This window comes from Ailuropoda melanoleuca, chromosome 10 (genome assembly GCF_002007445.2).
Source record: "Ailuropoda melanoleuca isolate Jingjing chromosome 10, ASM200744v2, whole genome shotgun sequence".
Classification (NCBI taxonomy): Eukaryota; Metazoa; Chordata; class Mammalia; order Carnivora; family Ursidae; genus Ailuropoda; species Ailuropoda melanoleuca.
The window spans coordinates 80,356,133-80,417,080 of NC_048227.1; the positions used below are offsets into that span (position 1 = coordinate 80,356,133).

At 39.5% G+C, this 60,948-nt stretch overlaps 1 protein-coding gene and 1 long non-coding RNA gene across 6 annotated transcripts; one reads left to right on the forward strand and one right to left on the reverse strand.

Moving 5' to 3' along the window:
* Positions 1–4,714: 4,714 nt before the first annotated feature.
* Positions 4,715–28,533, reverse strand: LOC117803994. Of its 2 annotated transcripts, none has more exons than XR_004628139.1 (4): positions 28,401–28,533; positions 21,236–21,340; positions 19,978–20,088; positions 4,715–4,983 (listed from the first exon to the last, which is right to left on the reverse strand). It is a non-coding gene; the product is annotated as an uncharacterized LOC117803994 (long non-coding RNA). The 2 variants fall into 2 exon arrangements; XR_004628138.1 differs by lacking the exon at positions 4,715–4,983 and adding an exon at positions 15,522–15,688.
* On the forward strand, positions 25,879–60,410 carry TCF21 (transcription factor 21). 4 transcript variants are annotated; one of them, XR_004628136.1, is made up of 8 exons: positions 25,879–26,608; positions 28,427–28,524; positions 34,160–34,304; positions 45,380–45,480; positions 45,757–45,915; positions 55,642–57,486; positions 57,795–57,972; positions 60,354–60,410. XR_004628136.1 is itself a non-coding variant. In XM_034669171.1 (3 exons), the coding sequence occupies exons 1-2, from the start codon at positions 26,159–26,161 to the stop codon at positions 28,514–28,516; spliced, it is 540 nt and encodes a 179-aa protein (XP_034525062.1). In that variant the 5' UTR covers positions 25,879–26,158; the 3' UTR covers positions 28,517–28,524; positions 29,384–34,130. The 4 variants fall into 4 exon arrangements, 2 of the variants coding, with proteins under 2 accessions (XP_034525062.1, XP_002922333.1); XR_004628137.1 differs by lacking the exon at positions 60,354–60,410 and adding an exon at positions 59,328–60,153; XM_034669171.1 differs by lacking the exons at positions 34,160–34,304; positions 45,380–45,480; positions 45,757–45,915; ... (1 more) ...; positions 57,795–57,972; positions 60,354–60,410 and adding an exon at positions 29,384–34,130.
* Positions 60,411–60,948: the final 538 nt, after the last annotated feature.

Below are 60,948 nucleotides of genomic sequence, written 5' to 3' on the forward strand. Positions count from 1 at the left end.
ATTGATCTGAAATATCACTCTTTTCAGAAACTAAATTTTCATTTATATTTGGATTTCTGGGCACTTTATACCATTCCAATAATGGATGTGTTTACTTAAGGGTCAATGCACAATTATTTAAATTAATATATTTATAACATATTTTTATATAAAGCATCGTTCCTCCTTTTTTACTTTATTACTAATCTTTTTTGGCAAGAGAAGATCTACCTTATGTAGTTTCAAAAAATCTTCAGTGTATTTGTGTTGATGTTACAATAAATTTATTTTTATAGGGAAAATTTATAACTTCAAAGTATTGAGTCCTCATACCAAGAATAATGTACATTTTCATAGTGGATTTTTTTCTAATTTATTAAAATGTTTTTCAGAGAGTTTATACTGCCCAGGAGGAATTATATTCTACTGATTAGGAGTGTAGGCTCTGAGGGTATAAGATCTTAACTAAGTAACATAAACACTCCATGCCCCCATTTTCTCACAAGTAAAACAGAAATAGTAATAGCACTTGCCTCAGAGAGTTGAAATAAGAATTAAATGAGATTCAGAGCACTTAAAACAGCATCTGGCAATAATAAGTGCTCAATAAATAATACCTATTACTAGGTAATTCACATAGCTTTTTAAATTTTTCCCTAAGTATTTAATCCTTTGTTGTTGTTGTTGTTGTTGTAAATGAAATCTTTCCTTCTTTTTTATTTTCTAGCAGGCTGTTAACTTCTATTAAGCAAATTGCTGGGGTGCCTGGGGGGCTCGGACCCTTGAGCCTGTGACTCTTGGTTTTGGCTCATGTCATGATCTCATGGGTCCTGGGATAGAGCCCTCATCCAGATGCATCTGGGCTCCCTGCTTCGCAGGGAGTCTGCTTGGTGATTCTCTCCCTCTGTCCCTCCCCCACACCCTGGGCTCAAGCTCACTCTCTCTCAAATAAATTCATAAATCTTTATAAAAAAAAAAGAAAACTTAATTTTTTACATAAATTTACAGACTACCATCTTTATTAGTTCTTTTATTTTTTCTACAGTTTTTCGATTTGTTCCCTTCAATTACCCAGGTATATAATTTTATCATCTGAAAACAATTATAAATGGTCCTTCTCCTATGCAGTTTTACTAATTCATTTCTTCCTGTTGTTTAACAGGAAGATCGTCTTACCTAAGACTTCTAGGACCATAATAATTAATAATGGAAATAATATAAACATCTTTACCCTTGACTTCAATGAGACTATGTCTACTGCTTCATCACATGTTTTTGTCACATTATAGAGGTTTCTACTGAACTATGTCCTAATCAGATTTCTCTTTTTTAGAGAGACAGAGAGCATGAGCAGGGGAGGGGGTGAGGGAGTGGCAGAGGGAGAGGGAGAGAGAGAATCTCAAGCAGGGTCCACATCCTGTGCAAAGCCTGACCCGGGGCTTGATACCAGGACCCTGAGATCATGACCTGAGCTGAAATCAAAAGTCAGACACTCAATCCATCTGAGCCATCCAGGCACCTCATATTAAGATTCTTTAAATGAGTGGATGTAAAATTTTTTCAAATGCCTTTATCACATATAGATATGCCTATGTGTTTCTTTCCTGTAATCTATTAACAAAATGAATATATTAATGGATTTTCTAATATTAAACATCATTGTATTCATACATATAAAAGTGCATAAGTATACTTACATGTATCATACTTATCTGTTCATATCCTACTTAGTTCTTTTTACTCATACTTTGGTTAGGATTTTTGCAAAGATTTGCATAAAAATGGACTTATGTTCTTGGATATGGTTAATGGCTATTACAAGTTCAAGTACACTATCATTTTTAAAGTTTGGTGTCAGTATTATACTTGCTTCACAAAAGTAATTTTGAAACTTTCTTTTCATTCAATCCTCTGAAACTATTCAAGTAGTAATGAAGTTATGTGTTCCTTAGAGACTATAGAATTCCATGATAAAACCATCTAGTCCTGTTGCATTTGTGATGGGGAGTGTGGTGGAAAGTCTTATAATTTTTTATTTCTTTTAGGAACCATTAGATTTTTGTCTCTTCTGGTTTGAGTTTTACTGTGTCATATTTTCTACAAAGTCATCAATGTTTTTTCTATTGCTGAACAAAGTAATATCTTTAAATTATTTTGATTCTCTAGTTGTCTATGGTCATTATCCCTTTCTCATCCCTAATTGAAAACTTATTTTAACATGTAAGAAAAATACCTACACTTACATTGCTTAGCTCTCATTTATTGATCTAATGGCAGTTCAGGAAAAAAAAAATTGTCCAGTTCTTCTCGATTTCATGTTGCTTATCTGCCAAAGACAGATAATGAAAACAGCTTTGAGTTGCTGGATTCTTTTTATGTGCCATGCTCTCCTAAGAAGACTTTGCATGTATTACCCCTTTTTAATCCTCACAACAGAAACTGTTTCCCCTACTTTCCAGATGGAGAAATTGAAGCCCAGAGGGATCAAGTAAGTCTTCCAGTGACAAGGAGCAGAGGAGCATGTTTCAAATGTTGGCAGTCTGACTCCCAAACACATACTCGTAAGCCTTCTACTATACCACCTTCTTATCTACCACATTCGCTGTGCGAGTGAACTTAAAACACACCAGTACTAATATCATGGTTCAGAAAATTCTCTAGAGAAACAATTTTTGTCTCCATAGCAGGTCACAGTAAATTTTCATTATATCAAGTCACGAGGAACGGCATGAAAGACACTACTGTTTTGTACATATTTGAAACACCGCATCGATATATGTGCCACGCTCAAATCTACCTCCCACCAAAAACTAGTATTTATCTCTATTTTAAAGACAATGAAAAGCCAAGGGTTTGAAACAAGAACTGAATTGATTAGATTTTTGTTTCCAAAGATCATTCTGGCTGTATCATGAAAATAGGTACAAATGGGCAAGAAAGGGCATGAGGAGACCACTTGGAACAAATCCATTTATGGTTATCAAGGTGAGCGAGTGGTGATGGTAACTTGAATACTGATGTCAACTGGGAAGATGGAAGAAATGGATAGATGCCATCAATTTTTAGAAGGTAGAATCAACAGAACTTGATGATGGATTATCCTATATGGAAGGTGAGAGAGAAAAAGGTGTCGGGAACCAGTCCTGTGTTTCTGTGCGCAGTTGATGCTGACCCAGAGGAATGAGGTTTGCTTGCTCTGAGTCCATGGCTTGGAAACAAAGCCACCCCAGGAACAAAAGTATCTCACTTTTGAGATTCATGAAAGTATGAACAAAATAAGTTAATATACATATCTCATGCAATTAATATAGGTATCTCACATATTGCTAAGACAGCAAACTATGTCCCTAAAATACTTTGAGCAATTATAAAAAGATGAGTCCCCAAGAATCCATCTCAGAGAAAACACCATTTCATCTAACAAAGAAAGGCATTCAGAAGTTTCTGTACGAAGTAATATTATCAGAAATGGGTCATTAAGGGGGCATTTGGGTGGCTCAGTTGGTTAAGCATCCAGCTCTTGGTTTTGGCTCAGGTCATGATTGCAGGGTTGTGAGATCAAGCCCCCCATCAGGCTCTGTGCTGAGTGTGAAGTCTGCTTAAGATTCTCTCTCTCCCTCTCCCTCTGTCCCTCCTCTGCGCATTCTCTCTCTCTCTCTCTCTCTCTCTCTCAAAAAAAGAAAAAAGAAAACAGAAGAAAAGAAGAGAAAAGAGAAAAGGAAAGAAAAGAAAAGAAAAGAAAAGAGAAAAAAAGGAAAGAAAAGGAAAAAAAGGGTCATTAGGAAGAGGCCATGGAGAAATATAGATCAAAAAAAAGTGGGTTCCATCAACTTCTCACTGCTTCTTGAATGAGTGAACTTAGCCAGAAAATCACTGTATTAGTCTTATGTCTGTAAACAGCAACAATAATAACCACCTAGAAACAATATTGGAAGATTAATAGTCATGACATATATCAAGCACTCAACCCACATGGTATAAATATTTCCCTGGGAATCAGAGATTTTCCAAATTACCACATTTGCTCTTAATAAACAAGTAACTCCTGAGAACAAACCAGCCAGTCCACACCTTGATGCAAATTATTTACTGCCTTTTAAATAAAAAGAATCTTTTTGGAGGCTAATATTGATGAGATGCATTTGTAATCTTGTAATTTCTTAATATCTAATATAGAAAAGTTATTAAAAGGAGTATATAAACCTGTATTTCTATGAAATTACCAAATGCATTGAAGAAATGTAAAATATAATTTTGTCACAGTGAAATTTGGTCATTTGAAAGGCATAGGACACAGATTTTTTCAACTATATTCCTTTACTTTTAACTTCTTTAAAGGTTATATGGCAGAAAGGTGGTCTTATGTTTGTATAACAAAGCTTAGTAGTCGCCTCAAAATTATAACAATGATACAGATGTAATTCTGTCATAATAAAAATCTTAAGAACAGCTGAAATATTTTAGTTGTCTTGAAGTTAGTGTTTTAGTCACTGTTTATTAAAAATACATCAATTAATACCATGAGCTTTATTTTATTATATAGAGACCTTCATAGTGAGTGGGTTTGCTCAAGCATGCAGGATTGGAACTGATAGCTTACAATTCACTAGAAGTTCATATTTCACACGCTACAATGATTAATTTCTCTAGAAACTTTAGGTTAAGGTATATATCTAAATGATCAGAGAAATAATATGTTTTATCTAGAGAAAATGGAAGAGAAAGGAACTTTCACCTGGAGCATTCAAGAAACACACTATAGAGTATGTCAAGTAAGAGTTAATAAGTACTGAGCACTTAGGATGCGTTAGTGGGTGTGGGTGTGGGTGTGGGTGTGTGATAGCACTTCATCTTTGTAACATCTTCGTAGAGCTAGAAGAGGTTGATCATGCCCAAGTTCTCCTACAACAGCAAGAAGCAGAGGTGGGATAACCCATCTGGCTCCAAACTGGACTGTGCTCTTCTGCTCTCACAGGTACCCATTTCCTTCCAGCAGTGAGTTCACTGAAAGAAAATAAGGGACACAGGAAATTAAAGACCCTTTTTGCATAAGAACTATTTTGTAGTCAAACTAACTCATCCTTTTATTTGAAGCACAAATTTAATTTGAATTCAAAACATGGGGCAAATGAGAAAAAGAAGCCCATCCATCATTGGCATCTGCTGATGTGCAGTTTACAGGGACAGCCCATTGCTTCAAACCGTGTGCTGTGCCTAACCAAGCATCTTGAATTGCAACCTCATGAGTCAGATGGGGAGGAAGATGCTCAAGAGACAGGTGAGTGATAAAGTCAACAGGGCCTTGTTTGTTACTTGACATATGGAAAGTTCTAGTAAACATTTGCCAAATGGTGAAAGGAGCCTGAGAGATGGCATGGATGGTTAGGCATATTTATAGCATTAGTTGATATAGTTAAGGAGAATCCTGCTTGGACAGGAATAATCCCTATTGCTTGTACTTTGATATTGTCAGTTTATTAAGTTTATTGATTTTATAGTAATTAAAGCAAACATGATTATACAACTAATAAATTTTTAAAAACCCTATATTTTAACAAAAAATTTTCANTTTCTTACTATACATAAATGGATTAAAGTGTATTCATACCTTGAACTAAAATTTGCTTCTTCATTTTCCCTATATTTACTCTCATTTTCAAAATTATTTTCCACATTCTAGACAGATGATATTCAAAATATCTAACAACTAGTATCATTGACCGATCAAAACTGGATGCCTGTAATACTGAAGCAAGCTCCCAAGCTCCCCCTCCTTCCTCCCTCTCCCCTTGCCCCAGGCATAAACCCTTCAGTACCTAAATCAGGGGAGATCTGCAGAAGTGCAAAGGATCCAGGAGGTACATGGTAAAGTTGGAATATTTACCAACCTGAATGGAAGTATTTCAATTTTAACCATTTGCATAGTCATCACTGTTCTTAACAGCTAAATATCCCTTCTTACATTATTACAAAACTCAGAGAAGAAGGACTATGTTTTTACACAAACTAAAGTTAATCTGGATTATTGACCAGCTAACCAATTATATGGAGCACAGTGCCTGTTCATACCACCTAAGATGATTTGAACCCTAACCAATGATGATCTAATTGGGCACCTTTTGATGGTTGGATTTTGATCACCATAATTTTTTAAATATGTCTCTGACAGATAATTTTTGATACCTCACAACCTTAGCTATTTTCTCTGTTTGATGCTTATTTTTTAGAGTTATTTTTACAGTTTTGCTTTATCATCATTCTAAAACCTTATTTTTATTCTCTTGCATAATTTAGTCCTGGGATGGTTTGATCTGGCTGGAAGCCTCTGAAAATTCTGGTTCATTGTAATCCCAATTCTTCCTTCTTATCAATAACCAAGGCTTCCTTCCCATCAATGTTGACATAAAGAAGTTAGTTTATGGGGCACCTGGGTGGCACAGTCCTTAAGCGTCTGCCTTCAGCTCAGGGCGTGATCCCAGCGTTCTGTGATCAAGCCCCGCATCAGGCTTCTCCACTGGGAGCCTGCTTCTTCCTCTCCCACTCGCCCTGCTTGTGTTCCCTCTCTCACTGTCTGTGTCTCTCTCTGTCAAATAAATAAATAAAATCTTAAAAAAAAATAATAGTAAGTTTAAAAAAGAAAGTAAAGATCTTAGTTTTGGACATCCTACCTATGAGACATATTTATATAGAAATGACCAGGGGGCATAGGAAAATTCATACTTAGTCCTTTAGGAATCAAATCCAGCATAAAGACCTAATTAGAGAACTATATGTATAGAAATGCTAATTAAAGACTTGAAAATGGATATGATCATTAAATGTAAAGGGAGGAAATGAGAAGAGCAGCAACAGAACCTTAGGGAGAACTCACATTTAGGTGATGTGTGTAAGAAGACACAGTGAAAATAAAACAGGTGATCAAAGATAATGTGAAGACAGCATAATGTATGTAGTAGATACAAGCAAAGAGAAAATTTTAAATCAGAAGAATCTCCATCTAAGGCAGCTATCGCCTTACAAAATGCATTTCTTATATAGTAAGACTTGAAAGTCAAAGTGATTCCTTGATCCACAGGCTACAGAAAAGATGCTGTGTTAGCAGGCATGAAAACATTAATCTCATTGTACATCTCCATCAGAGCTCTTGGATGACCAAGGGCACTGTTAATGAGCAGTAATATTGTGAAAGGAATCTTTTTTGTGAGCGATAGGTCTCAACAGTGGGCTTAAAATATTCAGTAAACTATATTGCAAACAGATATGCTATCCTACAGTCTTTATTGTTCCATGTAGTAGATTTAGATTATAGTAGATTTAGCATAATTATTAAGGGCCCTAGAATATTTTGGAATGAAAAACAAACATTGGCTTCAACTGAAAGTCATTAACTGCTTTAGCCTCTAACAAGAGAGTCAGCTTGTCCTTTCAGGCTTTGAAACCAGGCTAAGCTGTTGACTTCTCCTCTCTAGCTATGGAAGTCTTAGATGGCATCTTCTTCCAATAGAAGGCTGTTTTGCCTGTATGAAAAATCTTTTTAGTGTAGCCACCCTTATTAATGATCTTAGCAGGAACTTCTAAATAGTTTGCTGCAGCTCCTACATCACCAGGTGCTGCTTCACCTCACAATGTTCTTGAGATGGTTTCTTTCCTTAAATCTCATGAACCAACCTGTATGAGCTTCAAACTTTTCTTCTGCAGCTTCCTTACCCCTCTCAGCCTTCACAGAATTGGAGAGAGTTAAGGGCCTTGCTCTGGATTAGCCTTTGGCTGAAGGGAATGTTGTGGTTGGTTTGATCTTCTATCCAAACCACTCAAACTTTCTCTATCAGCAATAAGCTATTTCACTTTCTTATCATTAGTGTGTTCACCAGAGTAGCACTTTTAATTTCTTTCAAGAACTTTCCCTTTGCAGTCACAACTCGACTGTTTAGTGCAAGAGGCCTAGCTTTTGGCTTATCCCAGCTTTCAATGTGCCTTCTTCACTGAGTGTGATCATTTCTAGCTTTTGATTTAAAGTGAGAGTCGTCTGACTCTTCCTTTCACTTGAACACTTAGAGACCATTGTAGGGTTATTAATTGGCCTAATTTCCATATTGTTGCATCTCAGGGAATAGGGAAACCCAACAGGGAGCCTGCTTCTTCCTCTCCCGCTCCCCCTGCTTGTGTTCCCTCTCTCGCTGGCTGTCTCTCTGTCACATAAATAAATAAAATCTTAAAAAAAATAAAATAAAAAGAACAAAAAACAAAAACCAGTATCTGCAAAGTGCAGTAAAGCAAGGTATGCCTATATTTAGATAGATGATAGATAGACATAGAACACAGTAGTTGGTGAACTTTCAGTACTTGGCAACGCCCACATTAGAAAAGAGGGCATTGGAAAAAGTATGATATGTGACTTTCATTTTTTGATTGAGATATTTCTGCTTTGTTTGAACCACACTTATGCATAACTTGGATACAATGGTAATAAAACATATGTGATTTTTATAATAAATCAATGATGTATGAAGAAACCAAAGAAGATGAAAAACAGGAAAAGACCATTGTTTTTATCATCAGAAATTGATGATGGCCTTAAAAAAGCAAGTTCAAAATACTGGTAAGAAAAGAACCCTGATTACAAGGACTAGAGGAAGTGGAAGTGAAGATCACAGATATGACATGCTCGAGGTGTGTTTTGCTTGTTTGTTTGTGCGTTTTAAAGGTTTTATTTATTTATTTGAGAGAGAGATAGCAAGAGAGAGCACGAGCGGGAGGAGAGGGAGAAGCAGGCTCCCCACTGAACAGGAAGTCAGACATGGGGTTCGAGCTCATGACCTGAGTTCAAAGCAGACACTTAACTGCTTGAGCCACCCAGGTGCCCCAACATGCTCAAGGTTTTTACCTTTACCTGGGGGAAGACTAGATAAAGCAGGTAATCACAGACTTTTTCAAGGTGAAGTCTCTGTGGTGTTCAGTGAGCCTGTCAGAGTCACTGAGTCTCCATGAGGTCTTTTGCTGGAGTTGTGGGAAAAGAGTATTTCTCCCTTTTCCACTGAGGTACTACCTGGGAGTAAGTGTCTTCAAACTTTCAGGCAGTGATTCTGATTCCATTTGGAGCCTGATACAGAAGTCAACTCCTGAGGAGGCAGAGGATAAATGTGGGCTGAGTTCTAATGATGAATTTTAGAGGTAAACCTGGAGGTACTGACCCAACTATATCCTTGGACTTTTCACCTGTAAGAGCCAATAAATTTCCCTTTGCTTATACCACAATGGGTTTTCTGTCACTTGAGGCAGAACCCATCCCAAAGGCCCATTTTTATTTGGAACTCTGTCTAAAAAATGTAAGAAAAAACATCTTAAAGTGAATTTCCCAGATAACCAAAAATATTTAGCATGGCCATTAATTTCAGCGCCTGTCCTATAGCTCTTACCAGCCCAGCTTGCTAACCAACACTGAAATAACATTGGGCGTTTTGAATTTCACCTCCTCTCCTTTCCTTTCCCTCCTCTCTAATGGAAGTGCTTAATGAGTAGTGAAAAGTCCCAAAAGGTGAATGAGGAAGAGAACTGGATAATCGATCCCAAAGGCAGTGAACCCCAAAGATACTCAGTCTGTAAAAAATTGTTTGGCCTCACTAAAGTTACCAATTTCAACAGGTAGTCCTTCCTGGCATACTGTTGGAGATGAGATTGCAGATTTTCTTTTGAAGGTTAACATTGAAATATTTAATACTATCAAAGAATGGCTTTATTAGAAATAAGAATCTAGGGGCGCCTGGGTAGCGCAGTCATTAAGCGTCTGCCTTCGGCTCAGGGCGTGATCCCAGCGTTCTGGAATCAAGTCCCACATCAGGCTCCTCCACTGGGAGCCTGCTTCTTCCTCTCCCACTCCCCCTGCTTGTGTTCCCTCTCTCGCTGGCTGTCTCTCTGTCAAATAAATAAATAAAATCTTTGAAAAAAAAAAGAAAGAAAGAAAGAAGAATCTATTTCCACATCATTTTGAGAAGACAGGATTAGTTAATGACTTCATAAAATATGTGGGTTGTATCAGGCTTGTTTCATGGTTTATATCACACAAGGATATAATTATACAATATTTAATCCACACAAAAGAAATTTATACAATACATATGTAAGTTATGAACATGCTAATAAAAACCACTCTTATGAATGCTTGTTTTCCCCCCAGATTCATATGTTGAAAGCTAATCCCCAATGTCATGGTATTTGGAGGTGAGGTGTTTGAGTGATGACCAGGTCATAAGAGCAGAATCCTCATGAATGGGATTAGTGGTCTGAGAGTAAAGACCCTACAGAACTCCTTAGCCCCTCTTACCAGGTGAGGACGCAGGGAAAAGACAGAACCAGGAAACGGACCCTCACCAGACACACGAAGGCAAATACCTAGAATCTACTTAATATACCAGTGAATCTATTTTTGTGCTCCCTCAGAAACATCCTTCTACTACCCTTAGATAAAATCGCTATACTGACTTTACATATATATATATATACATATATATATATGTGTGTATATATATATATATATGCATGTGTGTGTGTGTGTGTGTGTATATTTATATATACCTTAACACGGTGAGTCTTCTGTGGCTTGATTTCTCATTCAACGTTTCATTCCTGTGATTAATCCATAATGTTGAGTGTAATTGTAGTTTGTGTAATTTTCCCTGCTGTGTAATTTTAACCCTTTATTTTCTGTCTTACACTGTTACTCATTTTTTTTTCTCTTTCTTCGCATCTACTGTAACCTGGGGCACTAGAGGGGGGAAGAATATATCCCAGCCAGTGTCTGTATACAGAGATCATGGTAGGAACATAGTTTCTCTCTCAGGAGTTATTGATACATATTTAAAAACCTGCTAACTCTGTTACAGCCTTCCCAGAACAAACTGCAGCGTTATTTCCGTAAGAAACCTAAATAGAAACTATGAGAAGCTAGTCATCATATTCCATTACAGTTTTCAAAAATTAAGAGAAAATACTTATCTCACTGTTTTTCTTTAAAACACTTAGCATATAGTTGTTAATACTAAAGTCTTAATACTAAATTAATACTAATTTAGTTGGCTCTGTGTTTCCATATTATGCCAAATACCTGGTTAAAAATTAAAATGCAAGAATATCATTCATCAGTTAAAAGGAACAAATTCTAATATATACTATAATATGGATGAGCCTTCAAAACATTATGCTAAGTGAAAAAAGGAAAATGCAAAGAGAGAATCATATATTTTCTGATTTATGTGATTTATAAATTATATAATTTGTCTAGAAAAGGCAAATTTACACACACAGAAAGCAGATCAATGATTGCCTAAGGCTGGGGGCAGGAGTGAAAATTAACTGCAAATGGGCAAGTGGGAACTTTTTGGAATAATGGGAAAGGTCTAAAATTGGATTGCAGTGATAACTGCACAACTCTGTACATTCACTAAAATCATTGAATTGTAAGGCTGAATTTTATTTAAATAATACTTCAATAATTAAATACTCCAAAAAATACTCCAAAATATAAAATATTTAAAAATATTTTAAATGCTCCAAAATAAAATCCAAAAATACTTTTAAAATATGCTCCAGAAAATAAATACTCCAAATAATACTCCAAAAATTAAAATGCTTTCATAATGTCTCTGAACTACTAAATTGGATTCTTTTTAGTGTTTGTGTGTGTTTGATTTACTTAATGCAATCATAAGTTGTTTGGGCTTTTGAAGAAACAGCTTCAGTCAGCTAAATTTTAACATTTACATGGACATTTAATGAGCCCATTTAAAAGTAAAACTCAAATATGAGAGATCGGCATCTTGAGAAGGCCTGCCCATGGAGATGGCATGTCACCAAGAATGAGTGGGATCACTTGGCTAAGGGACCTGGAACATGACATTGGAAAAATCACCGCTGCTCCACATAGAAGTAGAGAAATCCTAAAACAGCAGCAGATCTCCCAAGGGATCCTATGTCATGAAGAGGAAGGATTACAGGAAACTTCTACTAACACTTTATTTTCCTTCCTGGAGCTCTGGGAGAGGTTTCAGTACCTCCGTGGACAGGTCAATAGTTACTTACCCTATAGAGTTACTCATGGCCCTCATCATAACTTATGACTTGCCTACTCTTTTTAAACCCTCTCTTCTTTTGTCAGAGGCATTTAAGTATCTTTGTTTTCACTGTTTTGCAAGCTTGGTTTGTGATGTGGTAGTTGTTAACTGGAGTGGAACATTGCGCACCAAACATACCTTTAAAGGAAACAAACTAAAAAAGCCAAAAATAAAAGGATAACTTGGCAAATTTGATCCCCCTCTATTGGATATAATTTTAAATATAAAACAGAGCATTTTTACCTGAATATGGATGAGATCTAAAACTAAAAGATAAGAAATATAAGAAAGCTAAAATATTAAAAAATACTTTTTAGTTTATAATTATATTTGTAGAACAGAGAAGGAAGGCAATTGTTCAGATCATTAAAGCTCTTTCCCACAATTTTAGTTTTATCAGTTATCTTTATATTTCAGGAGAAAAAAAAAAAACTGGCACTGGGTTGTCCTAATGTTGAAAGTTCCCCCTAATGGTTTTATAGAGAGACAAACAACAAAGTGAAGTGTGTTGGTGTAGAGTCGAACATTCCAGAAACAAGCATTCAAAAAAAAGGGCATCATTGCTTTCAACGTTTTCCCTGTAGAGAAAATTGTAGGATGACAGAGTGTGCTGCCAACTTATGAGTAGCCATCAGCCTTGTTTGCATGACAGTTTTTTTTTATGTTATGAAAAAAAGAATATGGGTCCAGGTATTTGGTTTCTCAATAGAAATGAGTTTCTACAGCACTTTGAATAATTTTTTTAAATAAATGTCAATCAATTGCTTTAAAAATTCATGAGTGTTCTGGGATGTGAGAAAGAATGTTTTATTCCTGTATTTTTTATAGGTAAAGGATAAAAAAAGTCTACAGAAGCTTAAGATAACATTATTCTTCCAACCAGTTTCACATGGTATGTGGCAATAACATTTCTAGTACCAACGACAGACGTCTAATACAACATGAGTTGTTTTTATATATGTTTTATTTTTTAACAAAAGAATACAGCTGAAAGAAAACAAACACCACTAAGAACTTTCATCATCAGGACAATCCAGTGTCAGGTTTTTTTTTTTTTCTCCTGAAAGTTAAGCATCTGCCTTCAGCTCAGGTCATGATCCCAGGGTCCTCCCTCTGGGCTCCCTGCTCAGTGGGAAGTCTGCTTCTCACTCTCCCCCTTCCCCTCCACCCTGCTCATGCTCTCTCTCTCTCAATCTCTCTCAAATAAATAAATAAAACCTTGAAAAAAATTTTTAAAAGAAGAAAATGTTGTGTACTCCCAAGATTTGCTATGCCATGAAAAAGAAGAGAAATTCAGTTAGCTGTCCCGGTTTAGCGGTAAGCTAGTTTCTGTGAGCAGAGATAGGGACAGAACAGCACCTGAGCTGGGCAGAGCAGCCTGTTGAAGTGGATCCTGGTCCTCCCTGGCTCCAGCTTCCACCAAATGCCCAAACAACACAGATCCTTACCTGTGCCCAGAATAAATTTTCCTTGGTTGTACCATATTCATGTCATCTTTTAAATTAAGATTTTTTTTAATCTAAAAAAGAAAGTATATCCTAACCTTTCAGTGTAGAAGTAATAATACAATTGAAAGAACCCAAAGGGGGAAAAAAAAAGAAATCTGTTTTACCAAGCTTCTTCCACAATGAAAAAAATTATCATAAATAAGAAAACAAAAGAAATACCACCAAATTTGCATAATTTACATAGTGTTTCTAAGGCTGGCTATTGTTTGGGAAGTCTATGAGACTTTTTTTTTTTAAGATTTTATTTATTTATTTGGCAGAGAGAGAGAGACAGCCAGTGAGAGAGGGAACACAAGCAGGGGAAATGAGAGAGGAAGAAGCAGGCCTCTGGCTAAGCGGGGAGCCCGATGCGGGGCTCGATCCCAGCGACCTGGGATCAGGCCCTGAGCCAAAGGCAGATGCCTAACTACTGAGCCACCCAGGCGCCCCTCTATGAGACTTTTGATCCAATAGCTAAAAGTCTACAAGGAATGGGGAGGGACATCATATTTATTCTAAGATTATCCAGCATTAGATACTGGCTTTGAACACTTTCTTTTTTATAACTTATTTTATTTAAATTCAGTTAGTTAACATATAGTGTATCATTAGTTTCAGATGTAAAGTCCAGTATATTCTCAGTTGCATATAATACACAACGCTCATTACATCACATGCCCTCCTTAATGCCCATCACCCAGTTACCCATCCCCCCACTTACCTCCCCTCCAGCAACCCTCAGTTTTTTTCCTATAGTCTCTTATGGTTTGTCTCCTTCTCTGATTTTGTCCTATTTTATTTTTCCTTCCCTTTCCCTATGTTCCTGTGCTTTATTTATTAAATTCCACAAATGAGTGAAACCATATGATAATCATCTTTCCTCTGATTGACTTATTTTGCTCAGCATACTGTCCCCCAGTTCCATCCACAACATAAGTGATAAGATTTCATCCTTTTTGATAGTTGAGTAATATTCCATTGTATATACATGCCACATCTTCTCTATCTATTCATCTGTCAATGGACATCTGGGCTCTTTCCATAGTTTGGCTATTATGGACATTGCTTCAAGACTTTGAACACTTTTTAAAGAAAGTCATTTTAAGAGGGAGCTAAGAATGCAAAATAACGGGAATCAAGTAGTTACTTGGTAGAGATAAAATATTCAAAGGTGAAACACTTAAGAGTTTCATGCTTTTCTTAATATAACTATAGACTAATTTTTAAAATTTCTCCTTACAGGCAAAATAGTGAACAATACATGCAATAATTAGTTCAGTTCTCAGATAATTTTTAAGACTTAATCTTTCATAATACTTGAAATGTATAGGAACATAAATACATACATAAAAACTAAAATAATACAGTACGTATTTGAGTAATATTAAAATAGAAGCTTCATGATTCTATTACTTGTCTCCATTTAGTGGGAAATCAGATGTAAATATATTATTAGAAAGGTATGATTATTTTCCTTCTGTTCTGTAAGTTTAAAACTTTTATTGAGGACTGTCATTGTAAAAAGCATTTTTGTGTGTTTGGTTTCTTGATTGGGGATTCCCCCCATCACTAGAAGTAAAGTTTGGCTGCATTCCCCATATATATAAAAAGATCCAATGTAAGTCTTAATTTCTTCACAATGCAAATAAATGACTAAATATATTCTTTTACCCACCCTGATTGTTTCAGTCCTTGGGGACCCAATGTGAGATCTTTGTTCAGGGTCATAGGTAGTGTAAGTCACAAAATGGAGACTTAGAGTGGGCTGAAGTAACTCCCCAAAATTCATGTCTACTCAGAACTTCAGAATGTGACTTTATCCAGATATAGGATCTTTGCAGATATAATTAAGGTAAGAATCAAGGTGAAATCATATTGGACTAGAGTGCGCCCTGAATTTAATGAGAGTATGATTATAAAAGACGGGAAAGGATGCAGAACACAAAGAGAAGTCTCTATGCTGATAAAGATGGAGAGCAAAGTAATGTGGCCACAAGCTAGGGAACACGTGAGGCCACCAGAAGCTGGAAGAGGCAAGGAAGGATACTTCTCTAGAGCCTTTGGTGGGAGCACAGCCTTATGACCATCTCGATTTTCAGCTTCTGGATTCCAGAACTGTAAGAGAATAAATTTCTGTTGTTTAAAGTCACTCAGTTTATCGTAATTGGTTATAGCAGACTTAGGAAATGAAGACAAGTTATGTGCTTTAAAATTTCTGAATATGTTTGTCAGTCATGAATACCAAAGACAAGGGCTATTCAAGGTGTCGGCCTTTCTCTATGAGAATGAACTTGGAGGTCGGAATTCTAGGATGTGATCATTTTAGCCATTGGTGAGAACAGTTTTGTTTGTTTTGTTTTATTTGTTTTACTGAGATCTAAAATTTTCAAAGTTGGTAATATAAAACCAAAAGCAGGAGGCATACCATTTTCATTGTAAATAGCTCATTTTCTTTTGTTAAGAAACCCAACAATGATTTAGAATGTACCCCTACCCAGGCAAAAGGGAAAATCATTTATTTATAGAATTTTAACATTTCTTAAATATCACAAAAAATTCAAAAGGGATGCTAACCTAGTATCAATTTTTAAATAACCATACCAAATAAAAGTGGTTGTATCTAATATTTAATCTTCGGTGATAGTTTTTTTTTTTTCAAAGCAAAGTCACTTGCATAGTAGAGAGTTATGATTTTTATCTCTAGGGTCAAATGCTTGGTGATATAACTGACTTGCTGTGAGGCCCTTACAAAACATACTATATTCCCCCATGGTCTGGACTAAATAAATTTAATTTGTTGGGGGGGTAATGATTGCTAAGGAAACAATCCTTCAAATTACCAGGAAGTAAAGGGAAAGACTAAAGTAGTCATAACTTAATACTGAATAGAATTTTAATTTTGTGACTGACACCATAGCTGCTTTTCATCCAAAATAAGAGAATTCTAGATTTTATTGAAATTACTCCTCCTCCTTGACCACATACACTTTTTTAGGGTTTTGTTTTTAGAGAAAGCATTTATTTATTGTGTGTTGTTATTCTTATTGAAAGGCTTATATCTTTTATAATTCTACCCCTATCCCAAATTGAAAATGAAAAAAAAAAAAAAAAATCCAGAATGTTACTGTCAAAAAGAGCCTTGGAGGGGCGCCTGGGTGGCGCAGTCATTAAGCGTCTGCCTTTAGCTCAGGGCGTGATCCGGGCATTCTGGGATTAAGCCCCACATCAGGCTTCTCCACTAGGAACCTGCTTCTTCCCCTCCCACTCCCCCTGCTTGTGTTCCCTCTCTCGCTGGCTGTCTCCCTCTGTCAAATAAATAAATAAAATCTCAAAAAAAAAAAAAAAAGAGCCTTGGAGATAATTATAACATCCACCATCAAAACTACCACCAATATTTTTAAATGTTTTCTACATGCTAAGCACTAAACTAAATCATTTTACGTATATCATCTCAGGTAATGCACCCCAAACATGGGGTCCATCCTTGCTATCACCGTGTTAAGCAGGACACTAAAACCCAGCAATATTAAATTAAAAGACTAGTTCGAGTTTACACAACTAGTTAGTTGTGTAAGCAGAACTTGGACCTGGTCTCTTCGTACACAGTACAAAAGTGTTCTACTCTGTTACAGTGACTTAAGAGAAAAGAATAAGAAGAGCAAAAATCATGATCCTTTTAAGGACATTCATGTTTTATAATTCAGTGGGGTGAGAGCATTATATTGTCCATTTAACATTTAGTTCACTCTCCTACCAAAATTTACTTGAGAAGTGTTTTACTCTACCCTTCTTGGGCGGATTATCTCATTGTGGTCAGTTTTGCAATTGGGTTAAAAGAAAAAAAGAACTCACTTATTCATGAGAGGGGAAGTTTAGTATCTGCCTAACATTCTAGCTGAAAATAATACTGGCTTTATCTAAAATATGTCAGAGTGACCAGTTAAAAAGACCCCAGTGCAGTTAATCCACTGTTTGTTTTGTCTATAAGTAATCCCCCAAAAACGTTTGGCAAATTTTATTACTGAATTGATCTAACCCATGTCTATTTCTGTGTGGGAGCTGTGTGGTATATTCAAAGGCACTAGATAAAGAATTCCTAGATTCTTCTACTAATGGGTTGTTTAGAATTGATTTAGAGCTTCTGACTAAAAAATGGTCCTACTTTCTCTAGGAGGATTGCCTTTTGCAAATTTTAGGAATGAGTATCAGATGACCCTCCTCGTCATAGACCATGAATCTGGATTTAAAGCTCTTCCTCCTAGTGATTCCTCAAAACAGAAAACTGAGACAAACAATGCTGAAAGTTTGTTATTCTTGTTGTTGGCATTGACATTGGTATAACTACATTGATATACAGTAAACCCTTAAATGACACAAGTGTCCTAGGCATATTTTTCTTAACCCTGAGTAATTTGAAAGTTGGAAATAATAATGAATTAAAAAACACACATTTCTAGTTACAATTTGTGTTCTCTCCCCTCCCCTGCCAAATTCATATGTTGAAGCCCTAGAGAGATGTGACTGCATTTGGATATAAGACTTTTAGGAGGTAATTCAGGTTATGATGTCATAAGAGTAGGTCCAATAGGATTGGTGGCCTTATAAGAAGAAGAGAGAGATCTCTTTCATTGCACATACTCAGAGGGAAGACCATGGGAGGATACAGGGAGAAGGTAGCCATCTGTAAGCCAGGAAGAGAGCTGTCACCAGACACCAACCATGATGGTAGCCTATTCTTGGAATTCCAGCTTCCAGAACTATGAGAACATAGGTTTGCTATGGCAGCTCAACCTAAGACAGTAAACCATTATCAAATCTTGAAAGTATGTCAGAAAAATAAATTTTTTTAAAAGAGAGAAAAAAGCTTTCTACTCACTCTCAACCTTGCCACCACATGATGAAATTGATAGAAATTAAATAAGCAACTTAGGGGGCTTTAGTGAGGGCCAATGGTTGTTAGTAATAGCCTTAACGACCCTCACATTTTTCACAGGCCTATCCTCAAAACAGTAACTTTATAAAGCCATTTACTAAGTAGAAATGAGTGACAACATTGGTTGGAATGACGCACATTGATGAGTGCTTTCTCATATGCAGTCAAAGGTAGGTTGTTAAATAATTTTCTGAGCTCCAAATAAGAACTGAAGCCCACTAGCGCTTGATTTGAACTAATTGTAAACTTCATAGACTTGTGATCTGCCTTTTTTCTATCAAACAAACTATTCTACTATTCCATATATATTAACTTAATCCTTTATGCTACAAATACACTGCCAGAGACTGAATTGGCTTTCCTTCTTTTTACTAATGGATTCCCCCAACTCTGAGTTTAAGCTGAGCATATTTAGAGACTGTATTTCCAAACCTCTCCTTTTCCAGCTAAAGAGGCCAATATGACGGGAGCAGAAGTGATACGTCCAGCTTCCAGATCTTATTATAAGAAATCCACTTGCCCTTCACCCTCTTTTTCCCCCTCCCTGAGAAGGGTAAGGGTAAGCTGACTTCACCTATGTGTGGGAAGCCACTTCCGCTCAGCCATGGCAGAGTACCAAGACAGAAGGAACCCAAGTCTCAGTGTGTCTTTGTGAAGCATTCACTGATCTACCCTGGGGCCCCTGCACAGATAAGAGAGAGACAGAGGTAAATTTGTGGTTTGTCTGAGCCACCACATTTTTGGAGTTAGTACTCTAAATAATGTGCATATCTTACAGTTTACAGTGTACCTTCCGTATGCGGTGGTCTAAACCATCCATTCCATCATTTGCCAACTATTTATTAAGTGCATATTACGTATCAGCCCTGCTCTAGGCTCTGAGCACAAAACTGAGCAAAGCACACAAAGTCCCTGCACTCCTAAAGTTTTCATTATAGTGAGGAGGGAGGAAGGGAGGGAGGAAGTCAACAGACAATAATAAAGTAAACACAATTAAACAAAATAACTTCGGCACACATTAACTATTTAAAATAAGGCTCTACAGTCAGATTGTGTTTAAATCTTGGTTTTCCATTTATTCACTGTAGTAACCAGCCTCCAAGGATGACAACAGCCATCCATGCCCCAGCCAATGAACCATACCTCCTGATATTCGTATTCCTGTATAGGTCCCTCCCCCTTGACTCTGGGAGGGCCCGATGACTTGATTTTGACCAACAGAATGGACAGAAGTGATGTTGTATGTCCTCCCAAGCTAAGTCATAAGAAGACTTTCAGCTTCTATCTGGGTCTTGTAGAATGTTCACTCAGAAGGAGGCCAGCTACAATGTAAGAAGTTCAAGCTCATGAGACTTCCAGGCTGAGGAAGCCATGTGGAGAGGCTACATAGAGAGAGATGCCCAGCCAGGCCTTAGCTGTTCTAGGCATCCCGGCAGAGACATTGGGTATGTGAACAAAGAAGAAGAGTCACCTTCAATGTTCAGCCTAATCGAGGCTTCAGATGACTCCAGCTCCAGATGCCTTCTGGCTGCCACAGCATGAGACACCCCAAGTAAGAACCACCCAGTGGAACCTGGTTAACCTGCAGAAATAAGAGAAATAACTTAAGTCGCTAATTTGGGTTACTACACAACAATGGACACCTGGAACAACAACTTTCTGAATGAAACGCATTTCTTTATCTCTCTTTGAGTCAGTTTTCTTATCCGTAAGGTTCTTATCTCACCAAGTTGCTATTAGAATTAAACGGGTTAATCTGGAAAATGCTTACAACAGTGTCTGATTTGTGGTGAACATTTGGTAAATGTTGGCTACTGTTATTTATTACTAATAAGTAAAATGGGTTGATGGGACAAAATATTCCTAAGTGGGTGCTCAGGGAAATTCTTGTATGGAAGGTGACATTTGAACTCAGACCTGAAAAATAAGGAGCCAACCATGCAGAGAGCCAAAGAGAAGCATCCAAACAGAAAGAACAGGGACAAAGGTCCTGAGGTAAGCAATGATACAGTGTCGTTGAGGGACACAGACATGGCCAGTGTGCTTAGAAGGTGGTAATCCATGCAGAGTCATGCCAGCCATGGTAAGGAATTTTGGACTTTATATCAAACACAATGGGAAGCTTTAAGGGATTTGAAGCAGGAGAATAACTCTGACCACTCTGTTGGAAATGGATTTTAGAAGGGCAGGAATGGAAACAAAGATCCTCTAAGAAACTTTCATGGTCATCTGAGTAAAAGATTTTGATGACTTGAACCAGAGTTTAGCAGAGGAGATGGAGAAAAGAGGGGTGATGTGCTCATTGAATAAGTGGCCCTAGGCCTGCCCACCAGGTCCTCATAGTAGAGATGAGATTTTACCAATGTCGTTCTGGAACTTACATTAGGAAAACCCCTTTAGACAAGGTTCTCAGCATTATACCCAGGAACAGCTTAAATCTATCTCATTTTACATAATTCAGGATTCAGTTGTTACAGGGGATAATAGAATAGAAGTTTTCTCACACATCTCATTGTTATTCAAATAGGAAAAACAAGTCAAAACGCTCTGGCTTTGCGGAAGAAGCATTACAAGACAAATCAGGACACAGGTTCAAGTGGCATTATGGTCACGGATGACTTACATGAACCTGCACAGAATTCTTGGCAATTCAGGCCTTCCTTGGTCCTCAGCCCTTCCAATTCTGACAATCTATTACTTTGGGGCTCGATTTAAAAATAGTACATTACCTGGAAATATTTCATGTTCCTGAGGTCGGGAGTCACATTCAGTACTTTGCTGCTGGTCCTGCGATCTAAACTCCATGACTCTTCTCTCCTCCAGCCGAAAAGCACCTGCCACAAGGATATAATCACAAGGAGATAATCACCAGAAATAGGCTTCAATTCTAGTGCACATTTTCTCCTAACCTGACAGGAAGGAGGTTGACAGCAAACTGTCTCATCTCTGTTTTATAGCCGTCGATAAACGTGTTTAGCATATATGTGCTTTACAGGTATCTTTCATGTAACCCTCAAGATTTATTCTTTTTAGGAGAATTTGGGAGGATTTTCTCTCAGGCTTTACATTAAGATACAGACAAGTCGTCTTCAAGCAAGCTTTTCTAAAACTTCACTGTTACGGGTGGAAAGTCTCTGGCACACATCTCTATTAAGATTTTCATTTCATATAGCAGCTCTTCCCTAATAGTGACAAGAGAAAGGAGAGATCCTCCATCAGATAGAAGAATGGAAGTTGAGATCCTCACCCAGCACCTGACTAGAGAGTTGTTCAGGTTTTCCTTCCTTTTTTCCTGATATCGAGTAGGTCTGATACAACTATTACAAGATTGGAAGGACATGAAATTGAATTCGTAAAGTTTTACCTCTCACTATCTGCCTGAGTTGCCTTCAGCCCCCTTGCTTCTTGAAGTAACCTCTGTCCTTCATGTGCACGGGCTTGGCTGCTTTCAAAGCCACATTAGGGAGCATGTGGGATGCAAGGTTGCTTCTTGGATCTAAAATCCATGATGAGTTTGGATTTTCTTTGGACTTCACTGGGTTTTGTTGTTTTTTTTTTGTTTTTTTTTTTTTTTTGCCAGCTTTAAATCTTAGTGTTGTGGGTTTGGAGTTACAATTTGTTGAATAAAATGTGGAAAGGGTAGAGCAGGTAGGAGAACACAAAGAAGACGTCTGATTGCTGATCAGAATTGATGCCAGGTAAAGACAACAGCAACACCCGCATCACTACACTGACTATCCTTAGATAGTCACCAACCTCTCCTCCCTAGAGCTCTACTTGCTTAGGCTGCCAAATATGACAGGCCAGCACCATCACAATTTGGAACACACAAGGAGAGATAATGCTCACTATATAAATTCAGTTAAAAAATGTAATTAAAAAGGGGAGGCACCTGGGTGGCTTACTCAGTTAAGGGTCAGACTCTTGATTTCCATTTAGGTCATGATCTCAGGGCTGTGAGATCAAGCCCCGTGTCAGGCTCTGCACTGGGTGTGGAACCTACTTAAGATTCTCTCTATCCTCTTTCCCTCCCTACCCTCGCTCTTAAAAAAAAAATAGTAAAAAAATAAATAAATAAAATCGGATTTCAATAGGCTTATAAGCAAGAGATGGAAAACAATCAATTAGCAGCAAACAGTACAGTGACAATTTTGGTGAATGGAGAAAGAGGCACTGATTTGCACAGAAAGTTCAGACATTGTTGAAGTGGTGGTCACCATCAAATAAACACATCAGGGGGTATTCATTAAAAGCAAAAGGGAAAAAAGAGAATTGGCAGTTTCACCAATTTGCCAGTCTGTGTGCTTCCCGGTCAAAAAATGGGGAGTATGAGAAAAGAATTAAATTTTTAATTTGAAAACATAATTCCCCCCTCTCCTAGGAAAAACGTGATGGCATATGAAGTCAGTTCGAAAGAAGGCTGTGATGTTTTCCTTCTCATAAAAAAAGGAAGCAAATTATTTCATCCAAGCACAACTGAATCAAATTTGAACTTCCTGAAAATTTATCAGTTGATAAACCAGGATTTAAGTTCAAGGACACATTCTACACCTAATCTTCATTTTACAACCTTTGGAGATAGATTTTCCTTAGCACTGAAATCTTTCAAAGATAGTCTTTCTTGCAAAACAAATCGTTAGAAGTGTACAGCAAATTGGCCAGATGTCTCCGGGGCATAAACTCTCTTAAAAGTAAGGCAAGAGCTTTTAGTGACTACCTTGTGCTTTCAAACCATGAGCTTTCTCGTTGGTGTTTTGAAACAGTAATGTTCAAAGTATTTCTCTTGTTATCGAAAGAGTTAATACAGCTTCTCAAAAGTGCTTCTCTTCTCACAGAATATAGTTTATATTTGGGGAGAATTTGGCACAGCTTAAGTTACAGCCTAACTAGTTTTCTTAGTAGAATCCAATAAGGCATTTCTCCCACCCATTTGTCCCTTAGTGTTTATTAGCAGGGATAGACAAAAAAATGTCAAGAGGAAAGAAAAAAGTATTATTTATATTAATGTACTTTCTTCAAGACTTCACATCAAGATACCTAAATAACAGCCTTCTTCACATCCCAAACCAGTAACCATCCCTTGGAAAGTGTTCACAAACACCCCAAAGTTCATTACCAGCCCAGTTGCCCTTCCCAGTCTAAATGTATCACCACAAGATAAGTCGACTTAATTCTCGCTTATCTAAAAAAACAATAATAATTGCTAGGCACGTAAACCAATTTGTGGCATGAAGCTAGTTCTGCTTTCTTCCAGAAATGGCTCTTCTTAAGTTTCAGACCTTGAAAAAATAGCAGAAGTCTGTTCAGCGGTACTTCTTTCTAGGACTGCTGCTGTCCCCCAAACATCACGAGCAGCCTACCAACTGAGGTGTGGCAGAAAACCAGACCTTCACCGTCCCCTCAAAAGAGTGCTCAGAGAAGCAAAATCCATACAGCTTAGTAGTTTGGTATGTGGTAAGGCCATGGTTCTGATTCTTAACTATTATCCCACTCCCGAGCCCAAGTAAATAAATAAGTAAATTGGGGTTAGTTTGCAGATATCTCAGTAACTGTACGAACACACATTTCACAAAGTGCTGGCCAACGCCTGCTTGCACATAGTTCTTTTAACCTAAAAATAACTTTCATGTCTTCCTAAGAGCAAGAAAAGGGAGGGAAAATCAAAGAAACTAGTTTGGGAATCAGTGGGGAAATGTTTAACAGTCCTGCTGGGTGTTCTCTTAATGCTGTCTTGGATCTCAGATTAAATTATTATACTTTTTCTCTGTTGTAGTACTGGGTCAGTTGCTCACGAGGACAAAGGCAACTTCAACTTGATATTTCTGTCATCCCTGCTGTGGGAAGAGTCCTGTTCCTGGTTTATAACATCAATCACTCTCACAATAAATCTTGGTGGTGGATATGGTCATTTAAATCTCCACCTGCACAAACAACAGAAAATAAGAGAGCTCATAAATCTCTACGCTGGTGATTAACAAATTTTGGATCCTGGGCAAAGATATTATGGGGAGGGGTTCTCACTAATTCATTAATAAAGACTGATTTGCTGACAATCTGTTTAGTTTACAGCATGGGGGAAAGCAAACAAGACCCTGCTAACAAAACAAAACGTTAGAGGTTAGTGAATTCCCAGCTGAGCCAGGATTAGAGATATGATATCTTAATGTAGGAGAGGGGTACAGAGCGTGAGCCAAAAGCTCAGAAGCTGCTCTTACACTTTGCTCCAGCCCCTCGTCTTCGATGCCTAATTGCAAGGAAAGAAAACCTGGCGAAGAATCAGTAAGAGAGATTCATGCATTCCATCTCCCCAATTTTATTTCATTGATTTTATGCAATCTCTTGGTTTCTGGTTCCCTTTGCTTTTCCACTCACTCTCCAGATTTTCTTATTCTCCAGGAAAGATGGTCCAGGCTGGAGTTAGAGATAGGAAAAAAAAAAAACAAAAAAAACAAAAAAAACCTTTCCCCAAAGGGATAATACTGCTTAGTGTTCTGTAATACCAGCTTCATGTGGGGAACCCCAGGTAGCTAAGAGGCCCTAAGGAAGAGGCTAAGGCCTTGGGAGGGAGAAAACAAGTCCCAGGCAAGATAATATCTGAGAGCACCTAAGATTCTTAAGACATTAAATGCATTTCTAGAAAGAAATTTAGGGGAAAGTTTTAATTTTGTCAAGAAAAGATTATCAATTAACAAAATGCTTTCCACACACTCATATGACTCTGTCTCACTGCCCCCGACTCCCACTACACTGTGCGTGCTGTCCTGGGTGTGTGATGGTCAAGTATGTTTGTGTACACACAGTCAGTTCCTTGATAGCTTTACAGTGACCAGGTGCAGACGATGTTCTGGTACTTTCTCTGCATCACCCTAAAGATTCAGTGAAGCACTTGCTTGGTTCATTTACCCAGGTTAAGGTGGGAAGATATTTTGGTAAAGCCACAGTGTCTTAGGGGTGTTGCCAGGAGGGAGTTGACCGCTGTCTGGATTTTAATTGGTGTTTTAATTGCAGGGAAGAGAGGACAGGGGGGGTGCTTGTGAGATTTGTGTTTGGAAGGCCCAGAAAGAGCAAAAGGATCTGGTCATTTTCCTGAAGTCCTCAGGAACAACCAGCTATGACCTCGGAAGAGGGAAAGCCGGCCTGAGAAGATGGCCCTGGAGAGGGGCTGTGGGTGGGGCGCTCTCCTCTTTGGCTGAAGTGGAAAAGGTGACTGGTATTTGCGTGTCGCCATTGAGTTGATTTACATTACAAGTTGGAAATCAGGGTCTGTGCGTAAGAGTTTCCCTCGGGTTGTGAAAGGGGTCTAAGCGTCCGCTGGGGCCTAGCAGGCCCCTCCCCTGGGCTACAAGGATCCGCCTCTCTATTCCCCAGATAAATTCCTAGTGTCCACCAAATTCCTCAGCGCTCTCTCACACTCCTCTGCGGCCACGACTCCGGGGGTGGGGAAACGGAGCCGAGTTCCTCCCCGCAGAAGCCCTCCCGCTGCCTTCTCCCAACTCTGCGAAGGGGAACGGGGTGTGAGACTCAACCAGACCCCAACTCCCATTCCCAACACGAGGTGGCTGCCCCACACGCCACACCCGGGGGCCCACTGGTGTGGGGCTCGCTCTCGCTCTCGCTCTCCCCCCGCCTCTCTCTCATCCTCTCCCCCAAACATGTCCACCGGCTCCCTCAGCGATGTGGAGGATCTTCAAGAGGTGGAGATGCTGGACTGTGACGGGCTGAAAATGGACTCGAGCAAAGAGTTTGTGACTTCCAACGAGAGCACCGAGGAGAGCTCCAACTGCGAGGCGGGGTCTCCCCAGAAGGGCCGCGGAGGCCTGGGCAAGAGGAGGAAGGCGCCCACCAAGAAGAGCCCCTTGAGCGGCGTCAGCCAGGAGGGGAAGCAGGTCCAGCGCAACGCGGCCAACGCGCGCGAGCGGGCGCGGATGCGGGTGCTGAGCAAGGCCTTCTCCAGGCTCAAGACCACCCTGCCCTGGGTGCCCCCGGACACCAAGCTCTCCAAGCTGGACACGCTCAGGCTGGCGTCCAGCTACATCGCGCACTTGAGGCAGATCCTGGCGAACGACAAGTATGAGAACGGGTACATTCACCCGGTCAACCTGGTAAGTCCGCCGGTGCGCCTGCGGCGATTCGAAGGCCCCCGGCCAGCGCTCCCCCAGCCCCGTCGGCGGGGGGTGGGGGGGGAGCGCTGTGCGCGCACCTCGGCCACCACCAGCCCGGCGCGCCTCTGGGGACCTTTGCAGGAGATCCCACCCGGCCCTCGCTCTCTGCCCTGCAAGCCGCCGGAGCGGGGATGATTTATGCAAGTGTTTGACGTGGCAGCCCAATTAAGAGTTTGCAAGTGTACTGAGCTGGCAAAGAGGAGGGATCCCCGAACCCGCGCCAGCGCCGTCAGGGCTGGTGTGGCACAGGGCACACCGGCCAGATGCTGCGCGTCCAGCAGGCACTTTATTAATCCCTTTATTCTTCTTTTAGCTGAAGAACTTGATTTTCCCTTTCTCATTTTTGTACGTACAAACCCCCAACTCTGTTTCTTTCCCAAGTATACTTAAGACCATTAGATACGGGCAAATTCATGCCCCCATAATGGTCATGTAAGTCCCAAACTACGTAAGTAGTCGGCGCTTCTCTTATAGGTAAATTAACATTTTTAAATCCCAGAAGTTCTAACAAATATCAGCATAATAAGTAAATTCTCACAAATATTAGTGTAACAAGCGATATTAAAATATAATAAATAATATTACGATAAGTCATTCTCATCGAAGATTTAGAAAAGTGTTGCATTTTATCTTCAAAATCAATGCCCATTCAGTCAGTCTTTTGAAATTAAAAAACAAAAAAGTAATGCTCATTAAGGCTAATTTTCTCTCAAATGCATTTTGCTATATAAGAAGTACAGTTTGTTTCCTTTTTTATTTGATTTAATGTTAAGACTTCCAGGCTCTAAAGAAAAACAAAGACCACAACTTTCTAGCACCTTTGTTTATATATGATAAGAATGAGAGGTTTTCCTCTTAAAAGTCGCCTTATCGGCCAGTACTAGCGGGAGAGGTTTGAAGCTTTGAATTGTCTTCTCACTGAATTGGTTTCAGGAATTGGGGGGAGGGGATGCAAAACCACATTTTGCCCTGGTAAATATTTTTCCCCCTAATTAAAAATTTATTCTTTTTCGAAAAAAGATGAGTAAATAGCTTTTTGAAATGTGGAATTAAAATGAAAGTAATCATTCCATTTACAGCTGCTGCTGCGTTCATCTTTGAATAAAGAAACTTAAGTGAGCTTTATTATAAAACACCTCGGAGAAGAGAAAAGGCAATGCTCCCTCAGCCCAGTAGGAAGATGATCTTAAATAAAACATACCTGTATATTCTTTTATTAGCATTATTTTCCCCCCTTAAAAGCCAGGGATTAATTTAGAAACCGTGGCAAAAGCCCGCGTTTGAGAGGGAGGAAATGAAAGTTGGCAGTAGGAAAATAGACGGGGAGGAAAGCCAGAGGGCCAGGAAACCTGGCCAGGGCCTCAGAAGAGGCGCCCGAAGGCCACTTTGCCTCGAACCCGGTGTCCACTTGGCACGAGGTCCTTCCCGGCTTCCCTGCTTAGGCTCACGGAGCAGCTGCCTCCGGGCTGTGCGACGGCCGCAGCCCCTTTGGGCTTTCCAAGGGCCTCCTGTTTGGGGTTTCTCTTACACCTTAGGATGAACCCCTTTGCTTTACCACCTCGAGCTGTGACTTGGCGTCAAAGCTTTGTCTTTACCCAGCCACAGGGCGCACTAAAACGCTAGCAAATTGTAGAGATAACGGGTCTCTCCATCTCACTGCCTGACCTCACCTCTCCCTCTCCTTTGGTCTCCGGCTCCGATCCCACCCCATCTCTCCTCCAAGGCCACTTACCTCCTCCACCCTCTTCTCTCCTGCAGACGTGGCCCTTTATGGTGGCCGGGAAACCCGAGAGTGACCTGAAAGAAGTGGTGACCGCGAGCCGCTTATGTGGAACCACAGCGTCCTGACCTTGGAGGTGCGAGTCTGGGAAAGGCGCGCTCCCGGGGGGGAGCGGGCCCCGGGAAGGCGACCCCTGTCCTCCCTGCTCTCTGTCTCTGCTTCCCCCTCGCAACGCTCCTCTCCCTGTCCCCCCCGCCCCCGCGAGAACACTTTACAGCGACGAGGAGATTCGTTTCCAAACCTGAGGAAATCAATTGTACTTACAAAAATTCCCATCTATTTAACTTTATTAACTTCTACCGTGAATGACTCTGCGAGCCTTGCTGGTCCAAGTGCAATATGTAATTATAAATATATAAATAGATAATAAGAGCCTATCAATGTGTATCTTTTGTACAATATGTTGTAAAATGTAGATCTAGAATAGCTGACTTTGACAGTCACATTTATAAAGTAATTCACTTAAAGATATATATTTTTTTCAAACAAGTTTTGCTACTTTTGAAAATAAATCTTTCTTTATATTGCTAAAAGCCCTGACATTGGTGTGATTTTTACCAAAAAAAAAAAAAAAATCTAGACTAGAAAAGTGAGGGACTATGGGGGAAGCTTGATAATAAAAGCGATTCTTTTGAACCTCAATCCAAACTAGAATTCTAGAGATGGAAAAGATTAAACACAATTTCCACTGCAAAGGTGCAGCTCACATTTTGCACTGAAACCTCAAAAAGAAACTCTGGTCTCAGGTTTGCAGGTTACTTTTAAAACAATTATAAATAATGTAACCGTGAACCAAAAGGGGGAGGGAGCAGGGTAACAGTTACTAGCAGTTACAAGATTCAAGGGAAAAACACACCAAAAGGAAACTCCGATTTTCAACTATTCTGCGGTGTAATTGATGACAGGAGCAGAAAGGTAAATTCCACGTTTTTTAGCTTTCTAGGAGCAGACAGGACCCAAACAACTCATAATGCCGAACTGGGAAGAAACAATGGAAGCTATGAAAAGCATAAACACCGTAACCTTTAGGAAGTGCTGCAACATACATTATAGAGTTCTTCTTAGTAATTAATGAATTACTTCTAACACCGCTCAAGCCTATCGGTTAGTTAGCCAGCGCCTTCAGCTCCCGGCCACGACTTCCGGCGGACTGGGTTTTAATTTAAACATCTTCCATGCTACGGAACAGCTCGTTGGGGAAGATTAAGTTGAGATAAACAGTGAGGCGAGGCCGAAGAGCCTGGAACCGGGTTCACTCGCTGCCCCAGCACAACCCGCAGCGGCCGCTGAGCCAGATGCCACCAGGGCTGTTTAATGTTCGGGGTTATGACCGCAGTGTTTACAAGACGTCTTCGGTTATTTATACTGTTATTCCTCGCAGAGGGCCTTGAAACTTCCGCTTCATTTGCTCTTTCTTTTCGATTTTTTTTTCCTCTTTTTCTCGGCTCAGTTTGGTACCTGGAGTAAGAGCTCCCTCCGACCACCTCATGCACCCCCAACCAACCACAGGGCTGCTTAGGGGGTGGAACTCTGGGCCTGGACTTCTGGGAAGGCCCCCGGCGACCCTGGTCCAGACAGGTGAACCGCTGTGCCAGGGCGCTTCTCTGCCGGTGAAGACTCCCACATTACCAAGTGCAATTCTCCAGTCTCGGAGGGCTGGGAACTTCGCTCACTCCTAATCCGCCTGTCTGTTATTTGCACCTCAGAGGACAACTCGGGATGTCTGGCTTTCCTACCACTCCCCCCAAACCCCTCTTGACCTTTAGGAACTCATTTCAAGCTCTGACCACCTCCACCTTCCCCAAATTCCCATGTTCCATCACTTCAACCACAGGGCCAGTGTCCCAGGCTCCTCCAAACTTCAGAACCCAAGTCAGAGTTGAGTCCCAGAGTGATTCAGTTGTTTGCATTTCAGGATCAGCAAAATTTCCAAGCTCCCACTCACATTCTTATAAACCAAACGCTCAAAATTCTGAGCACCCGACTCAGGTGGCCCACAGAGAAGAAATTTCTGCTTGCTCCTTCCGTGGACCCCAAACTGCAAACGGACTTTTTAAAAAGTACTAGGCCCCCTTCCTATAATTTGAAGCCTTTGCTTTCGGCATGAGGCATGAGTCTATGAACAGGGAACATGTGAATGAATCCCAAGTTCTGCCTCTAGCTTTTCCCTGAAGAAGGGCCCATCCTCAGTTTTCCCATCTCTGAAAATGGAGATAAACGTTAAAATCATCATACTCATGCTTTTCCTCTTCTGCCTCACAAAACCTCAGTGGGACATAAATGTGATCATATTTGTGTGATCACTTTATAAAAGAAAAGATCTGTGCAAGTATCAGTTACTTTCGCTAAGTAGCCAGAGATGAGCTGTCCATGCTTGACCCAACCTGACAGTGTCTCAGGCAGGAAGCTCAAAGCCTGTGTGTTCATGAAGTGCAGGTGATAGTCTTTCTATTCCCTGAACAAAACACCTTTCTTTCTTTGATGCAATGCTGAAGGTTATGATTTCTCTCTCTCTGTTCACATGCCTTTACCTCTCCCTGGTGTTCTCCAAGTTTGTCTAGAGCTTTCTACCAATGTGACTATTTCCTGAAAATCTAAAACCCATAATTCGGAGAGCAAGGACAGGGCCCAAGATCAGCAAATAGAAGGGATACACTGGGGTCTTGCTGTCAGGAGGGCCTGCCAACAGGGGCCACAAGGCAGCCACAAGGCAGGGGTGTACTTGGGGTCCCACGGTTGTTCATTGAAAGGAGCAGGCAACACTGCAGGAACGACTAGGTTTTGGCTACCACTAGCCCCAGGAATGTGGCAATGTGACTGCCCCAAACACTTGCATACACACATCCACAGTTTAAACACTTCTTCCCCATGGACTCTTCTCTTACACCAGCCAGATCCCCAGCTCTCCCCCACCCACCAGGCCCTACTGTTGTCCAGGAACAGCCATCCCACCCTTGTCCAGTCCAGGTACCTGGTGTGCCTTGATCTGAAAAGGAGGCAAGTGGCAGCTGGGGGAGGAACGGGGACCTCCTTTGCTGCTTGTCAGATAAGGGTGAGGGGTAGGGCGTGTCCTATCTGTGGCCTCTTCATTATGAAAACTATCTTAGAAGGTACTTTCAGAAAGAACCAGGAGAACAACCAAAACAGACTGTAGAAGCTTGGAAGATAAACATGTCTGCTAGTCCTCAGGAGAAGGAGACAGGTACTAAAACTGGCCTGTAGCTGATGGGGAAGTCCCCCCCCCCATTCTGATCGCTTGTATGACTTTTTACAATTTATTATGCTTCTATCAGGTTTTTCCACTGTGCTATTGGAGACTTCCTTTTAAAAAGAGAAGTGGTGAACGAGATCTGGTACCTCTGGATATATTTGGTGACCAGTAGGAAATACTGCCCAAGGAGCCTTTTAAGCCAGAAGCTCCGCAGTGTGTGTCATCCAGAATGACCTAGGTGGCTGGTGGAAGTCCATGATTGATTCATCCCTTCATCCCCTCCCCCAGTTCGGGATTCAAGAGGTCTGGGGTGGGGTCCCAGAGTTTCTAACAATTTCCCAAGGGAAGCTGATATGGCTGGTCCAGGAATCACCCTTTGAGAATCACTGTTGGGGGATCTCTCTCAGAGAAACAAAAGAAGTGAATACAGACAGAAAGAAAATATTTGGGAAAATTTTTAAGAGGCTGCATGTTCTGGGCTCCAGTTTCATTTGCCTTTCTATTCACCCCAAGATGGCATGCAGTGCATTCCTAACGCTTAAATGCCAGTCGGGAAATCAAATCACTTGTCCTCAGAAAATAAAAGATTTGTGTGGCCCTCCTGTATCATCGAAGTTTGTGCGCTCATCTTGTGCCCTCCAGACAGACTTTAGTCATCAGATGATGAGTTGCAGACCTGGAGGGTTTAGGGCCCTGCTGCTCTTGGCTCCTTTGCGACCCCTAAGGGGGAAAAAATGGGCATCCAGGACTCACGCCCCCGTCGACCCCCACCCCTGGTTGTGCAGAGGGCCCCAGCAAATATTTTCCTTTCACTTCAGTAAGAGTAGGTGGCTTGGCTCTGCGTTGGGGCCCTGTGCGTCAGGCCCGCAGGAAGTCGGCCTGGGTTGGGGTGCAGGGGCTCTAGGGATGGTGGTGAGCGGAGGGTGCGGCTGGCGGGCAGGTCAGGGACCCGAGCCCAGGGGCGGAGTAGGGAATGACGGGTTTTCGTTGGCGGCTTTTCTACTCCCAAGAGTTGATGGAAGTAGGCGGGGGGAGAAGAAAGGAGGCTCCGAGCCCCAGCCTACACAGCCTCCTGGGTCCACGGGCTTTTCCGGGCACCGCCCCCGAGTCTGCGGGTTCTGAGTGCGAACCGCCCCGCGCTCAGATGCCACCCCGGGAAGGTTCTAGGGTTAAGACCCCGCACAACCACGGAGGGGAGGCGCCCGCCCCACGCAGCTTGCTTGCCGAACTTTCTTTCCTAGCTTTGCATCCTTCCCTACAAATGCTGGCTGTGCCCCTGGAAGCTCGCGTGCTGCCAGCTGCATTGTTGAGAGCTCCTCCGGCTTCCTCCGGACTCCTGGGGTCGACGTGACTTTGATCTTGAGGTCGGGGCCAGCTCCGCAGGTCCACCCTCCACTCGGTTCACAGAAGGATTATCCGCCTCGGGGACCAGGCTTAAAATCCCCTCTCTGGGCAGAGGGAGGAGAAAAAGGTGGAAAGGGCGAAGGGAACTGGCAAGGTTCAGACCTTCGGGGAGACCAGACTTCTCTGAGCGACATCATCACCCTTGTCCCCAGAATCCAGAGTAGCGCCCGACAATTCCATAAATGTTAAATCAAGGATGAATTTGAATCATTGACTCTCTGAGCTTTGGTGAAGGAAATTCGAGCCAAGAAATTGACAGTGGGGCTGTTGTTGTGCTTAAAATGAAACTCAATTCTTAGGTTGACATCTCCGGTGCGTATTTGAGGAAAGCACAACGCAAGCACAGGTGATGGGACTGGGTGGCATCATCTGGGAGTGGGATGTTTCAACTGCCCTCAGCCCGACACTGTGATGAAATCTCCTTTTTCCCTTTCCAGTAGAAGATGACATTATTAGTTATGAATGTACCTGGCCTTTAGATCAGAATCATTAGCTTAAAAGGTGCTTTGAATAGTAGAAATAATATAAGACACTGACTGTGTAAGAATAAAATGTTCGTGGGATGTTATTTTTAAATTAATCCAGTTGGTGATAAGGAAGTAGTCCGTTGCCTTTTACAAAGATGTAGATTACATCTAATATGTAATGTAATGGAAGGAGCTTTTGAGTACTTGACCATTCAGACCTTAGTTCTTCCACCTGTAAAATGAGTATAATAATGACTCCTTTGGTGACATAATCTCTGGTACATGTTAGACACCAATTAATACTAGTTTTCCTACTCTCTTCTCCCTTTCTTCTCATCACTAAGTTATAAAGGTGCCTCAAAGAATGATATGCATTTACCCTAAATAGTTATCTAACCAATAGGAAACAATATTAAATTCTTATGATAATCTAAGTGCTCAGGGTATCTTGAAAGTGTTTAAAACAAGTTACATTCAGGTCTCAGTCTTTCTTATAGAGACCTCACCACTTTATCTGCAGTGGATCCTGCTAGAAGTTCTGTATTTCTGCACTAATCACTTTATCAATAACAGATAATTCTTATTTTCCTTCATTTCTCTATTTATCTAGTTGTGTCTATCTATTCTAGCTCCATGAGGGCAGGGACAATGCTGTCCAGCTGGTTCACCTTGGTTTCCCCAGCACCTGGCACAGTGACAGATACATAGCAAGTGCTTGAAGAGGAGTGAATGCAAAAAGCTTAATAATAAGCTTCTTAGAGATGCCACTGTCTGGTAAGTTCTTGTTACATTGCTATAATCACAGGCTGGTTCAAATATATTGTCTAATCTTGGTTTTAGAATTTGGTAATGAACACTTATTCTATAATAAAAATAAATCTACAATGAAAAAATCACCATCAAGTCCATCAAAGGGGAATTAACCTGAAACATTGGTTCTCGTCACATCACATATGGATTCTTTTTTTTTTTTTTTTTTTTTTTTTAGAAACTGAAGCCCTGGAAAGGTTCTCTATTAAGTATTGTGTCTTTCAAAACATTGTGGGTCTCCCTTCAATATTCTTATCATCACATCTAAATTGTTCTGGTTGGTTTTTGAGGTCTTTCACTAATGAGTCTCACTAGAATCCGTTTTCCTTTTCCTCACTTTATGTGAGTACCACCACCTTCTGCTGCCCTCTAATCTCTTACTTTCAGACATCTATCACCCACTCAATAGCTCCTTCCTCCACCATTCCTTTTTCTTAACAGGCTTTCTTTTTTCCCCCCACCAGGGACTAAAAAGAAATCCAAGTGATCTCTAAACCCAGGAGAATTTTTCAAACCAGCAGGGGTCATTTTGATTACAAAGAACAAAAATCCCTCCAAACTGGCTCATATAAAAAGGGGAATGAGGCATTGTAAAGATAGTCCAAGGAATCTGGCTGACATCTCCAGGCAGAAAATAAACAGCAGGGAAAATCTACTGGGAAACTAAAAGTCTGGAGTGAAACACCCTCTCTTTCTCTCTGGGACCTTAGCTCTGCTTTTTCTGCCAGTGTTCTGCATTTTCTCCTCTGATTTTCTGTGCTGACTTGCTCTCTACTCCTCCTGAACTTTCTCTTTTGAATGTGGATAATCTGTGAAATTATTGACTGTGGCCCCAATTCTACATGCACATTCAGTTAGACCCCACTGTCCAAAATTTCAATCTCAGCATGTCTTAATTTGAATTCTCAAGACTGGGACCACTATGGACTTGATCTAAGAAGCTCTGATTAAATTCTCCAGGTCAGTTGTATGCCTCTTGCCCCATCAGCTACGGTTGGCTGGGGATGGATGGATAGGTTGGCTATTGGTTGAGGCAGATATTTTTTGAGAGGGAAGCTCTATGTGAGACAGGAATCTCAAATCTCTTTGCTACAAATGTAATCGAATGCATTTAGGGCTGGGATGTCTGCATATGGACCACCTGGCTTCATTCTGCTACAACAACAGTGGGCAACTGTGATGGGTAAAAGGTCATGTTCACAGATCTCATTGTATCTATGTTGTGGGAAAGAGTGGGGATAACAAAAGCAAGAAGAGATATATTCACATAACCCAAATGATCTACTTTATGGAATTGAAAATTTTTATTGAAAAAAATCACCATCATTCTTTAGACAATAAGATGCTACTATTGGGCATATTTAGAAATATGCTGATTAGCATAGATACAGCTTTCTTAATATTTTTCAACCATTTGCATTACATAGAGCACATTCATATGCATTATCATATTTTATCTTCAGAACAACCCTAACCAGGAGATATTATCATCCTCACTTCTCATATAGGGCAACTGAAACTCAGAGAGGAGGAGTAAATACCAGAAGTTATGTAGTGGATGAGTGGTAGAAAGCTGAACATAAAATTATTGTATTTAAACTGAAATGGGCTTCTGCCTTGAACATAGGAGAGTCCCCAGGATAAAAGAAATTAAGGATAGTTATAACCCTAAAAAAGAAATTCCTCCAATAAAATCATGACATGATGCTTTTTTTCAATTCAAATGTTTATTTTATACTTACTTAAAGATCTCTTTTAGACTTCTTGGTGAGTATATTTTCATCCTACGTCACCATTAAGGATACAAAAAAAATTATAACCAAAATAAGTTCATTAAAATATTCCAAAAATATGTTTTTATGTTCAGAATCAAATTCATTGCAAAATGTTGATACATTCTGTCATTAAAATCTGGTGATTTTCTACCCAGGATATATTAGTTAGTTTTTATCATATAATAAACCATGTCACAACCCAATGGCTTGAAACAATAAGCATTTATTACTGCTCAAAGTCTGCAGGTCACTCGGGCAGTCCTGCTGGCCTGGGCAGGGCCCTGCTGTGCTCACTGAACTTGCTCATTTATCTGTGGTTGGATGGCAATTTATTTGAGAGCTAGCTGATTAGGGATGGCCTTACTCACAGGGCTGGTGGCTGACTGGCTATTTTATTGGCTGGATTGATGAGAGTGACCAAACCACACGTCTCTTGTCACCCAGTAGGCCAGTTTGTACTTGCTCTCATGGAGACTGGGAAGGAAACAGAAACAAGGCCTCTTGGACCTAGAGAGCATCACTTCAGCTGCGTTCTATGGCTAATGCCAGTCACAGGACATCCTAGACTCAAGGGATGGGGAAATAGATTCTATCTCTTGATGGGAGAAGCTGCGAAGTCACATTGCATAGAGTGTGGATCAGCAAATGGTGGAGATTTCGGACCATTTTTATAATTAATCTGTCATATTAAAGTTTTCCTGAAACTTCTTCATGTTCAAAGTCTAGCCCTTCTGAATCACTTCCCACTTTGAATTGCCAATATCTTGTGATTTGCTACCCAATTGTGTTCTCTGGGCCATTATGAGCATTCCTTAGAAGAGTTCTCTGTTGTCACTGAGATTTTCTTCCAAGCCACTCATACCAGTTCTGCAAGTTTCGATGATTTTCTGATTTTGTCAGAAGGAAACATAAAGAAAATATCACCATTAATTAATCACATCAACATTTCTTTTACTTATTCTTAGAAATTTGGGGTTTTTTTTTTTTTCTGACTTTAGTTCCTTTGCTTGGTATGTGTAGTGGGCTGAATGGTGGTCTCAAAGATCTCAAATTCTAATCTCTGAAAACTGTAAATGTTACCTTATTTGGAATAGGGTCTTTGCAGATGTATTAATTTAAGGATATTGAGATTGAAAGATCATCCTTGATTATTCATGTGGGCCCTAAATGCCATTACCAGTGTCCCTTTAAGAGAATGGGAGAGGGAGATTTGATACAGGGAAGAAGAAAAAGTGGTGTAAAAACAGAGGTAGAGATGAGAGTGATGTAGCCACCAAAGGCTGGAAGAGGCAAGGAGTGGGTTCTCTTCTAGAATTTCCAGAGGGAGCAGGGCCATACCCACCTTGATTTCAACCCAATGAAACTGATGTTGAGCTTCTGGTCACCAACTAAGAAAGAATAAGTTTCTGTTGTGCTAAGGCACTAAGTTTGTGGTCATTGTTATAGCAGCCACAGGAAACTAATACAGGGTGCGATAGGCAATCCCTTGCACGTATCTCAGTAACAAAAATGTAACAGGGTCATCTGCTCATGGTTTACTTCCTTCTTAAGTTCTGTAAGGCACTTGCTGTTGCTTTGTAAGAAAATACAGAACGGTAGCATTTCTCCAATGACAAAAGCCTTTGTTCCTACACATTACTTTTCTATTTTCATGCCTTTCAGTGTATAAGAAAATATTTATATTTATTATTTATACAACAAAATAACATTTTTTTCTGATGCTCAGAGTTTAAACTTTTTAAAGCGTTTTTAATGGCAATTGAACCCAGCATGGGTAATACCAACAACATAGAAAATTCAAACAAAAAGACAAATGTTAAGATGCATCCCAATTTTAGAAACGTGAAAATGTGAAAAATCATGTGTCTTAGAATGATGATATACAGTAGCTCGTTGCATTCCATACATCATCATTGAGTGTCCAGGATCCTATGTTACACACTGGAAATAGGTAAGATGACACATTCTTCATCTCCAGCTTAGGTCTTCCTCTTCAGTAGTTACAGAATCTCTGGACCTTGAGGAGCAAGGCTATCTTGTATTCTTTTTTTTTTTTTTTAAGATTTATTCGTCAGAGAGAGAAAGAGAGTGCACACAAGTAGGGAGATCAGCAGACAGAGGGAGAAGCAGACTCCCCACCAAGCAAGGAGCCTGATGAGGGACTCAATCCCAGGACCCTGGGATCATGACCTGAGCCAAAAGCAGATGCTTAACCACATGAGCCACCCAGGCATCCTGGCAGTCTTGTATTCTGAAAAGCACCAACTGTGCCATTTTCTGGAAGGGTAAGCTACTGGTAAATGCTAACTTCCCCTGACATACTCTAACCACTAGGCTACAGGCAGTTCAGCCTATCATTCATGAAGTTAGGTCAACATGGAGAGCTTCCTGCTGCCTCTACCCTACACTAAGACCAATCTCCCAGTAGTGGGCAAATATCTGGGGAAGTGACTTCAAAAGGTCCTTTTCTGCATCCAAGGTGGTTGTCCTGGAGGCCTTTATTTTCCTAAAGCTAAAATTGGATTTCAGGCCATTTGGAGATAGACTATATAAGATGGGCCATCATTGTACTACACTGATATAGGAAGCCATTTTGCAAATAAATACTCTTGGTTCAAAGCAAAAGAAAAAAAAAACACAAGATATGATGGGTGCATTAGCAGAAACTTACCTTCATTACTGGAAAATTAACACCAAAACTATGAATGATATTGATCTTCAGAGTCAGCCATATCACACGATAGGCGAGCTTAACTTTTCATTCCCCACCTGCCAAGGTTTTGCATCATCTCAGGAGCCTTCTCCTCAAACAATTTATAAATTTCCCAAACATTTTGTCTTCAAATCTGTCTTCTGCTTTTTCTTCTCTTTTGAATCTTATAAATCAACTCACAAATTATGTGATACCGAATTTCACTCTTTCTTAATATTTTATATCAGTATATTCTAACTTACCAGAATAAAGGTTCTAAAAAGTGGTATTTTCAAATCTTTGTAAATAGGGGGCTCAGCTACTAAGTTGCTCTGGCCCCCACCTAATCATTTAATCTTTCTGTACCGTGGTTTCTTCATAAGTGGTGAGATTTCTAAAGTTCCTTCTAGCATTAAAAAAAAAAAAAGAAAAAGAAAAAAAGTCATGACATTAGAGAAAATTTCCTGTGATTTTGAGCCAGACTGCTGATATTTTGCAGTTAAAGGTCCACCCAGTCTCAACTGTATGTTATAGAAAATCCCGGAAATTATTAGTACATGACTAGTTTTGAAACCTCTGCTGGTCCTATTAGAAAAGGGTATGATATTTCTTCTAAGATTTCCTTTCCCACAAGTACATACTATTTAGAGAACATTCAAAAACAAGTTTTATGTTCACATCTATTTCATTACCATTCTGGCCGTGGTCTGAGGCTCATCTCCACCGATGGCTGGATAAGCAAAATGGAGCTGAGAAGAGAAAGATGGCCCAAAGGTATGGCAATCTCTGAAGATCTACTAAACCTACAGAAGATTTAATATTTTTGGGGGGCGCCTGGGTGGCACAGCGGTTAAGCGTCTGCCTTCTGCTCAGGGCGTGATCCCGGTGTTGTGGGATCGAGCCCCACGTCAGGCTCCTCTGCTATGAGCCTGCTTCTTCCTCTCCCACTCCCCCTGCTTGTGTTCCCTCTCTCACTGGCTGTCTCTATCTCTGTCGAATAAATAAATAAAATCTTTTAAAAAAAAGAAGATTTAATATTTTTTTATATTTTGTTTATCCCATCCATAGTTGAGCTAATCATTCCATGATTTTCAGATAATTCAATGATGGTTGACTTTGTACTGTTTTACTCTAGGCCATGATGCCCATCTTGGATCTTGGTCTGCATCTTCCAGAAGTAGAATTCTGAGCCAAAGAATGTGACTAATTTCAGGTTCTTCATATATATTGCCAAATTGCTACTTATTTTATACCAGACCAGTAATTTCTAGGTGACTACTCAGACTAAATTTTAAATTTAATTGTTTTTTCTCTTGCCCATATAGAGAGGTCGGACCCCTGAGCAGATAAAAAGAATAATGGGTTGAGATAGAGTTTCTTTCTGCCACTAATTCACACTATCACCCCCTTGGATTGACATACAACTTAAAAAAAAATACTATTTGTTCTTGGGCAGGGCTCAAGGATAACATGAAAAAATAAAAATATCAAAACTGTGCAGCTACTGGGGAAAAGAGTTAACTGGTTTCCAGATTCTTGTCTTTCCATTCCTTTCCTAAGAACCTTCCCAAAAAATTCTATCTTGTATGTCTCACAAGAAAGGCTTTTACTTCTGAACCAGAAATCCCCAAAACAGGCGCCTGGGTGGCACAGCGGTTAAGCGTCTGCCTTCGGCTCAGGGCGTGATCCCGGCGTCGTGGGATCAAGCCCCACATCAGGCTCCTCCGCTATGAGCCTGCTTCTCCTCTCCCACTCCCCCTGCTTGTGTTCCCTCTCGCGCTGGCTGTCTCTCTGTCAAATAAATAAATAAAATCTTTAAAAAAAAAAAGAAATCCCCAAGACAGATTGTTGCCAAATTAAAATAGATTTTGTTAATTAACCTTGTTTCTCACAATAAAAACAATCTTAATTTATAATTTTGTTATATTTATCAATCTAGGAATAAATCTATTTTTTTCCAAATGCTTTGAAATAATCAAATTAGGTTAATATTGTGTATACAGTTTTTGTTCTACTTTTTGTTTCAATATTACAAGCTAAGCTTTTTGCCACATCATACAAATATCTTTCGGAAACATGATTTTTAAAGGTAGGACAATATTCCATTTCATGCAAAAACCATAATTTGTTTTCATACATTTATGTTGTTTCCAATTTCTCCTATGATAAATACTACTACATTGACGATCCTTACACATCCTTATATCTTTCATTACTTCTCAGATTATTCCTTAGGATAGATTCTTTAAAGTGATTTTTTTTAAATAAATAGCATAAAATTGCTTTGCAGAAAGTCTATACTCATTCAAAATCTCACCAACAGTGTATAAGAAGGTCCATTACAATGAACCCTTATGAGCCCTGAATACTATTTTCTCCATTTTTTGTCAAAAATGTCTTATTACTTTTTTTCCAGGTTGCTTTTAAACCAGGTCTTGGTAACTTTATTAATTTACTTATATGGCTTTTACAAAAGTCAGGGGAAGGACAGAGGGAGGGAGGGAAGGGGAGAGAGAGACAAAAAGCTAAAGTGAGAGAAGAGTTTCTGTTCCCAGAATTGTTCAAGGATTGCTCTGAAAACCCTTGTAGCATTTGGGTTGGGGTAGCTACTGAGTTATGTGGTCAGTTGAAATTAGGCACCCCCCGCCCCGAGATCCTCTATATAGTCTGGTTGCATTTATTTTGCAATTAACTTTACTGTTATGAAATATTGAGGGACATGTAGAATAGCTGCCAGGTCGTATCCCTTGTTTTGCACGGACCTCAGAAGTCCTGTGAGAAATAACTTGAGCCTTGCTTATAATTAGAGTTAAAAGATGTACACATCTGATAACCTGCAGGTCCCCAAAGTAATCTGGAGTAGAGGGAGAACAGTAAAGGCTGAATGAAAAATATCAGTTTGAGTGAGAAGGAGTGGAGTGGAGTGGGCTTAACTGTGCAGCAAGGTGTGGGTATTGAAGAGGACACTTACTTGTTCCAGGGAGAGTGAGAAACTGGGCTCAACTATCCTCTGAACCAGTCACCCAGGGCTGGAAGAACAGTATCCCAGGAGAACAAATTGCTGTGCTGTGACAGACTCTTTTTAAGAGCAAGACATCAGAAATAGGAGATTTCCTATAGTCAGTGTGAAAAGAACACCAAGGAACTGCTCCAGGATTAGCAGAAGAAAGGCAGAAACTCATGGGAAAGAGGGTCAGCTATCCCAAAGCAACTGACTTTGGTTCCAGCAGAAGAGCCACAGCTGTCAACTGAGCAGGAAGGGGAGAGGAGCTAAGGGAGCCAGGGAACACCACTCTGATGACCTTGAGAGACAAGCCCACCACCACTTCAGCCCAGCTCCTATGCCCACAACCAGTCTTCCAGAGATTCCAACATTGAAAATGACGTATACAGGATCATACTCCTAGGAATTCATGAAGCAAACCACCACAGCTTGCTAATGAGGGAGCTCTGAGCATTGGGATGTATGGGGTACAAATATGAAAGATTTATTCATCAATTGGTCAAGCCTTTTTTATTGTTCTGAAACTTATGGACATGGTCTCATCTGGCTGGAACCTAGTGTGTTCATCTATTATTTATAAAGAAACTTTTTTATTTCTCAAGTTAAAAACTTATTGGTTATTATAAATTCCATCTTTATATATGCCAATGTGTGATTGTTAAAAATGGGGTACAGATCCTTCCAGTTTTCTTTGCTTAGAGAAAATATACATATAGAGACTAACAATTATATATATATATACATACATACACACACATAATACATACATGTGCATTTCACATGTTGATTAATAGTTTTAACTGCCTAGGGTTAGAAACATAAACCGGTTTTATTTTCCCATCATTACTGTGTATGTTGAATCGCCTGAGTGGGGAGCAGATCCCTAATGATATCCTGGGCAGATACCACAGCGTTTCAAACACTTTGCTATTAAAAGACAAATTCAGTGTTTTCCAGTTTAAAACTCAAATCTCATATCTGATGTAAATTTCATCTCCTCTGCTAGCCTTGGCCCATGGCTCCAGGGACCTGCTGTGGGTTCGTTCTTTGGCTCAGGCACCAAGGCACTGACTTGGGTTGAAGCGAAGGCAAAGAAGTCTGGCTCATTTCTTCCTCTATCTTATTCAAGAACCTATTTCTCTGGTAGTGGGTGATGAAAGAGAGTATGAGAGAGGATGCTTCTTTATTGACTGCCCCCTGTGGTGGTCCTTTATGAGTTGCTTCTTGCTTGCCCTGGCTGCCCTGTATGAAGCAAGGGTTCAAAAATGCCTTTTCACTTAGGCCTAAGAGTTAAGTTCTTCTTCAGGCTCTTTTCTGGAGGGGAGTGCACTGGGAGGAGAGAGTGCCATGAGTCCACCCTTCTGCATTGTTCCCTGACATGGAGTTTGTCTCTACACCTTTCTGTCTAGCCTTCTCAATGCTTTCAGCTCATGCCTTCTTGCCACTGGTGTCCCCTTCCCCTGTGATCAACTCTCATCCGTCTTCCATCTGTCTCCAGTTCTGCTTTCCCCTGTTCACATAATTACACAGGCAGATTGATGATTCAGCTGCTTAAGCTAAAATCCCAAAAACTCCTTTGAGGAACAAAATGTCAGTCTCATAGTTTTCAAGGTATTCTTAAACAATGTATTCTTAAACAATTACCTTGGCTCTCCTTCCTTTACCTGATTTCTGGAAGGGGTTAAGCCGTCCCCTTCCTTTTTCCATGGGAAACCAATGGAAAATAAGCAGAGGTCCCACCTAAGCCAACAGAATCTGACTCCAAAGACTTTTCCCTACTCTATCACCATCCCCAAGTCTTTTGTTTATAGGACTGTAAGAAGCGCTGGGGTGATAAATGAGGTTGAAGGAAGAGGGTGGGTGATGTGCTGGGATAATGATTGGAGGCAAGAGGGCTAATCCGCCCAACTGTGAGCTCTAATAAAGATGTTATCCTACAAATGTTTGAGTTTCCTTGGAGAGTGTCCCTATAGAATAGTATACTTGATGTCCCTTTATCCATAGCTTATAGCCTTGGTTGCCAATTCTAAGCAACAGGAAAAGGCCACTCAACAATTTTTTGTATGAGAAATGAGAACATGCTATACATGTTTTTTACAGCTTAATTTATAAAAAGTCGTGGATGCATATAATTTCAATTTTTTGCATACCACAATAATTTCAACCATTTCTCTATTTGTTGATGAATTGTTTTGAATTATTTTCACTTTTACAAACAATGCTAAGATAAGCATCTTTATTATTTATATACTCATGTTAGTAGTTGTGCAGAATAGATTCTCACAAGTAGGATTGTTGATCTTGTTAAAATTTTTTGGATAACTACTATCAAATTACTCACCAAAATTTTAAGAAGTTCATAATCCCAGTACCAATTGCCTCATATCCTTGACAGTATTCAATGTTATCGAATTTTTTAAACTTTTGCTGAGGACTTCTGCTTCCAGAAAGCTGAAGCAGACATACTTTTCTCTATTCTGACTGCTAAGTACAATTAAAAACTCTGGACATTTTATATAAAGTGAACGTAAGACGAAGGAAAAACACGGAACAATCCCTACCCCCTACAGTGTCAGTGAAGACCATGTGAGGAAACTGGACTTCCGTCCCCATGTGTTAATAAGGGGGGCCCTTCTCCTCCCTGCTGGGGTGGTATTAGAGAAGGTCTAGTGGAAAGTCAAGACTTTTTTGGAAAAGGCAGAATTATGGAGACAGTAAAAAGATCAGTGATTGCCAGGAGTTGCTGTGGGAGGTGGAATAATGCATAGGCAGTGTACAGAGGACTTTTAGGGCCATGAAAATATGGTGCATGATACTCTAATACTCAACACAGGTCATTATACATTTGTCCTACCCCATATAATGTGTAACATCAAGAGTGAGCCCTATTGTAAACTATGGATGTTGAATAATAATGACGTGTTGATATAAGTTCATCAGTTATAACAAATGTACCACTCTGGTGTGTGGTGTTGATAATGGGGGAGGTTACGCATGTGTGGGGAAAGAGGGTATGGGGAAATCTCTGTACTTTTGTCTCAATTTTGCTATGGACTTAAAATCGTTCTTAAAAAATAAAAAATCTTTTTAAAAAAATGACAATAGATGCCAACACTGAGGTGACAAAGATGTTAGAATTATCCAACAAATATTTTAAAGCAGCTATGACTAAAAATGCTTCAATGAGCAGTTACAAACATGCTGAAACAAATGACAAAATACAAACATGAACAAGGAAATGGAAAGTCTTAGCCAAGGAGGAGGAAACGGAGGAGGAGGAGGAAGTGGAGAAAAGGCAGAGGAGAAGGGGGAGAAAGAAGATATGAAGAACTAAATGAAAATTTTAGAACTGAAAAACATAACAACCAAAATAAAAAGCTCAATGGGTGAGGGCAATGGCAGAATGGAGGGCACAGAGGAAAGAATCCGTGAGCTGGACGATAGGACAATAGAAATTACTCAATCTGAACAAAAGAGAAAAAAATATGCTGAAAAAAGTTTATTAGGTCTGCAGGGCCCTATTGGATTATTACAAAAAGATAACCAAACCTGACGTTTGTATCATCAGAGTCCTGGAAAGAGAGGCAAAGAGAGCAGGAATGAAAAAGCACTCGAAGATGTAATGAAAACTTCCTAAATTAGGCAAAGACACAAACCTACAGATTCAAGGTGAGTGAACCCCAAACAGAACAAACCCAAAGAAATCCAGGTTAAGACATAGCATAATTAAAATTCTGAAATCTTTAGACAGAAAAAAAAAAAGATATCTTGAAAGCAATCAGAGAAAAATGATACCTCAGCTATGTGGGTAAAGCAATTAAAATGACAGTGATTTTTCTCATCCAGAAACAAGGGGGATTGATAAGAAGTGAAATAATATTCTTTAGGTGCTGAAAGTAAGAACTGTCAAGGTAGAATCTTACACCCATAAAAATTTTTTTTTAGGAATGAAGGGAAAATCAAGACAATCTCAGATGAAAGAAAGCTATGGCAGTTTGTCGTCAATAGACTAGCCTTTTAAAAAAATGGCTAAGGACGTTCCTAAGTAGAAAGAAAATCATATAAAAAGAAACTCTGGAACATAAAGGAGGAAGAAAGAACAAGGTAAGGAAAAATATGGGTAAAACGCAATAGACTTTCAGTCTCTTCCTGAGCTTCCTAAATTGTGATTGACAAAGCAAAAATTACTATAACACTGTCAGATGTGGTTCTAAATGTATGTAGAGGAAATATTTATGACAGACTATTATATTACAAAGGGGAGAGGGTGAATGACTAAAGAGAGGTAAGATTTCTACACATCTTTTGAACCAATTAAATAATGACACCAGTAGACTGTAATACTATATATATATACATACACACACACAAGGCAATGCCTAGAGAAACCACTGATAAAAATATACAAAGAAATGCACTGAAAAACACTATAGATCACGAAATGGAATTCTAAAAACATTCAAATAACCCACAGTAATACAGGAGGAATAAAAAACGAAATAAAAACAGAGATGAATGAAAACAAAGTGGCAGACATAAGCCCAACATATCAATAATTACATTGAATATTACCGATCTGAATATATAAATTAAAGACAGAGACTGCGAGAGTGGATTTAAAAACATGGCCAGACTATATGCTATCTACATGAATTCTCTTCAAGTATAACAACATAAGGTAAACTGAAAGTAAAAGGATGGAAAAAGGTGTATCACTCAAACAATCCGGAAAAGGACGAATGACTATATCAATATCATAAAAAATAGATTTCAGAGCAAAGGAAATTAAAGAGACAGAGAGAGACATTAATATAATTATAAAATGGTCAGTCCACCAGGAAAATATAAGAATGTTAAATGTGTATGCACTAATCAACATAGGTGAAAAATATGTGAAGCAGAAATTAATGAACTGAAAGGAGAAAGAAACAAATCCACAATAATAGTTAAAGAATTCAACACCCTTCATTCCACATTTGGTAGAACAACGAGACAGAAATTAAGTAAGGATATAGAACTTCAACAGGTTCTAAAGAAAGTGTTCCTTCTATTAAAATTTTCTAAAATCTTGGTTAACCTTGGAATTTATTTCTGCTTATTATAAATAAGTGATTTAACTTATTTCTTCCAAATGAATAGTGATTTGTCTCAAAATAATTTATTACATAATTCACTCTTTGCCAATTAATTTGAAATGTCAACTTTACCATATACTCAATTCCCACATATACTTGGACCTGTTTTTGAACTGTCTACTATCTTACTTGTGTGACAAAGGGAGGTGGTTTCTTTTTAGTAATGTATCTCTATCCAACTTCTTATGTATAACAATGTATTCTTTTTGCTCCAGCTCAGCTAACTGTTAAAGTAATTTTTTTAACTTAAAGGACAACACAAAGTTGTAAATTTTGGTTATGATAATTAACAAACATAGAGAAGAACCAGAAGCATGTACAATCCCATCCCAACTGTCAAATACCCTAAAACTTGCCCATGGTCACCCAGTGAGGCAGCAGAGAGCTGGTTGTGGGCCACTTCAGATTATTTGTGGTTAAGCTCCGTTTACTCAACTGTGCTGGTTACATACTATTATATAAAATAGAGTTCTATCATCTACCACTACTTTCATTTTAAGGGTGTTGTTGAGAACCTAAAAAAAAGTGTGCTTACCAATTTCACTAATATTCTAGAATACCAGGTATGGTTGTACCTGTCCTGTCATCTGGTTTGTTTCTCTTCTTAATACTACGACTGAGATAATATGTCTCCTCGACACAGATGCTTGAAAGATCATAGATAAATCATCAGTAGAAAAATCACAGCAAATATTCAGGACCATGTAGCCAATTTGATGTACTGTCTCCACCAAAGGATTCATCTTAGTTTTTTTCACTCTCATTACCCCTTTGTCATAGTCTCTTCTCTCACTTATTTTTCATTTTTATCCTGCCTTGTATTAACCATATTTAGTAAGCAGAATAATGACCTCCCCAAAATGATCACCTTCTAGTCCCTAGAACCTGTGAATATGTCAAGTTACATGGTGCAATGATCTTTTTGACATGCCAATTTGGTTAGTTTAAAGTCCCTAGTGATTCAGTCAATAATCTAGATGTTGGTACGAAGGTCTTTTGTAGATGTGATGGAAGTCCATGATCAGTTAACTTGAAGTAAGAGAGATTGTCTGGATAATCTGGGTGGGCCTGAGTCAATCAGTTGGAAGCCCTTAAAATCAGAGTTGAGATTTTCCTGATGAAGAAATTCCACTGGTGGACACCAAATTCAGTCTGTGCCCACGAGTACACTTATAGACCATAGCCTTTATCCACTGTTGGGATTCCACACAGCATTATGTCCAATCAAGGAACTCACTTCACAGCAAATGAATGCTTCAATGGCCCCACATTCATGGAAATCACTGGTCTTGCCATGTACCCCACTATCCTGAACCAGCTAGCTTCACAGAATGGTAGAACAGCCTTTTGAAGACAACTATAGTCCTAGCTAAGTGGCACTATCTTGCCGAGCTGGGACAATGTCCTCCAAGAGTTTGCATATGCTCTAAGTCAGCATGAAACCACATGCTGTGCCTCCCTTAGCCAGGATCCTCGGGTCCAAGAATCAAAGCGTGAGATAGGAATGCTCCACTCCCTATTATCCCTAGTGGTTCACTATCAAAATTTTTGCTACTTGTCTATATGACCTTCCACTCTGCCGGTCTAGAACTCTTAGTCCCAAAGGGAGGAACCGTTCTACCAGGATATACAAAAATTATTCCACCGAACTGGAAGCTGAGACGGCCATCCCACCACTTTAAGGTCCCCGTGACTCTGAAAAAACAGGGGAAAAAAAAGTGGTTACTGTATTTGCTGGAGTGATTTGACCTAATTAACAAAGAATTTGGGTTACCACTACACAACAGAAGTAAAGAAGAATACCCAGCAGATATTTTAGGGCATTGTTAGTACAGTCAATTCTCTTATTTCTGGTTCTACAAAGCCTGTAAATAGAGTTAGCAAATATCAAACCATTGCTTTTAGGGGAAAAATGCATATATTTTGTATATATACATGCATTTCTCACATAGATCTCAATTTTAAATCCTAAAACAACTCATCTTTGTAGATTCTATTTTCTTGGATGTTTAATTTTTTTGAAAGTGAAAATGAGGTTCAGAAGTGTTAAGTCACTTGCCTGAGTCTGCTCTACTAGCAGATGCCAGGTTTGGGATTCAAACCCTGTCCCACTGGCCCTGGGGTTGGAGTTTCTTGCACGACACTGTACTATCCCCTACTCGCTCCATTCACTGGTCATCTCTGTACGGGACCTGAACCTGGAAGGCAGAGTACCACCTTGTTTGTAAGCTTACCTAGAAATAAGCCCAGAGACAATTCAAATTTTTCTTTGTGCATTTTGAGAATGACCATAAAAGCCTGAAAGTATTACTTTCAGATGAATTTGCAAATATTGACTCCTGGAAAAGTGAAGGTTGACCTATCTTGTATTAGCCAGGGTTCTTAAAAGAAATAGAATCAATAAGATAGATGGATAGATGATAGATAGATAGATAGATAGATAGATAGATAGATAGATAGATAGATGATAGATATTGTAAGGAATTGAGACAGATATTGTAAGGAATTGGCTTATGTAATTACGGAGGTTAAGCTATCTCACAATCTGTCATCTGCAAGCCACAGACCCAGGAAAGACCGTGAGGTTCCAGTCTGAGTCCAAAGTCCTGAAAACCAGGACAGCCAATGATATAAGTTCCAGTCCAAGTCCAAAGATCTGAGAACCAGGGGACCTAATGGTGTGAAGTCTAAATTTGAGGCTAGGAGAAAACCTATATCTCAGTTCAAGCAGTCAGGCAGAAAGTAAAGTTTCTTTTCTTCTGCCCTTTTCCTCTAACCCACTGCCCTCAATGGATCAGATCATGCCCACCCACATCTGGGAGGATAATCTGTTTCACTCAGTCTACCAATTCAAATGCTAATCTCCACCATCACAAACACATCCAGAATAATGACTAACTGACAATCTGAGCACCCCATCGTCCAGTCAAATTCAAAATTAAGCATCACACCCTGTAATAAAGTAAATGGAAAGCTGCAACAATTGAATTCAGCCAGGATTACTAATGACCCAGACCCTTTAGGAATGAAAGTTTGGGTCACCCTGCCAGGTAAAGAACCAAAATCAATGAGACGTTTGCTGATGGTAGAGGGAATAGGGAGTGTGTAGTGGAAGAAGATAGCTACCAATACCAACTAAGACATGTAACCAGCTGCAGAAATTAAGGCTGTAATAGTTATGAGTATTTCTTCCTTGTTTTGTCATGAATATGTTTATATGCATTTTAACCAATTATTTTTGTTTTCTTCCCTCTCTTATCCCCTTATCATATAACATAAGATGTAATAATGAAGTTAATTTTGTATCACATCATTTAAGTTACGGTATGTCTCAAAGAGAAGAGTAGATATCGCCCAAGCACTTTGCATCCTCCTCTGGAGAAAGGTTTAGTGTGTTTTGGTTGTATGCAGGATGTGTGATGTCAGGTTGAAGTGTGACTTTGTCGTTGCCTTTATTTGGAGCATAAGTATCATACACAGAGGTGTGTATGGATGCCAAATGGACAGAGTGAACAGTAATGGTCTAGTTGACACGTCAACTTGCCTAGGCTGCAATCCCATTTATTAAGCCAAAAGTCCGTAATCAATTAAAGTTGACTTTAAGTAAAAGTGATTGTCTTGCATGATTTCTATGAGCCACATTCAAAAATTTGAAAGGCCTTAAAAGCAGAGTTGAGGTTTCCTTGAAGAAAAGGAAATTCCACCTGTGGACAGCAATATCAGCCCATGCCCAAGATGTCCAGCTGCCCTCCCTGCCTTGTCTCGTCAGCCCCCACAATTGCATAAACCAATTCCTTGCAATAAATCTCCTAATATGTATTTCCTACTGGTTCTGCTTCTCTGACTGGTATACAGGCCAAAAGAGAACTAAGTCCACAGATAGAATTAAGCTTGCTGGGGCGCCTGGGTGGCACAGCGGTTAAGCGTCTGCCTTCAGCTCAGGGCGTGATCCCGGCGTTATGGGATCGAGCCACATCAGGCTCCTCTGCTANGGAGGGCACGTATTGCATGGTGCACTGGGTGTTATACGCAACTAATGAAGCATCAAACTTTACATCGGAAAAAAAAAAAAAAAAAAAAAAAAAAAAAAAAAAAAAAAGAATTAAGCTTGCTGATCAGCTGTAGCTGACTTTAAGATAGGGGGATTATCCTGTATTATTTGGGTGAGCCCAGTGCAATCACGGGGGAGTTAAATGTAGAAAAGGGAGGCAAAAGGGTCAGGGGCAGAGTGGTGCAGCATGAGAAAGAACCAACTGCTGTTGCTGGCTTTGAAGATAGAGAGGGGCCGCAAGCCAAAATGCTGGCAGCTTTAGAAGTTGGCAAAAACAAGAATGGATTCTTCCCTAGAGCTGCCAGAAAACATGCATCCCTGCTGACATATTGATTTTAGCTCAGTGAAGCCAATTCCAAACTTCTGACCTCCCAGACTATAAGATGATAAGCTAGTGTTGTTTTAAGCCATCGAATATATGGTAATTTGTTACAGCAACAATTGGAAACTCAAATACCAAATCTATAAATAAATATATATATAAATGTATTTATATAAGTGTTGGTATAAAATTATAGCATTGACTTAATTTATTCTTTTTTTAAGATGTTTTCATTTATTTTAGAGAGAGAGAGAGTAGGGAGAGGGGCAGAGGGAGAGGGAGAGAGAGAATCTCAAGCAGACTCCCTGCTGAGCATGGAGCCCAATGTGGGGCTTGATCTCATGACCTTGAGATCATGACCTGAGCTGGGATCAAGAGTTGGATGCTTAACCAACTGAGCCACCCAAGTGGGTGCCCTTTAATTTATCCTTCATGAAAGAAAGTCAGAAAAAAAAATTACCATTGATATTAGTATTATGTGAGAGATTGTTTAAATCAAAGTTTCTACTGAGACAGTCCAATAAAATCAAAACTAAGATTCATGATAGGGTCCCCTTATGAAGAATTTATAAAGAAAATTGTCTGGAAAATTGACTTCATAACCCTCGAAACTCTCAATCAAATCAAGAATTGTAAAGGACAGGAGAGTGTGAGGAGAGTTAGCAAAAGATATACTATGAGGTATGCAACTAAGTTGTGAGCCCAATCCCACCCCAAACCCAAGAGGAAAAGGAGGAGCCAACTATCTTATGGGGTGGGGAAGTTTCCCCAGGGCTACCCAGATAGCTCAGCGTTTTATTTCTGCTTGAGGGGGGTGCAGGAGGGTTGGCCTCTTCTTCGGCAAAGCTGGGAGTGGGATACTGTGCTAGGATCCGTTAACCCAGAGCTTGTCCCCCACCAGAGAGAGAGAACAGGCATGAGGGCACAATGGACCGAGTCTAAGCAGACCACCTGAAGGGGCAAAGGGACCCAAGCAGTAAGTTAAAATCCACACATAGAGCCTCAAGTGGCCTCCAAATGTGGGAGATGCATCTCTCTGGAACAAGGGACAGTGCCCATGAGAGAAATGTTGGCTCTAAATGTCTGCCAGGTCCAGAACCCATGGAGTCAGATTAATGATGCCTATTCTTGTGAGATGTTTCCTTGCCCCTTATGAGTCTCTGGAACAACTCCTTCCTGTTTCAACTTTTCAGGGTGGGAAACTGGGAGGGCTGAGGGAGTAGAGGAAGAAATAAAAGGGGAGGAGAAACTGAGATGAGGCCAACTCTCTTCCCCTTTGCCACTTGCAGCCTCAGGTTGGCCTGTGCTGGGGATTTGAGGCTTAACCCATAATATAGTCCAGAATTTCTCTTAACATCTTGGGTTGGATATTCTAATTACTGGATTGAGCCTCCATGACACTTAGCACTGTCTCCTATGTAAAAATGAGCACAAGAATGAGAAGTCTTGCCAAATTTTCATTCAGGGGAATAAGAAGAAATTCCCCCACTGAGCACTGTTTAAAGGGGCAGTAAAAGAATGGATGAATAAATAAGTAAATAAAGTGTTTGAATTACATCAGCGTACCAGTTATATTTACTATAGGGACTTTCCATTTCTCACAGCATATTCCAGCTACATTGGAAAATCAGCACGAGCTCTGTCTTCCCGTGATACCCTGCTCTGTGCCACATATAAACTGGACACCTAGAATCATCAAAATTTCCTCTCTCATATCCAGCCATTCGGTCTCTAATGCAGTCTTCCTTCACATAGTTTTTATACCTCAGTTCCTTCCTTTCCGGTTTCCCTACTCTCCCTTGTTCCATCATTATGGGTCCAGATGGCCTCATATCTTGGTTACTATAAAAGTTTTCTCATTAGTGTCCTTGATTAGGCCTTAGGATCACTTTCCAATTCAACTGACTCTACACTGAAGCCAAACCTACGTGAAAATATAGTATCTCTCCGTGCTGCTTTGCCTAGCATTCAAGCCCTCCACAATCTGACACTACCTTCTTCTCAGCTCTATTCCTACTTCTTCCCTACCCAACATGTCTGTTCCAGGTAAACAGGTATACCTCTGCATCTTTTTCCTTATGCTTGAAATACTGCCGTGACGGTGGCTATATTTCAGTTTTGTGAAATCCTTTCCTTCCTTCAACATCCAATTCAAATGCTACCAACTCCACAAAGTCTTTCCCGATTGCCTCAGTTTGAAGGTTTAGCTGCAGTGTGAGTAACGTGGTTTCTAGAACAGTACACATCTGCCTAATTAAGTCAGCTAATAACTGGAAGAGGCCTAACATTTGCAGGTTCCCATCAATATTGATTTGGCCTTTTAATGAAATTTATACATCTTGAGCCACGGATGAATTGACAAAAGGGACATGATTGACATAAAGAAGCAAAAATCTCCGTTCTATATTCAGAACTTTACAGGAAGATGTGAGAGTCAGGGGAAGTTTTGTCACAAGATAGTTACTACTATGGCGGAATAGAGTTCATTGAGTTTTCATGGAGGTCAGATGAAGGACTCGCTTTTATAGTCTGTGTCCAATCAGAAACCATAGAGTAATCTGAACAATGAAGGTTTGATTTAAAAAGTTAACTACAAAAAGTAAAAATAAGAAAAATAAAAAATTAACTACAGCAGAGGATTGACTAGAAAGAAGAACTGGGGCTCAGAAAGTATACCCTTGAAGGGAGTAAACTTGGAAAAGAGGTCCTCTTTCCAAGGCTAAGACTCAGGCCTTATTGGAGGAGTCCCCAGGACAGAGAAGATCCCTGGATTGCTCTGGGCCAGAGTTGGTCCATAGTTGACTGGAGCACAGACTGGCAAGCAAAGAATTCCAGCTGGACGAGAGTGTAGGGAAAACTCTTCTGGGGTGGAAGCAAACAGAGGCGGGCAAACTGGGAACCATGGCTGGGATTCACTGGGAATTTGCCCTCTGGGTATTCTGCAAGGGAAAGCCATTCACAAGAGGTGCCACACCTCGGAAGTCATTGTAAAGCCACCAGAGGAGATACTGGGTACAGGTTCCCACAGGACCTGTTTATTTTGGCCACCAGACACTGCCAGCTGTCACAGTGCCATAGGAACCTGGCCTGAAAAAGGTGGCCCATCAAAAGACCCTGCTTGGAAAGAGCACTAGTAAGTGAATTTGAAAAAGGAGCCCCTTCCTCCTGCAATGTCCCTCTGGCGCCCTCTACTGACAAAGTTTAGCATTGCGCCCCTACAAAAGAGAAATGTGTATAAAATCCAGCTGCAAAACAGTGGGTTTGGGGCTGAGAGGCAATACATTGATAACTGGAACACTGCCCAAACCGTTCTCTTCCAGTTTTTATTTTCCTAATCATCAAACAAGATGGATTTGTAAGTCAACTTCCCAAGTACTTAAGTCTCAGGATTTCTCTATTACCATCACCATCATCAAAGAATCCCAAGGGAACAACAACAACAAATTATTGAGACTTGTTCTAGAATAGATGGTTACACACATTATCTCCTGATGTAGGATGCTATAATAGTCACTTTATTAAGCAATAAACAGTATGTAGGTACATGGTATTTTAACATATGGGATACTGAAGTCCAAGAACGCATAGCTAGTAAGTGATGGATCTAAAAATATGAACCTGGGACATCTGATTAGAAAATCAGCACTATTTTCACAAACTCAGCCTGAATTTCTCACCAAGAGACTCATTTTTTTTTTTTGATGTGCCAAGAAATTCCGGGTGCCAGGCTGAAAATGCAGTGCCCTTTGAGAAACCCTGCTGTCCAGTTTCTTTTTGTCTGACACATCATTTCTTTAAATGCTTAAAAAATGCAATAAAAGTTATGGTTTTCTCTATGAAATTTGACAGTTTTGTTGTGAGCACACATAGAGTCTGGTTGTACCCACATCTCCACTCCTGGGCGATGTGAACAGCCTCATGTTTACGGAGCACTAAGTGCTAGGCTTGGTGCTAAGTGTTGTGTGTGCCTTTTCCTACCTAACCCTTGCTGCAGTCCTGTGGGTAGGTATTACCCGCCCCATTTTCCAGATGAGAAACTAAAGGCTGGAGAAGTTAAATATAACTTAACCAAAGAAAGTTATCACCTAAGTAGGGAAGTAGGATTGGAACTCAAGTAGGATTTATTTCAAACATTCCTGATTTTTAAGTTTTAAAAATATAAAATGGAATTACTATATTTTTTAGCTACATTCAATCAATAAAAGAAATTGCTGCCTTGAGATTATTCGGCTCCTTTAAGAATGTTAGGCTGTCTTACGGTGAGCAGCCCATTCCTGGGACTTACTGATATGGCACCCCTTGTCCATTTTCATTGATTCCAGGTGAGACAGGGCAGACCCACGCGTCCTTGACCCAAGCAATTTGCAATCGTCGTGGATAAGGATAGTTGCTGATATGGTAAATATTTTTGGCAAACTGATGTTTCGTGGCCTCGTTTCTTACCCTGTGTCTGCTTGTTGAAAGCATCACATCCACCGAGGGGACCTCTGAGCAGCTGAACTAATGAGTCTCCTTAGGCTTCCACTTCTATGTTTGGCCCAAAATAGATCTCGGCGCACATTTCTGTGGCACTCAAACTAGAGCAACGCTTATATAACTACTGAAAGCAAATTCATGTAAATATTTCATATTTAAGCATTTGCTCCGCTTAGACTTCATTAAATTCTATTTCATTAAATTATCTCATTTATGTCACATGGCTGTCATGCCAGAAGTATTTGTGAAAAAACGTAGGGACAACAAGAATTTCAAGAATTTAATAACCTATAACACATGGTTTTACTTAATTCAGTTTTATAAAATAAACTGTTGCCTATCTAGACCTACTTTTAAGATACAAATGTGTGTATTTCTTCCATAGATCTCTTAGTCTGTAACTATCGATCAGTCAATTATTTTATCTTCCCGGGACTTCAGGCAGCTCCTGGTCTAATGGCTGAGCCAGGACCTCTGGACGTCGCCTAAAGAGAATTTCACATTCTTGTAAATCTCATTCAATGAATCACAATGACAATTACAAAAGCTGGTCATTACTGTTCTAGTTAATGAAAATTTACTACGCATAATTTCCTCTGTTCTCACAATTCTCTGTATAAATCCCTCCTCTCTGTTCACACCACAGGGTGGCAGCCTTGTTTCTCGTTTTCAGTTCTGTATTTTCACACTAGGGATCCTGACTGCTACTGAATGGGTATTGGTTTTCAAAAGAAATCAACTGATGAAAACCATGTTCTGGAGGAAATGAGTAGGACAAATAGTGTGGGCTTTTGTCTCCTTATTTATAAAACCAAACTGATCTCCAAAGTCCCTTCTAGCTCTAATTAATGATTCCAAAGCTGACTTGAAACTGCACTTGAATCTAAGATTGGGAGAGGGGGACAGTGGGACAGAGCCTTCAGGGGCAAGCTGAACCGACGTGCACCAGATGGGGGAAGAGGTGAGGGAGGGCACAAGGTGAAGGTGTTCCCAGCATTTTCAAATGCAGAAGGTATGAAAGCAACCAGCTCAGCAAACCTCTCTGACAGTTTGAGCGTCTATAGACGAAAGGAATTAATGAAAATTCTGATGGAAGTTATAAATGAGTTAGAAAACACTAGTTATAAGTTATTTAATTTCCACACCCTAGAAAATATCCTAAAATCAATCTTTATGTATAAAACTACCATCTCAGAGGAACGTTAGGGAAAAAAAATCATTGGTGATGGAAGTAACTCTGTTGCCTCGAAGAGAAATACAAAATCACCCCAAGCCAATCAAGGCATAGTTTCAGAGAGGATAATCATTACCTGATCAGTAATACTATTGTAACTCTTCTGAAGAAAAACAAGTTAACACAAAGATAGCAATCGGCATGCTGTCTATAAGGGGAAGACAGAAGAAGAATTTAAGACTTCCTCTGCAGCATTGTTCAGCAGAGAAAGTCTTGACCATACTGCACTATATATTCGGTCCATCTGAAGTATGTGCGCTTTGAGGTAAGACATTTACTATCCTAGTCTGATAATGCTTGCCATTAAATGTATCCAAGTATTCTTCCTGGAACAAATGTCCTGATCACTGGCTATTTCTGTTACTTTCAGTATTCATTTGGAGACAATATAGCAAAATGCTTCAGAGCACAAGCTGTGGATTTAGACCATGAAACATCCAATTGTCCGGCCACTTGAGTAAGTTACTCAACCTGACCCTTTCCCTCATCTTCAAAGAGATACTAGCATACCTCAGAGGGTTGCATGGGAGGGTTACTGAGACAATGAATGTACAGTGTCAAGCAGAGTTTCTGGCACATAGTAGATACCAACTAACGGCAGATATTGCAGGAACTGATCCTTTGCTAAGGGTTTTATTAGTTTGGGTGGATTTTTAAATTGATTTTATTGGGGTTTCTAGACAACACCATCATGTGCAACTAAAAATCATTTTGCTCTGCCTTTATTACAATTATTTCTTTTTCTTATCTCATTTTATTGGCTAGAACTTCTGGAACAAAGAGGAGGAAATAATGGTGATAAGAGGCACCCTGGTCTTAGTTCTACTTAGTTCTACTTTAATGAGCATACTGCTAGTTCAGGCTTGACAAATAATATAAACAAGAAAGACGTTAAAATGTTCAAAGTTCAACTTTTCAGCCATCCTGTCTTCCTCCCAATAAGGTAAACACTATCCTGGATTTTTTGTTTATGGTATCCTCACTTATTTTTTTAATGTGTTTTTATTAGTTTTTTTTTAAAACCTTGCTTCAAAAGAGCTTTTTTCAAGCTTTTTAATTTTGCTCATCTTTGAGCCGGTATCATACTCTATGTCGTTTTTGTTTGTAACACTCAATATTGAATTGATTAATCCCTGTGATTGCTTCTAGCTTTAGTTTATTCATTTGACTGCTATATAATATTGCCTTGTATAAACACACCATAATTTATCCATTCTATTTTCAGGAGACTTCTGGGATTTTTTTTTTTTTTTACCACTTCAGCTATTAGCAATGTGACTTTGAATATTTTTGTGCACATATCTCAGTGCAAGAGTTATCCTGACAATTACTAACAAGATGAGATTGAGCATCTTTCCCTATGTTTGACTCATATTTTTATTCATATTATCATGTTTCTTCTGTGAAATGCTCTTCATATCTTCAGCCCTATTTTTCGACTGGTTTATCTGACTTTTTCTTACTGATACACAGAAGTTCTCCTCTTCTTGTCCATGTTTTTTCAAGGAGTGAGGACATTCATTTTAATATTCTCAACTCAAACTGCTTTATGATTATTGTTTTTTGTACCTTGTCCAAGAAATGTTCCCCAATCCCGAGGTCATAGATTTGTCCTTCCATGTCCTCTTTTTAGAGTTTTGAAGCTTTGCCCTTCACATTTAAGTCCTTAATCATGCTGGAATGGATCTGCCTGTATGGTGTGGAGTAGGGGTCCTATTTTATAACCCACTTTCTCGACACTGATAATTGATGAGTCCATTCTTTCCCCACTGGAATTACAACATGACCTCTGATATATATCATGTTTCCCTTTAGGAGTCTGACTTTGGCTCGTTATTCTGTTTCACAAGTCAATTGATCTAATCCTGCACCAATAGTTCATCATTTAATCATATAGTTTTATAATAAATTATGCTAAGTGATAGGGCAAGTCTCACACTTTTCTCCCAAACTCATTCTTCAGGATTGTTTGTGAAGTTCCTCTAAAAATCTCCTGGGTTTCTAGACTGGAATTCTATTGAATCTATAGACCAGTTTAGGGAGAAATTACTTCTTTTAGATGTAATTACCATTTTGTAAAAAATGGTATATCTCTGCATTTGTGTAAGTGTTCTTCAATTTAATTGAATAGCATGATTTTTACATAAATGTCTTGCATATCTTTCTATAAGAATTCATAAGTGCTTTGTTTTGTGGATTCTATAATTATTATGTGTTTTTACTACATTCTTGCAACTCTTTGTTGCTAGTTGAAGTGCATATGGTTGACCCTCAGCTTTTGTTCCTACTCTTTTCTAGTGTCACTGCTATGTTGTCACTGGCACTTCCAGTGGAGTCTGGAAAGCTGAAATCTACATCTCGCAAAATCTCCTTGAAGCTAGTTTTATCTTTGTGAAGTAATTCCCACCAATCATATGCATTTACAGGCAGTTTGGGAGACAGAAGTAAGGCAGAAGTCATCCTTCTGTCACTTCATCAGTTTTTGGCTAGGAGGCAAGGTCACCGAGGAATGGAGTTTATCTGTAGCCATGTTCTAGAACCCAGTCGCATTTCACAGTCATTGAGTTGAGAGGCAGTTGGGAAGTGGCTTTCTGGTTTCAGATTCCTGAATTGCAGCATTGGTGGTATGTTACGGAAGGCGGTCACCTGATTCTCTCAGTTCCTGTGGTATTCTTTGGAGGATCATTCTGTGCTGTTCTGAGATTCATATTTGGAAACTCAACTCTTCCAATGATTTCATATTCTTCTAATTTCGTCTATTCAATTTCTTTCTGTTTAAAGTACTTAGAGTAGCTTCTAGTTCCTGGTTGTTAGCTGATTTATAGAAATGCAACTAATTTTTATATTTTTATTTTGTATTTGACAACTTTGCTAAACTCCATTCTTATTCTAAATTTCCTTTTTATATAACCATTTCATCTGCTAGAAATAACCATTCTGTTTTTTAAAATCCTTGTATCTTTGATTTGTTTTTCCTGCTGTACTCACCTGGCTAGTACTCCAGTAGAGAGCTGGTTGAAATAAAAGAAAAGTTTAACAGCAATTGTCCTTGTCTGAGTCCCATTCTTAAAAGGAAAGTGTTTGGTGTTTCACTGTAAGATATTTGCAGTAAAGTCATTGTTATTATTTGTAGATACTTCTTATCGGTGTAAGGAAATTTGTTTTTATTCCTGACCTTATAAAAGTTATATTTTAAATCACAAATGCATATTGAAATTCATCAGATTTTTTTAATCTATTGAAATATTCATCTGATTTTCTAAATTAATCTATTCATTTACTGGATTATATTTACTTACTTACTTTTTTTTTTTTTTTATGTAGGCTCTATACCCAGGGTGGAGCCCAACATGGGACTTGAACTCACAGCCTTGAGATCAGGACTTGACCTGAGATCAAGGGGCAGATGCTTGACCAACTAAGCCACCCAGGTGCCTCTATTTATTTATTTTCATATATGAAAGCAACCTTGCATTCCTGGGATAAACTTACTTGGTCATGGTATGTTTTCCTTTTTACATTTTGGCTAGTAAGTTAAGCACTTTGTTGAAGTAAAGTTGACATATAATAAATTGCATATATCTTAAGTGTGCAATTTTATAAGTTTTGAGATATACATACACTCAAAAAAGCATCACCACCATCAAGATAATGAACATTCTTGTCACCTCGAAGTTTCCTCATGCCCCTTTTTATCCTATCTTCCTCTCACCCCTTTTCTGCATCCTCAGGGAACCACTGATATGCTTTCTGTCACTATACAGTAGTTTGCATTTCTGAAATGTTCTGCGAATGGGATAATATAGTATGTACTCATTTTGCTGACATTTTTTTTGTTTTTTACTCAGCATAATTATTTTGAGATTCATCAATGTTGTTATTGCCCTTAGCAATAGTTTGTTCCTTTTTACTTCTGAGC

Bases quoted from the DNA above. Each gene is read 5' to 3' on its own strand.
- TCF21 (XM_034669171.1), top strand. From the start codon at position 26,159: ATGTCCACCGGCTCCCTCAGCGATGTGGAGGATCTTCAAGAGGTGGAG. The intron at 26,609-28,426 runs GTAAGTCCGCCG...TCTCTCCTGCAG, and splicing joins ACATTCACCCGGTCAACCTG to ACGTGGCCCTTTATGGTGGC.